Source organism: Balaenoptera musculus, chromosome 12, assembly GCF_009873245.2.
Source record: "Balaenoptera musculus isolate JJ_BM4_2016_0621 chromosome 12, mBalMus1.pri.v3, whole genome shotgun sequence".
Classification (NCBI taxonomy): Eukaryota; Metazoa; Chordata; class Mammalia; order Artiodactyla; family Balaenopteridae; genus Balaenoptera; species Balaenoptera musculus.
This window is the reverse complement of record NC_045796.1, coordinates 44,622,117-44,680,755: the sequence shown is the minus strand read 5'-3', so window position 1 is coordinate 44,680,755 and position 58,639 is coordinate 44,622,117. Positions and strand designations below refer to the sequence as shown.

At 38.1% G+C, this 58,639-nt stretch overlaps 1 protein-coding gene and 1 pseudogene across 1 annotated transcript; both read right to left on the bottom strand.

Moving 5' to 3' along the window:
- Positions 1-898: 898 nt before the first annotated feature.
- Positions 899-1,431, bottom strand: LOC118904991 (annotated as a pseudogene).
- A 27,807-nt stretch (positions 1,432-29,238) lies between these two features.
- Positions 29,239-48,363, bottom strand: GPRC6A (G protein-coupled receptor class C group 6 member A). Its single transcript, XM_036871210.1, is given in 10 exon segments — positions 29,239-29,333; positions 31,504-31,627; positions 35,548-35,757; positions 42,218-42,475; positions 42,478-42,749; positions 42,752-43,055; positions 45,447-45,592; positions 45,595-45,679; positions 45,682-45,748; positions 48,170-48,363. Coding segments are annotated over 10 exon segments (1,755 nt in total).
- Between the last annotated feature and the right edge of the window lie 10,276 nt (positions 48,364-58,639).

The following is a 58,639-nucleotide window of genomic DNA, read 5'->3' as shown; positions in this document are numbered from 1 at the left end:
CAGAGGTTGAGTGATTTGCTAAGGTCAAACAGCTGGAAAAGGCAGAGTCAGGATTCTGGATATTACTTCCAAAGAGAGACTACTTTTTCCTTTGTAAACTAAGCAACAGTGTCCTCAAGGATGTTAGATGTGTTCAAGAAAGGGGGAAAAAAAATCACTGAATAATCTATCCCACCAGCAAAATTGACAGGTGAAACCTATGCTCACATTTTAGAATAGACCACAGACCACCTGAAATACCCTGTATTTCATACATTTTAAAATAGTTTTGATGCATCAACTGTAAGATGAAAGTGAAAAATAGATGTTTTAGACATAAGAAAAATATGGTATCTATCCCAGCTAGATCCAAGCTTAACTTTTCATATATTCCATTCTAATCATTATCAAGCATATAGACAAATCACAAATGACCCCAAACAGGAAAAACATAACAACTTCCTTTGCTTTTAGAAGACGTGTGAGACACAAGTCTTTTTAGAAAAGCAGGGAAAATAATTTTCTAATAGTAACTAATATGCCTTCCTTAGTCATTAAAACATACTTTTCAGTAATCTTAATAATAAAGCCATATATTCACACTTCATAAAAATGAAGTCACCAAGTAAAAGCAAAATATTCATCACACTAATCTTTAAATTCCATCTCTAAAAATGTAGTTAAATACATCAATTTCTAACCTCTCAGAACAAATAGATTTTAGGCACTGGAATGAATAACTGCCCAGAAAAGCAGCATTGCCTCAATCCCAATATAATTTGGTAGTCAACATTCTTGCTTTCCAGTTAAAAGATTTCATGAGAAGAAACACTTGGCTTTTGAGGTTTCACTGATCAAGAGAACGTTTCTGAGTAGACACTGAGCAAACATTTTTAAATGCGTTGTCACAGATACGTCTTCACTCCTCATTGCCAGACACAATCATGTTACCTCCTGACTCTGTACAGTTATGGACAGTGTCAGTACCCACTCCACCGTCAATCAGTGAATCTTTGGCATCATATCTTCCATGGATTTCTGCCTTCCAAACCCAGGTTCCACTGTCATAACCAAAGCTTTCTCTATCTGATTAGCCCATGGTGCCAAATGCTCACATGCTTAGTTTGATGGCAAGGTCAATTTCATCTCATCCTCACATGTCTTTAATCAAAGCCCTGGATTCTCAGCAACCTCCAGATTAAATATTGATTGGTTCTTGCTACAGCCATTCACTTTATCCACTGGTCTAGCCGAGACACTATCATGTGCATATCCAAGCCTAACTGCTCGTGGAGGCTTTCTATAGCAGGGTGACCAAAGGTGATGTTGGGGACAAAATATATCCAAGGGCAGAGAACCAGCCTTGGAGTCCAGCATCCAGGGGCTCTCAGCCCCTAAATTTGCCAGATTGCTGTTGAGGGTGGACAGGCCAATCTCACCATTGGATGCCATTGTACCAAGAGAATGATATCTTTTGATGAATCTTTTACCAATATCTTGTAACCCTCTTTATCTCTAGTAATTCATCTTATCTTAAAGTTTATTTTGTGTGCCATTTATTCAATTAATCCCCCATTGATGGACATTTAAATTGTTTTCAGTCTTTTGCCATTGTAAATAGTGTGGCAATGAATATCACTGTAAATTTCTGGCTCAATAAATACATATACACTTTTGCTAGGTATTGTCAAATTTCCATCCATAAGGGTTGTACTATCTTTCATTCCAAACAGCAACATATGTGAGTACCTCCTTCTCACAACCTTGGAAACGGTATGTTATTCAGCTCACTTTTTGTAAAGCAGCTTTATTGTGGTGTAATTTATATATCATAAAATCCACCCATTTTAAGTGTACAGTTTGAGTTTTCATAAATTCACACAGTTGTGCATTGCTACAATCCAGTTTCAGAGCACTTCCATCACCTAAGTTCTGCTGTTAATACTTTTAACCAAATAATTGGTATAGATTTATTGGGGGCTGCAGCTAACACAGATGGCATAAATTCTGGCCCCAAATACACATGGTAACAAACTTGTGGTTAGGAATTCTTCAGGGATTGTTTTCTACTTTTCATTTAAATCTAAAGATGATAAATAGGTGAGTTTCTTACTCAACCCCGCACTCTGTTGGTTTTTGTGTCAGTCTGACTAGGCTATAGTACACAGTTACCCAATTAAACACTGATCTAAATGTTGCTGTGAAGGTATTCTGTAGGTGGGATTAATACTTTCAGTCAGTTGACTTTAAGAAAAGGAGATACCTTTGATAATCTGAGTGGGCCTTATCCAATCATTTGAAAGACCAGCAGAGCAAAACCAAGGTTTCCTGAGGAAGACAAAAATTCTGCCTTTGGACTATAGTTTCAGCTCTTGCCAGAGGGTTCCCAGACTGCTGGCCTGCCCTACACATTTCTGATTTGCCAGCTCCCTCAGTCATGTAAGCCAATCCCTTTAAATAAATCAATAAAACGTTAATAAATATATATATATAGATAGATAAATATATAGATAAATCTATTTATATAGACATAGATAAACTCTTGTACTGGCTTTAGATACAGATATAGATATAGACAGATATAGATATAGATATAGATATAAATCAGTCAGAACTCTGACTGATACAGGCACCCCACCATTACCACCAAATCCCAGTTCAACCCTCTGACAATATAAACTTTCTGGGATTCTGGCTTCATGTGGATGTCCATCCTCTCAGCTTTACCAAGCCTTATGTTTTTGTTTATTCTCCCTAGCATATCATCACCTAGGATATCTAGATGCCCCCATGGCAAGCAGCAGCATAAGACAGGCTTAACTCTTTGGATTTTTACTTTCTGTATATAGCAAGGATCTTCCTTCTTTTCCCAACAGTTCAGTCAAGTGTTTTAAAAGATGTTTTAAAAAATATTTTAACCAGGATTTTTAGTTCAATGCTGGATGACTTCTCTGGAAATCTAGTCTTCCATCTAACCAGAAAGGGAAATCATCACATCTATCCTTATAAACATTTTCTTTGAGGTTTTCTATAATATTTAGAATATCCCAGGAATCTTCAAGCAGAGTGTCAAAGACTTTCAAGGAAGTATACAGAGTAAGGTATTCTTAAGAAAATTGATTTCTAGATCTTTAAACTTTATATATACTCTTTCCTAAAATTGACCTGTCTGAAATAGACTGTGGTCTGCTGGTTCTCACCTCTTCTCATAATCAACTTTGTACTGTTGTGCCCCCCAAAATATCAATACTTCTCTTCCATTCTTGATTCTTATTCATGCTTTACTCCGTGGTGTAAAAGCCTTCTGCATGACAGGTGGGTAATTCAGAACACACAGCTCCTGAAGAGGAGTCCCACAAGGGCAAAGACAGCCCCTGTGCAAAATGCTACAGCAGCCAATGCCTTGGTTCATCCAGGGGGTGGACTCATAACAATGCTTCCTGCCTTCTCTATCTACCTTAGAATTGAACTCAGAAGTGAGATTATTGTCAGAGGGATGGGTATCACTGTCATTTTCAAATCAAAGTGAGACTTTTTCTAACAGAAAGTTAGTCTAGGTTTGATTTGACGTATTAGTTTGACAATGAGGACTGGCTTTGTCCTGAAAATTACAAAGCGGACATCCTCCATAAATTGAATGAGCTAACTAGGTAGCTTCAGGGTTATGATGGAAAATATATTTAAAGTACATTTAATACACAATAAAATGGAAATTATATCATTTCAACTAATTACATTTATGATTTTAAAATTATAGATGCCAAATTAAAATGTGTGAGGAGATATATAGTTTTTAAAGCTGTTTTAGGGCTTACTCAAGTTTGAAGACCATTGACTCATACCATTTTTATTTCACTAATGTTTTTGTCTTTTTAAAATTGCTTTTACAATTACTGTTTTAGTACTTTTATCATTTTAAAATAGGTTTTGAAATTCATACTTCCCAGTTTATAAGACTTTTTAAACTTGTTTCATCTAGTTGCAAACTATGAAAAGAATACCCAGAGGGACTAACCAATCACCAAATACAGTAGAACTTTGGTTGAAAATTAGTTTAGGTTTTAAAGAGCCCTTAGTGATTTAATTCAACAATATTTTAATGACATGAACAGAATGCTCATTTTAGCAGTATCTTTAGTGGCCAAAAACTGGACCAAATATTCAGATAAACTGCGGCATATTCATACAATGGAATACTATAACACAATAAAAATGAACGAACACATGCTACAATCTGTGGATGAATCTCACAATATAATGCTGAGTATAAGAATTCACACTCACAAGTGTATATTGTGTAATTCTATTTATATGAAGTCTGAATACAGGCAAAAATAATCTATGGTGATAAAACTCACAACGATGGTTATCTGTGGAGGGTAATGACTGACAGAGGGCCGAAAGGAGGCTTCTGAGGTGCTCTTGGTGATGTTCTACATCTCGACCTGGGCAGTGGTTATACAAGTGTGTTCACTATGTAAAAAATCTATCAAGTTGTATACACTTTTGTGCACTCTCTGAATGTATGTTATACTTCAACAAAAGTTTACTAAAAAGTAGAAATAAAAAAGACTTTGTGGTTCTTGTTACCAAAATAAAACCTTGGCAAGTATTTTGTTAAATAGTCTCTTTTACCTATCTTTTATTGTTGCTGATAACAGTGATGATGTCCTGATGATCACTTTGTCAGTTAGACCATCATTTAGCCTTGCCCTGTGCAGCCAATGCAGCTTCTTCACGCCACTTTGCCTTCTTTGCCAGGTTCCAACTTGTTAAAGATTCGTGTCGTTCTGCAGCCTGCAGAAACAAGCAAACAAATAAAAAGCAAAGCATTTTGACGCTCTGGAAGAATTTGTGTTTTAGATAGAGAAACATAGGAAAGACTCTATGAAAAGGAGAAAAGTAACTTAAAGCATCTATCACACATAGCATTTGAGAAAAATGATCCTTTGGTACAGAAAAAAAATTTACTTCAGTTGCTAGAGTTCCAGTCAACAGGACAGCTGATATCAAAAATCTGCCCTCACCCTCTCTTGGCACACATAGACATATTTGTTGGATAAAAAGTAAACAAATATATTTTCAAATACTTAATAAAGCTCAAATTCAAGAAAGGGAAATCCTCAGGTACCAGATATGGAAAGAACGAAAAAGGCATGAATTGCTGGGGAATGAGAAGGACTGAAGCCAGGATAGAAGGAAATGGATTCAAACGGGGACATTAGGGGAAAATATTGGCTTTAACAGCTGTGGGCTGGGAGTGGAATATCTACACCAACAGACGTATTCAGGATTTGGATCTTGGGCACAGAGCTGAGGTATTTCTGTGAAATGACTAAAACTCCTCTCACCAGCCCAAGGAACTGGCAAGGAAACTAGGCATTTATCTGGGGAAAAATTTACCTGTGAAAAGAAAAGATAATTAGCATTATGATCAGGAGGAAAGAACGCTAGCTAGAAAACAGACCTGAGGAAATAATCTAAATGCAGCACAGAGATAAAGGTGAAAAAATAGAAAAGAGAAGTTAAGAGACACGGAGGACAGAATTAGAACTTCCAAAATATATTCTTTTTTTTTTTTTCCACATCAGGATACTGAGATACCAAGGGGGATAAATGACTCGCCCACAATCATACAACTAATAAGTGGCTATATTTTAGAGTATTATGAGTTCATTTTTTTTAACATCTTTATTGGAGTATAATTGCTTTACAATGTTGTGTTAGTTGCTGCTGTATAACAAAGTGAATCAGCTATATATATACATACATGTACCCCCATATCTCCTCCCTCTTGCGTCTCCCTCCCACCCTCCCTATCCCACCCCTCTAGGTGGACACAAAGCACAGAGCTGATCTCCCTGTGCTATGCGGCTGCTTCCCACTAGCTATCTATTTTACATTTGGTAGTGTATATATGTACATGCCACTCTCTCACTTTGTCCCAGCTTACCCTTCCCCCTCCCCGTGTCCTCAAGTCCATTCTCTACATCTGCGTCTCTATTTCTGTCCTGCAACTAGGTTCACCATTTTTTTTTTAATTTTAGATTCCATATATATGTGTTAGCATACGGTATTTGTTTTTCTCTTTCTGACTTACTTTACTCTGTATGACAGTCTCTAGGTCCAGCCACCTCACTACAAATAACTCAGTTTCATTTCTTTTTATGGCTGAGTAATATTCCATTGTATATATGTGCCACATCTTCTTTATCCATTCATCTGTCGATGAACACTTAGGTTGCTTCCATGACCTGGCTATTGTATATAGAGCTGCAATGAACATTGTGGTACATGACTCTTTTTGAATTATGGTTTTCTCAGGGTATATGCCCAGTAGTGGGATTGCTGGGTTGTATGGTAGTTCTATTTTTAGTTTTTTAAAGAACCTCCATACTGTTCTCCATAGTGGCTGTATCAATTTACATTCCTGCCAACCATGCAAGAGGGTTCCCTTTTCTCCACACCCTTTCCAGCATTTATTGTTTGTAGATTTTTTAATGATGGCCATTCTGACCAGTGTGAGGTGATACCTCAATGTAGTTTTGATTTGCATTTCTCTAATGATTAGTGATGTTGAGCATCCTTTCGTGTGTTTGTTGGCAATCTGTATATCTTCTTTGGAGGAATGTCTATTTAGGTCTTCTGCCCATTTTTGGATTGGGTTGTTTGTTTTTTTGATATTGAGCTGCATGAGCTGCTTGTAAATTTTGGAGATTAATCCTTTGTCAGTTGCTTTGTTTGCAAATATTTTCTCCCATTCTGAGGGTTGTCTTTTCATCTTGTTTATGGTTTCCTTTGCTGTGCAAAAGCTTCTAAGTTTCATTAGGTCCCATTTGTTTATTTTTGTTTTTATTTCCATTTCTCTAGGAGGTGGGTCAAAAAGGATCTTGCTGTGATTTATGTCATAGAGTGTTCTGCCTATGTTTTCCTCTAAGAGTTTTATAGTGTCTGGCCCTACATTTAGGTCTTTAATCCATTTTGAGTTTATTTTTGTGTATGGTGTTAGGCAGTGTTCTAATTTCATTTTTTTACATGTAGCTTTCCAGTTTTTCCAGCATCACTTATTGAAGAGACTGTCTTTTCTCCATTGTATATTTTTGTCTCCTTTATCAAAGATAAGGTGACCATAGGTGCATGGGTTTATCTCTGGAATAATCTTACTGTTTTTGTGCCAGTATCATACTGTCTTGATTACTGTAGCTTTTGTAGTATAGTCTGAAGTCAGGGACCATGATTCCTCCAGCTCCGTTTTTCTTTCTCAAGATTGCTTTGGCTCTTCGGGGTCTTTTGTGTTTCCATACAAATTGTGAAATATTTTGTTCTACTTCTGTGAAAAACGCCGTTGGTAGTTTGACAGGGATTGCATTGAATCTGTAGATTGCTTTGGGTAGTATAGTCATTTTCACAATGTTGATTCTTCCAACCCAAGAACATGGTATATCTCTCCATCTGTTTGTATCATCTCTAATTTCTTTCATCAGTGTTTTCTAGTTTTCTGCATACAGGTCTTTTGTCTCCTTAGGTAGGTTTATTCCTAGGTATTTTATTCTTTTTGTTGCAGTGGTAAATGGGAGTGTTACCTTAATTTCTCTTTCAGATTTTTCATCATTAGTGTATAGGAATGCAACAGGTTTCTGTGCATTAATTTTGTATCCTGCTACTTTACCAAATTCATTGATTAGCTCTAGTCATTTTAGGTAGCATCTTTAGGATTCTCTATGTATAGTATCATGTCATCTGCAAACAATGACAGTTTTATTTCTTCTTTTCCGATTTGGATTCCTTTTATTTCTCTTTCTTCTCTGATTGCTGTGGCTAAAAATTCCAAAACTATGTTGAATAATAAAGGTGAGAATGGGCAACCTTGTCTTGTTCCTGATCTTAGTGGAAATGGTTTCAGTTTTTCACCATTGGGAACGATGTTGGCTGTGGGTTTGTCTTATATGGCCTTTATTATGTTGAGGTAAGTTCCCTCTATGCCTACTTTCTGGAGGGTTTTTATCATAAATGGGTGTTGAATTTTGTCAAAAGCTTTTTCTGCATCTATTGAGATGATCATATGGTTTTTCTCCTTCAGTTTGTTACTATGGTGTATCACATTGATTGATTTGTGTATATTGCAGAATCCCTGCATTCCTGGGATAAACCCCACTTGACCATGGTGTATGACCCTTTTAATGTATTATTGGATTCTGTTTGCTAGTATTTTGTTAAGGATTTTTGCAACTATGCTCATCAGTGATATTGGCCTGCAGTTCTCTTTTTTTGTGACATCTTTGTCTGGTTTTGGTGTCAGGGTGATGGTGGCCTCGTAGAATGAGTTTGGGAGTGTTCCTCCTTCTGCTATATTTTGTAAGAGTTTGAGAAGGCTAGGTATTAGCTCTTCTCTAAATGTTTGATAGAATTTGCCTGTGAAGCCATCTGGTCCTGGGCTTTGGTTTGTTGGAAGATTTTTAATCACAGTCTCAATTTCAGTGCTTGTGATTGGTTTGTTTATATTTTCTATTTCTTCCTGGTTCAGTCTTGGAAGGTTGTGCTTTTCTAAGAATTTGTCCATTTCTTCCAGATTGTCCATTTTATTGGCATGTAGTTGCTTGTAGTAATCTCTCATGATCCTTTGTATCTCTGCAGTGTCAGTTATTACTGCTCCTTTTTCATTTCTAATTCTATTGATTTGAGTCTTCTCCCTTTTTTTTTTGATGAGTCTGGCTAATGGTTTATCAATTTTGTTTATCTTCTCAAAGAACCAGCTTTTAGTTTTATTGATCTTTGCTATTGTTTCCTTCATTTCTTTTTTATTTATTTCTGATCTGATCTTTATGATTTCTTTCCTTCTGGTAACTTTGGGGGTTTTTTTGTTCTTCTTTCTCTAATTGCTTTAAGTGTAAGGTTAGGTTGTTTGAGATGTTTCTTGTTTCTTGTGGTAGGATTGCATTGCTATATATAAACTTCCTTCTCAGAGCTGCTTTTGCTGCATCTCATAGGTTTTGGGTTGTCGTGTTTTCACTGTCATTTGTTTCTAGGTATTTTTTGATTTCTTCTTTGATTTCGCCAGTCATCTCTTGGTTATTTAATAGCATATTGTTTAGCCTCCATGTGTTTGTATTTCTTACAGATTTTTTCCTGTAATTGATATCTGGTCTCATAGCCTTGTGGTCGGAAAAGGTACTTGATACGATTTCAATTTTCTTAAATTTACCAAGGCTTGATTTGTGACCCAAGATATGATCTATCTTGGAGAATGTTCCAAGAGCACTTGAGAAGAAAGTGTATTCTGTTGTTTTTGGATGGAATGTCCTATAAATATCAATTAAGTCCATCTTGTTTAATGTATCATTTAAAGCTTGTGTTTCCTTATTTATTTTCATTTTGGATGATCTGTACATTGATGAAAGTGGGGGGTTAAAGTCCCCTACTATTATTGTGTTACTGTTAATTTCCCCTTTTATAGCTGTTTGCCTTATGTATTGAGGTGCTCCTATGTTGGGTGCATAAATATTTACAATTGTTATATCTTCTTCTTGGATTGATCCCTTGATCATTCTGTAGTGTCCTTCTTTGTCTCTTGTAATAGTCTTTATTTTAAAGTCTATTTTGTCTGATATGAGTATTGCTACTCCAGCTTTCTTTTGATTTCCATTTGCATGGAATATCTTCTTCCATACCCTCACTTTCAGTCTGTATGTGTCCCTAGGTCTGAAGTGGGTCTCTTGCAGACAGCATATATACGAGTTTTGTTTATGTATCCATTCAGCCAGTCTGTGTCTTTTGGTTGGAGCATTTAATCCATTTACATTTAAGGTAGTTATCGATATGTGTGTTCCTATTACCATTTTCTTAATTGTTTTGAGTTTGTTATTGTAGGTCTTTTCTTTCTCTTGTGTTTCCTGCCTCGAGAAGTTCCTTTAGCATTTGTTGTAAAGCTGGTTTGGTGGTGCTGGATTCTCTTAGCTTTTGCTTGTCTGTAAAGGTTTTAATTTCTCCATCGAATCTGAATGAAATCTTTGCTGGGTAGAGTAATCTTTCTTATAGGTTTTCCCCTTTCATCACTTTAAATATGTCCTGCCACTCCCTTCTGGCTTGCAGTTTCTGCTGAAAGATCAGCTGTTAAACTTATGGGGATTCCCTTGTATGTTATCTGTTGCTTTTCCCTTGCTGCTTTTAATATTTTTTCTTTGTATTTAATTTTTGATAGTTTGATTAATATGTGTCTTGCCATGTTTCTCCTTGGATTTATCCTGTATGGGACTCTCTGTGCTTCCTGGACTTGATTGACTATTTCCTTTCCCATATTAGGGAAGTTTTTGACTATAATCTCTTCAAATATTTTCTCAGTCCCTTTCTTTTTCTCTTCTTCTTCTGGGACGCCTACAATTTGAGTGTTGGTGCATTTAATGTTGTCCCAGAGGTCTCTGAGACTGTCCTCAATTGTTTTCATTCTTTTTTCTTTTTTCTGCTCTGTGGTAGTTATTTCCACCATTTTATCTTCCAGGTCACTTATCCATTCTTGTGCCTCAGTTATTCTGCTATTGATTCCCTCTAGAGAATTTTTAATTTCATTTATTGTGTTGTTCATCATTGTTTGTTTGCTCTTTAGTTCTTCTAGGTCCTTGTTAAACGTTTCTTGTATTTTCTCCATTTATTTCCAAGATTTTGGATCATCTTTACTATCATTATTCTGAATTCTTTTTCAGGTAGACTGCCTATTTCCTGTTCATTTGTTTGTTCTGGTGGGTTATTACGTTGCTCCTTCATGTGCTGGGTATTTCTCTGTCTTCTCATTTTGCTTATCTTACTGTGTTTGGGGTCTCCTTTTCGCAGGCTGCAGGTCCGTAGTTTCCATTGTGGGAAGAATAGTCAGAATGGGGTAAGAGGCCATATTTGAAGTGATAACAGCTCAGACTTTTTCAGAAGTGAGGAAAGCTATAGGTCCTCAGACTGAAGAACATACAAAGTCCTTAGCAGAAAAAATAAAAATAGATACTGATGGAAGTCTAATATGCATCTCACATTCAGTATATCCGAAATAGAGGACTTGACATATTTTGCTGGTCATGCCTATCAGTTCTTTCCCCAGCCTTAGACATCTCAACAAATGGCAGTACCATCCATCTAGGTGCTCAAAGCAAAAATCCAGGCTTTTTGATGTCATTCTTCCTTTTTCTCTCCTCTTCCCACATTGAATTTACCACAAAATTCTATCCTTTTGACCCCCAAATACATCTCAAATTGCTAACCGTTTCTCCATCTCTACATGACACCATCTTATTTAGGGTACATGCATTAATTATTGAAAATGAAAGGTGAATTCGAGAGAGGCAAGAGAGACAGAGTGAGACCATTTAAAAGATACTACAATAAACTAGGCAACAGATGGTGGTTATCTCAGACCAGGGTGATATCAAGAGAGATGGTGAGGAGTGGTCCAATTGTGCATATAGTCTTAAGTGGAGTCAACAGGATTGCTGGTATATAATGACTTACTCATGAGCAGTTGGAAAGATAATAAAATAGTGAGCACCTGAGCAAGGCCATTTCAGATGGGGTGGTCACGGAAGCCCTCACTGAGAAGAATGAGAATGAGCTATAGTAAAGTCAAGAGAAGGAGGGAAAGCCTAGAGAGAATAAAGGGTCTGACGCATTAAAAAACAAAAAAGAACTAGTGTGGCTGAAGCATAAGGAACAAAGGGAAGATGGTATGAAACACGGAGGGTCCAGGTAGTATCAAAATCCAATCTATCATTTAGGAGCTAGAGAATCACCAACTGGGTAGACAGTCATTTTATCTAGGATAGGTTACAAACAAGAGATGACTGCATTTCTTTATTTCTATGTTTAAGTGTTCAGCCCAGCAAACATATAAGAAATTTTCCATTTGATGAGAATAATTTTAAAGCATAAGCTCTTTGCCGAGCCAACAGAAATGAGTAGACATGTATATAACATCACTAAGCTCAGAAGACCCAGTCCCTGTGTGAATTATTGGGCTCAAATACTCTTGAAAACCTGAGAAGTAAAGAAGAGCAGGATCATAGGACTAGGCAGAATGGTCATTGGCTAAATGTACCTAGACAGTGAAGATGGATACAGGCAAACTATTCTGCGTGATGTGGCTGCCAAAATCTATTTCCAACTCTGGCTGTGTTACTAAAATGCAGTGTTCAAAAACAAAGAAGTTATAATCGCACTCTAAGGGACTCAGTTGCAGGTATCACAATGAAGAGGGACACTGATAAACTGGAGTGTGTCCAGAGGAGAGCTCAAAATAGAGGAAAGTTGTTAGGGATGGAGAAATTAAGAGTAGAGAGAAGATGACTCACAGAGATGTATCAGATATCTCCCAATATTTGTGGGGCTCCTCTTCGTGGTAAAAAGTGATCAGCAGGTGAAAGAATTTGGGGAAGCAAGAAGCAAAATCAGACAGTAATTAGCTCTTAATTCTCCTCTAGAAGCTACATATTGGAGATGACAAGGAAAGGGCTTATACACAGGATACAGGCAAACTAGCCCGCCTTGGTCATCATTTCCAACTTTCGCACTTCTAAGTATTTCATGATTCTATGCAATAGCTAACTGAGTTCATGATTTAAGGAATGATGTAGTCTGGATAACTTTCATACAACAAAGTTCCTCCTGTGCAGATTTTAATCATGTTATAAACTGTTATTTTTGTTTTTGCTTATCTTATAAATGGAAACAAACTTCTGTCCCTCCTGTCCGTATAGTTAATTTGTTGACTCAAATTTCCATGAACAATGCTGTTTCCAGTATGATAAATATATGCGGGTGGCTCAAGCTGTCTGAGATGAAATTGTTCTTACATTGAGAAAACAGCAATAATCCCCCAAAGGAGAACAAAGCTCATAATCCTTCTTAAAATTCACAAGTCTATCTTTACTTTACAGAGGTACTCACTCTTTTGGCTGACGCTATCACTGCAAAGCAGGCGATGATTGTGAGTCCAATCATTACGTAACAAGCTTTCACTCGCGCTCTGTTTCTTACAGCATCTATCATTTCTGGCCTAAACCAAGATGTGTATTCTGTTAATTATATTAAAGCAATATGATTTTCCAACTGGCATAATAAACAATGATTTTTAATGTAAATATTCCAAAAATGTCCCCGAATGCAAATGGCAGATGTGAAAGATTTCCAAATGCTAGCCCATTATCTTACCGATTTCAAGTTAACAGGTATTTATTCAGGTCCTAAATAATGTTAGCCACTATGAAATGACAATGCAGTATATTTAGTTTCTAACTGTTCAAAATATAACTACTAGAGATTATGACCTGACTCCATCATTTTTGTTTCACTGACTTGTATAAAAGTAAGAATTAATGCCTATGTATGTTTATGACTCATGTTCATTTGGCCCCTGTGTTATTAAGTGGGCTTTGTTTTCAGTTTTGAACAGGTTGTTTTTGAAAACTTATTTTCATCATTTTGGTTTTTCACTAGCCTCCAAATCTCTTCTTGCCCCCTCCCACCCTGACGCCATTAAAGAGACTATTATACATTTTGTGAGGATGACTCTTATTATACTGCTATTATACATTATGTATTTTGTGAGAATGTCTATTAGGGAAAGGGTGTTTCCTTCGTGGCTTCTGCATGAAGTTTTCAAAAGAAGTGATCAAAATCACAGTAATTTGTTGAAGAAAAGACAAACACACCTTCATTTTCTTATTATTATTCTGAAATTTTATATGCTTACTTGAATACTGCATAGTCTTATTTATTAATAAAATTATATGCAAGTTGTCCAGATTTTAGCAAAGTAGTGTTACAAAAGTAATCATGCCTGTAGGCCTTTATGATAAAATAAATTTTAACAATTTGCAGTAATATGAAGTGGCAGTTTATAAATACATACAATTAAAGAATGACTTTTGAGAATGTATTCAGCAGTATTTTTTATCTTTGTCAAGTTTAAATAGAATGTAGTCACATAAAAAAAGAATTCCAGGAAGACAATTTGCAATTCTTCTTAAAAATGAAAAATTTTTTCTTTAACTTTCCACTAGTTGAAAGAACATAGAAAACCAATATCTAGCCTGCTTTCCTCAGATTTTAGGCAGATTAATGTAAGTTTTAAGGTAGTTGCAAACAGGTGAATTTTAGCACATTATTAGATTATACTTGTTGTTGACTTTTGTTCCAGATGGAACCTGAAAGATCTGATCTTTTTTACCCATCCATCTGGCTTTGAACAGCTATACCAAATTAGTTTAACACTGAAAAGAAAAGAAAAAGTACAGTCATTATTAAATATCATTAGTGTATGGTCCAAAAATTATAGGTCACTTAATTATATGTCCATTAAAAGCATAAAAGTGAAAGCTGTTTATATTGTAAATCTAACACTTAGCTTAGGAGACATAGCTCTCCTAAATAGCAATGCTTTTAAAAAATTATAGAAAATAATAAAATATTCAAATACTTTCATGTTTTCAACCCAAAACTACAATACTTTTCCTAGGCACCTTGCTCAAAGTTAAATTCTTCTGTTTATAATATTTCTTTTTATTTTATTTTATTTTATTTTGGCTGTGTTGGGTCTTCATTGCTGCATGCACGCTTTCTCTAGTTGTGGTGATCCAGGGCTACTCTTTGCTGCGATGCGTGGGCTTCTCATTGCGGTGGCTTCTCTCATTGCGGAGCATGGGCTCCAGGCACGCGGGATTCAGTAGTTGTGGCACACAGGCTCAGTAGTTGTGGCTCACGGGCTCTAGAGCACAGGCTCAGTAGTTGTGGCGCACGGGCCCAGTTGCTCTGCGGCATGTGGGACCTTCTTAGACCAGGGCTCGAACCCATGTCCCCTGCATTGGCAGGCAGAGTCTTAACTACTGTGCCACCAGGGAAGCCCTATAATATTTCTTTTGACTGTGATCCTGGGGAAATTAAATTATTTCTGTAAAGTGGTTCTCTTCACATATACAGCCATGCTAAAATGGATCTAGGTTCTCTTGACAAGCATTAATTTACAATAATGCAGGTTCTTTAAATTTTTGATTACTCTGTTGTGTAGCACTAGAATTCAAAATCCAAAAACACTGAGGATGGTCTTTTTAAGCTTTTCTGGGGCTAATTTCTTCTTTGGGCTAAGTCTTTAGTTTAGAGGCTATAAATCTCAAGGAAAATGAAATTTGCTTTATAATATTAAAAAACATCTTCGTGGTTGAATAAATGCTGAAAACAGAATTCAAATTCCATGTTATTTCAAATTCCATGTCCATTCCTCATTAAATAATTTGATATAAGAAAGGAATAAAAATGTTTGAGAATTCATTATTGAATGAACATTTCCCACCATATTTTGTTTTCCATTTATTTGAGATGCTTTTGGTAACTAATAAATTCACAATCAATAGAAGTGTAGGCAATATGCACAGAACAAGATGTAGGCCCAGTTTCCATTATCCATTCTAATAGGCATTGATTACATCATATAAATATAATATTTGAACATCTGAAATCCTTATTTGATTTTATAGTTCTACTCTCCCCTTTTTTTGAGATCAGTTTAAAAAGTAGTAGATTGATTTTATCCTTAGTTTCCTTCCTTTCCTTCCTTCCTTCCCCTTGTAACCACTGCCTTGTAAAGTGCCGGGAAGATTTTTGGGCTTTGCGTAAACTGAAGCTGTAGAAAGATGGTTCTTACAGGTTACATTTACTTTTTTTTTTCTTAACATATTACATTTACCCTGGAGTTGAAGTTGTCAGCTTAAGTTTCATCAAGCCCAGGAATCTCTGTCCTGGGTTTGGGATGATGAAGAGGCCGGCGACGCTGATGCGCCGTGGGTCCCAGTCCGAGTAAAACCGTACTCAGAGGGCTGCAGGACCGCGTACACCAGGCATCTCCCACCCAGAAGAGGAGGTCACATGGATGTGGCTTCTTCCCAGAGACTCTCTAGCCACCCCACGAGCCATGATGCTTCCTTGGGTGCTTCAGGGAGCCGCCCTCCCCCCGCCTCCCCTCCCAGGCCAGAGCCCCTCTCCCTCTCAGCCACCCGGGTGCACGCAAGGACGGTGCCTTCTGTTGGGCCTAAGTATACTCCACTGTCTCATGGCCCGGAGCTCGCTGGGGGCGGGTATCTGAGCGACGGTGGAAGTGCCCACTGAACTTCTGGATTTTCACCCGACTTCATGAACCTCTCTGTAAGCTTAGCTTAGCTCCCACAGCCCAATCATGGAGCTTGGCATTTAACCGCACTCGGGGGGCGTGGGTAAATTCCTTAAGGTGGTAGGTATTACTGTGAAGACCTGTGTGGCTCCGCGGCCGCCTCCGTTCCAGGGTGCGCGGAGGTCCGGAAGTGGATGGACCCCGAGTCCCCCAGGCCCGGCGCCGACCCTGCCGGGCGCACGCGACCCGGGCCGGGCACAGGCCACACTTACGGAATCCGAGGCGGGATCTCCTCCATCGTTGTGAAACGCCCGGTCCACGGCAGGATTTTCCTGTCGAATTGCGACGGCTTGCGCTCGGCGGGGACCCTATGGGCCTTCCCTGCTGCGAAAGCGACAGGGATGTATGGAGGCACCGAGAGACCGACGGCACAGAGACCAGCTCACGCTCACGCCTCCGTCCCCCAGCCCCGGCTCCTCGCCCGCCCCTCCGCGGACCCCTCCCTCCCAGGCCGTTCCCAGTCCCTGCTCACAGGAACCCGGGGGCTCCGAGCCGCCGAGGGCCCCGCCGCCGGAGCACTGGGGGTGACCGGGGGGCCGGAGAGACGTGACGGGCCGCCGCGCGGCTTCTGGGGGCGCTCCCGGGGCGCAGCGGGGGACGCGCCCCGGGCGGAGGCGCAGGAGGCGCCCGACGGCGGCGAGCACGGTGCGCCCTGGTCCCCCGGCCGCAACCCAGCCGGAGCCAGGGACCGAACTCCCGGGACGCCTGCGCCGCCCCGCGCAGCTCCCAGGGGAGCTCCGGATGCGCAGCCGGAGTCTGTCGTGCGCCCCCTGGGCTCCCGGCCTCCGCCCCCAGCCGGCGACCCGGGACGGGGGCTGAGTCGGTCGCCAGGCGGGGCCCGGGAGCGACCTGACGGCGGGACTACTTTCCTCCTGAGGCAGCTCCGTGCCGCTCGTTTTAAAGGCGTTTCTTGGTGTGGAGTAGAAACGAGTTTCCGGCAGAGCTTTTTAGCTTCCACTGTTTGGTGCCCAGGAGAATAAATCTAAACCCTCTCCTCCGGAGAAGGACAACAGTGAGGCCTTCAAGTTCAGGTCGCTTCAGATGTTTACCAAGTAAGTGTCAGGACTTTCAACGAACTTCTGATTTTCCCATGAAGAAGTTTTCTGAAGTTAGGTCCTCACCCCGCTCTCCACTCCCGTCCATTTCTCTTTTCCAGGTAAAACCACCTCAGTTCCTACAATTGGTTTTCTCCCCCTCTTTATTTCTTAGACCACAAACTCTTCAAACTCCCTTCAAAGTGAGCTTTTTTTCTATCTTCCCTCTCAAAAAGAGGGGAGAATCCACTTTTCTCCGGTATCTAAATGGGAACAGGGACTCAGAGAAAGGGCTTGTAGGAAAGCTGGCTACTCTGAAGGAATCTACTTATCCTACTTCCTCATATTCCAGGAACAACAGACGCCAGCCGAGTTAAAATGCTCTCCAGGACCCAGCCCCAGGCTAGCGCGCCCTCCTCCCTACTGTCTCTGCGGTCCTTTCCCAGCACAGACACTGCCCTACTTTTAGTTGGATCCCCACATATTTTTTTCTTTCCTAACTAGACTGTCAGGCTTTTGAAGGCAAGATCTCTGTAACTCCGCGTCTTTCACATAATGGCGTTTTAACAAAAGACAGATTCATATCTCAGTAAAGAAATATGCATTTAGAGACACAATTATGGAAGGAACCATGAGCTTTGCCTTCACACTAAGGTTTAAACCCCTAATTTGTGATTTAAGGGTTGCACAATTGTAAGCAAATCATTTAAGTCATTAGTCTTGGTCTCATTTGTAAAATAAGAGTTGCTTCCTTTCAAGTTCATTCATGCAACAACTACAGAAAAACCTACTCTATGCCAGCTACTTCTCAGAGCTGGGCATAGAGCAGTGAACAATGTCAAGTGGGGATTAGTAGATGAAGAAAAAAAAAAGCAGGATGAAAAAAAGTAAGCAGGCATGGGGTGGACGCTATTTAAAAAGGATGGTTAGAGATGCCCCTCTAAATGTGCCTGGTACATTAATAACACTTCAAAGATGTTTCTTTCCCTTCACATTCTTTAACTAGTCCCCAAACACAAGGGCATTTTAATTCATGAAATCTCTTGTAGGGAACTGTAGGAGGCTATGAGCTCCCTAAGGGTGTAGCTGAAACATTGGCACTTAGTAGATACTTAATTTTAATCTGTTAAATAAATGAAAAAATGAATGAAAATCTTCAATAATGAAATAGACTCTATCTGGGCTAGTTTAAGGAAAGATTGAATACTTGAGGACATGCTGCATGATGAACAGAATGAATTCCTACCTGAAAAAGTATGTTGCCGTAGATAATATTTGATGGTTGCAGGAATATGCTACTTGAAAATTCTCCCATTATTCAAATGTGTTGTTTTCTCCTTTAATATTTTATTTTTCTTCACATCACTGAAAATACCCATAGAGCTAGAGAAAAACATCTGTGTGAAACAGCCAATCGGTAATAGTTCACCAAGGAATGTTAAACTAACTAAATAAGTTTATTTTCCTGGAGAGAACCAAATGTCAGGTATCTACACATGATTTTCTATCTCAAGCTTCTCTATCATTGCAGAACCACAGGGCAAGAGAATCGTGGCTTATGTCATGAGAGAAAGAACAGTTTGCATTCTGTTCTCTGTTCCTGATGCGATTAAAATATCACTATTCGTCAGTGTTCTACATTAAAAAAAAAAAACACACAGTTGCATGAGAGATGTTTTCTTTAGCTCTAGAATTGGAACAACAGCCAAAAAAAAAAAAAAAACAAAACAAAAACTCAAATCAACTTCTAATAGAAGAAAAGCTAATTATATTCCTTTCTTTCTTTTAAACCAGGACAGTTCATTTGTTCATTGAACAAATGTTCATTAAATGTCTCCTATGTGCTGGGTACTGTTCTGGGCTCTGAGGTTACAGCATAACAGGTAAGCATACAAAAATCTTTGCTCCTCACAGAGTTTATTATTAATCCACGGTGGTTTCAGTTTACACGTTCCATACTATGTTATTTCTCAGTCCAACGGTTCATCTAATTTGCATATACTATTTTCAGTTTTGTTCCTTCAAGGCTTGTTTTGATTAGTATGGTTTATGTTCCCATTTTCCTACAGTTAATTTACTTACTTCTTAAGATATACTGCTATAGCTAGGAATAATTTTTAAATAAAGTGATTTCATAGATTAAGTGGAAAGTGTGGTAATTTAAAAATTATTATTATTTTTTATTGTTGAAAGCTAGTGTGTGCTCTGCACTGGGCTAAGGCAGGAAATGCAAAGATTGCTGCAGTCCCCAAGAAGTTCCCAGTCTGGCTGGCACTATATTCCCTCATCAGGAAATGCCTTGCTCCCAAAGGAGGAGCTGGGAGGGACCTTAACTAACTTGCTTTCCTATCCCCTACTAGTCTGTCTGTAGGGAAAGTTCTAAAGTGACAGTTTCCCTGCAGACCCAGCTTACGGTGGTCTCCAGTGGTTCCGGCAACCTTATCAAGTGGGTGGTCCAGGCAAGCGCCTGATTACCTTCTAGGTACTAAGCATGTGCTGAGGACATCAGCAAAATCTCAAAATGAGATCTCAAAAACCAAAAAAAAGATCTATATACAGCTCTTCATGTTATTCCTTTTAAATCCCATTTTCATTGCTGTAGTTCAGTCTTTTATTCTCTCTCAACCATCTATTGTAATGACCTCCAAAGTATTTTCCTCTTCTCTGGTCAGTTCTTTCTCCAATCCTTTCTCTGCCTAGCTTCCAGAGATAGTTTTCTAAAACATAGATGTTATCGTATAAAACTTTCATGGCGCCAATCTCTTCCCTATTTTTTTTTCTAACCCTGCACCCCATATCCCTATCCACAGACTACAAAAACGACCCAGAAAAAATTTTATAATGAGGCAGGGAGGACTCTTTCAAAGTCTTCTGCTTTGATATTTTGCGTAGTCTGGTTCAAATCTATGCCCTTGTCATATCCATAGACATGTAAAATGTCACTAAGCACAGGTAGGTAGCTTACGTTGAATTACTCTGTGCTAATAGTGATGCACAACAACTGTCAACTAACATCACAGTTTAGTTCTGGCTTGTATAGCTGGGTAGGCTCTGTGTGTGTGACCAGCGCTCATCAGGGCATGGCTGAGTTCTGACTGGTTGAGTTGCTTATTGTCCCATTGTTCTAAACATTAGTCTGAAAAATATATTCAGAAGAAACCAGGTTGGATTAACTGCTCCTGCACTGATCAAAACCCTTCATATTTTCTAATACATAGCTTGTATTCGTTCTAGAAATAGCAAATCTGAAATATATGCATATTTATGAAGTACTATTTATGCAAACTGCCCCCAGGACAGTGAAGAGGCATCTGCAATGGTCATGTCTCTCACATTCTTTGGCTGAAAGGTTATTTTTGTAGCCTACTTGAATGTCTATTAAGACTCATATATGTCAGATTGTGTGTAATTGCTAATCATTTTTGGTGGAGCATCCTCTGGCTCCCATGATCAATTTCAAACTCCAAAATTCCTAGTAACAATCTTGTATGACAAAGTGAGGATTTTATGGTCCCCAACACTGAATTTGCTACAGACTTTTCACCCTTGAGGCACAATGATGACTTTATGTGGTTCAAATCTGTATCCTGCAATAGCCTTTTATGATGACTTGCCAGTGCTTCTCCAGCTCTGCGTCCCATGCCACCCTCCTCATACACGTATAGGGAAGTGGTCTCGCAAAATTAATCCTACCCATTATAAGTGTACAATATAATACCTTACTTATATAGTTACAATTGAAGAAGGGTTGTTATTTCATAATCATGATGTGAATGATGCCACCTCAGATTCCCTCAAGACAATTACCTCTTGTCCTACATGCCTTCATACAGTTCTTCAGTTTCTTTCAGCTGCTTGTCTCTCTCTTGGTTTATGTGGTCATGTTTTCTTGGAGACAGGGAACTGACCTATTTGAATGTTTTCCCTATTCAGGAATTTAAAAAATCAACTTATCAAAATAATTTTCTTTTTTCTCTTCTGAACCTTTTTACTTGGGGCTACTCATACCTATTTCTAATTTCCAATGTGAAGTCTAATAATATCTAGGCATAGCTAATTAAGAGGACAGAGCCTCAGGTGTTTTTTTTTTCATATTTCTCCTTTCACGACTATCTACAAATGGACACTTAATTATTATTTACTATTTATGATCATGATAATGAAGATTAACAACAGAATTTGTTAAGGATAATTGGCAGGGCACTAGTACCACAAATCATTTAAATTATCAGAGCTCTCCAACAAGAGGTCTGAGTTGGGTAAAAAACCCAAAATCTAGGGAAATTTTTTAAGATTAAGACTGTATAGCATAGGAGAGAGAATGTTATAGAGGTTAAAAATCAGCTATTATTTGTTCATTATTCCTTCATTCTTTCATTCAACCAGAAAGTGTAGATTAAACACCTTTTCTCAAAAGCTTAGTACTACAAAACATCCAAGAGTTATCCCTGCTAGGCTGTCCAAAAATAAAGCATAAAAAATATCAAAAACAGCTGTCTCCTTGAATATATACTTGTTATAGGAAGGTCCATGTGTACTTTGACTAAATGCTAACTCTAAAACAAAGAATTTATGACACTGACAGGGTGAAACATTGATTTAATAACAAAGTTCTGTTTAGATGATGCAAGAAAAGGTTAAATAGGAATGGAGACATAGGTACCTAAATGTTAAATAGTCTTTACTTCTGTTACAAACATCATGTTCTGAGTTTGAAGTGTTTCCTAGCTTCCTCTAGTAGTCAACTAAAATCTTGAAAGCTAGTTCATAAAAAGCTGGACTGCTCTAAGAGTCCATTAAAGCACTTGCTAGTTGTGTAAGTGTTTTATTAAAAAATTGAGTTATAAGGTCAGAAGGGAGTGACATGACATATTTAAAGTGCTTAAAGAAAAAAAAAAAACCCTATAACCTAGGATACTCTACCCAGCAAGGTTATCATTCATAATTGAAGGGGAGAGAACAAGCTTCTAGGGCGGGAAGAAACTAAAAGTGTTCATCAATACTAAACTGACCTTACAGAAGTGTAAAGGACCTTCCTTAAGTGAAAAGGGAAAGGCTACGACAAGAAATATTAAATGAATGAATAAATGGTGAAAAAGTTTTAAAATTTTTTGTGAAGATTTTGTTCATATGTATTATAGTTTGAATATTTAGGAAGAAAGAGCAATTTCTATAAGAGCAATTTCTATACTTTTCCCCAAGGAAAAAAATGTATATAAGTTGAAAATGAGGGATTATTGCCCTGCCAAAATTAAAAGTTGTAATTTTTTTGGAGTCAATTTAAAAGTAACTTCTTTGCTCCTAAGAATATATTTTTATATTACCATTTCTTAATTACTTTATTTGGTAAACTAATAAAATATATATTTTAGTTTAATGCTTGTATTCATTAGTATTGAATTAAACAGAAACATCTATATAAGTGTTTATCATGAAGCTGTTCCAAGAGTGTTCCATGAGGGTCCTACTTCCTGGTATACTATTGACCGTAAATAAAAAGTTAAAATATAATTGCCCACTAGGTGGCAGCAGTATTCCAAATTGTTCTACGAATACACACCTACAGAATAGGGGAGTTTTCCTAAATTCTCATGATACATGTGAAGAGGATGAGTTCTGTCCCTGCCCTCAACTAGCTCACAGTCTGTATTCTGCAGCTCAAATATATGTACTTTCTGTTTTTTTTCCTTTCCTTTTGGTCGTTAAAAATTCTAAGTATAGACTATTCTCAAGTATCAGAAGAAAAAGTGAGTTTAATATAGCCATTTTGCCAGTGTGGAGTCTGAGCTACCAAGTGGTTATGTGATGTGCCTGGAAGCAAATTATGAGCTTAGTGTCACAACCCCCATCCCCCAAAGGTAAATCTAATAGACATTCTATGATAGTTTTTCTGCTAAAAACATATGTGGTTTCAGGCATTGCTTTTTTTCATGATTTTTCTCAGCCTCCAGACAATTAAATTAATTGTCAGCCTCCAGACAATTAAAACTGGATTAGATAGCAGCTGTGCTTTAGGGCATCCAGTTCACATTTATTACATTTACTTCATAGTCTACTTTCGCCCTAACTAGTGGCAATAGAATTGCAAGTTGATGGGAACAATCTTACTCTAATCATCTGTACATTTCAGTATACTCCATTATGATATTTAAATATATAACATATTATTAAAATAACATTAAAGGGAACATAGAATTATCCCATATTCTCACATCCTGAACACAAATATTTTCTATTTCTCTATGCTTCCTTAGAATCTTTATATCCACATTTATACTCTAAGTAGAGTACCCATAACATCTAAAATTTTTCACTTATTAGATCATAAACCATTTCCATTTTGCAGCTTAATCTTTATATTTAGTTATAAACAAATGTTATAATTTATTTTATTTCTATGGTGGACGTAGGTTGTTTCTAACTTTACCTGTTGTAATTAATTACAGAATATATGCTGTTCTGGATGGGCTTTAGTTCAGATATTTTGTTTAATTCTATCTCTAAATATGTACTCTCATATTTTTCAAAATATGTGTTCTGAATTTGATTCCCAACTCCTGTCAAGAACCATGTATATGTGTGTTGTGTGTGTGTGTGTGTGCATGCACACACCAACAGTTTTACTCTGGGAAGTTGACTTAAGGAAATAGTTCAAACACACAAAAAATGTCCAAGTAATCCAATGTTATGATGTTTCTTTGTATGTTAGCATAACTTTATTTTTTGTAACTAATGCTTTCCTTTTTTTTTTCTTTTTGCATTTCTATAACCAAATAACTGACATAGAGTTCATTTGGGGTATAAGTTTTAGATTTAAATAAATTTTCCCTATACAGCACTACAATTATCCCTCTCTGTTTATTAAATAATATTTACTTTCCTGGAATTATGTGATTCTTATTTTACTGAATGCTTAAATATAATATATAAATGAATTTATTTGGATTTTAGAATTCCATTTTATTTGTTTGTTTTTGTTTCAATATTGCATCATTTAATTATTGTTACTTTATCTGGAAGAACCACTGACTCCTGGCAGTTCTCCCACCTTTATCATTATTATTCTCTTTTAGAATGTTCTTTACCACTTACTTTCTATTTTTATTATATAAAACAGCTTTTCATGATTTTCATTGAGATAATACCAAATCAGCAAATGGGCTGGTTAAGAAATTATTTTTCTTAAAATTTTTATTCTGAAGTAAAACATGCTCATTGTAATTAAAATTCAAACGGTAATAAAACATAGAAAGTGAAAGTCTGCTCAATCATGTACCCTTTAGAGGAAACTAGTATTACCAGTTAGATACTTGTCTTCCCAATCTTTATATATAGTATGTATACAAAAATTATACTATTCTGCAACTGGTTTCCATCATTCACAATAGATGGCAGGGCCTTTTAGTAGCTGTTCGTATTAACTTACTTCACTTTTTCAAGTGGCTGAACAGTCTTTTATTGAACAAATGTACCATAATTTATTTAGTGAATTCTTTACAGACATTTAACTTGTTTGAAGTTAAAAATTTTTTTATTCTTATAAGGATTTTTACAAGGAATATCATGTATTTCTGTGTAGTTGAGAATTTATTTCTGAGGTCTAAATGTTCTATCAGGAGAATTGCTAAGTCAGAGACTGTCTTCAATTGTGATAGATATTGACAAACCAGGCCTCAAAAAGTTGTTCTGAATTACTGTTTCATCTACAGAATATAATAATTCCTATTTCCAAACTAGTAAATTTAACAAATTTTGAAGGTCCAAGAATATCTTTTTCTAGTTGGGTAAACACGGTGTGGAACACACCCTTTCCTCTTGTTCTGTATGTGTTTTTGACTGACCCACTGGAGAAACAGGTTTATGATTCTAACTGATACTTGGATGGCTGTAAGATTATTTAATGTATCTCCTTAAAAGTTTAAGCATTTTAGGTCAAAGGCATGAAAATAAGTGTTGATATACAACTCTGGAAACCTTTTCTCTCCCTAATTTGCAGTGTATGTGGATTTGTAAGGCATAGCAGCTAGTTGGGGTGTCTGAATTCACATCAACTTGGCCACCAAATAGCTGTGGACTTTCGGAAAGACACTTAATCTTACTGTTCCTTAAATTCCTCCTTGGTTATAGTTACCGACCTCACAAGAGTGTTGTGAAAACAAATAATAACTGTGATGAGGATAGTAATAATATTTTCGAATAGTGATTTGTAGCTTTCAAAACACATTAATGTGCATTATCTCTGTAGATCTTTATAGTGACCTTATATGGTAGACAGAACAAGCATTTTTGTCATCATTTTTTCCACATAAGAAAACTAAGGCACAGTTAAGATGTGGTAACAATATCAAGGAATGTTTCTTTGAAAAGTTAATGTTACTACCACAGAGAAGGAAACACATAAGAGTTCCTGGCAAATAGTTTCAGGCACTACTGTGTATGTATGGCATTTCTTCAATGTTCCTGAGGATGTTTACAATGAGGAAAAGACCAGTCTGTGACCAACTGTTTTCCCTCCGCTTTTCCCACCAAAACTCTTTGTATACGGTTATGGAGAAAAGTTTAATTACCAGAAAATAGAAATATGTGTGTGATTTATAAATGTGTACATGTTAAAAGTACTGTGACTTATTAGACAGCCATTGCTTTTGTATAGCAATTCGCCTCACCCATGCCCAGTGGAAATAGAATAGGCAAGTTTCCTCTTGCCTCAGTCACCACTGGAAGCCTTGGTTATGCATCTAACTTGTACTTCTGTTTTCTCAGCTTCCACTAGAGCTTCATTACAAGCACTGATTTGGGGCCTTGCACACTAGGTTATTAGGGATAGCCCCAGAACTCAGTACACACTGGCTCTTAAAGGAGAACAGGAAAAGGACCCTCTCTCATGTGTCTTAGCAGAGTGATTTGTCATTTTCTTCCTCATCCTGGAGGGTGAAGTGGTATATGTAAATGTGTATTTTTGTTTCTTTTTGAGGAGTAGAAGCAGATACTTGAAAGAAAAGAAAGTCCTGACATTAACAGATTCATGAGCTAAAGTTCCAAAATTTGGCTTATACTTTTAAAATCTACTGATCCAGTAAATGCTTTTACACTTCTTCTGGCTTCCACAAACAGAAAGCAAGAAATATCAAATCATAAAGTTCATTATGAGTGGAATGATTAACAATTTTTCTCTGTAGCTTGGACTATGTCCATAATAAATAACTCTCTTGGGGTATTATATTTCCCATGGAATCAGATTTACAGTGCAATGTTTGTTTCTCACTTGGGTTTTAAACACATTCAGTAATTTAACTGCATGATTTAGCTCCTTTTCCAGGAAAGAGAAACCTGTGAGCATGTACCTGACACTGCTTTGTTGGAGATACAGATGGGAAATAAGTAAGCAAAAATAACAGAGGTAAATGCTTTATTATAGGATAGGTTTAGAGAGCGGACAGACTATTTTTTTCAACTGATTGTAAGACATAACTATTGAGAGCCTTCTAAGTGGCAGAAATTCTGGATACAAAAATAGGTGAGTTAATACCCTTGTCCTGAAGGAATTCACATATTAATCTAGTTAGAACTATAGAATTTTAGATTTGAAAGGGAAGTTTGAGGTAAATTTATCCCATGCCTTTCATTTTACAGGTGGGAACATGTAACGAATGATGTGAGACACAAGTGTTTTAGTCATGATTCTTTAGTTTCAAATAGTAGAAATCCAAGAAAATAAGGTGACGAAAAAAAAGGAAAATTTATTGGGTTTCATAGTCGTTAGTCTAAGAATAGTTTAGCTTTAGGCACAACTGGATCAAAGTGCTCAAATGATTGTCTTCCTTCCCTTTCCCCTTCCCTTCTCCCTCCTTGCCTCTTCTCTATCACTTGGCTCTGCTTCTGTTTTCATTTTGGCCTCGTTATCTCCTATCTCAAACAGGTTTCCTTCATGTGACAGGAAAGATGATCGTTGGTAGCCCTATTATTCACAAACCAAAATCAGGGAGGGTCTTTCTGTCCCCCCACCCCAAGGGCAGAGAGGACCCAGAAGGACTCTTATGGCTCAGTCAGAGACACTTTTCCACCACTGTAGTGCTCCAGGGATGACAGTCCTTTCAGTGTCATATAGAGTAGACAATTCCTCAAAGAATTGTGAAGAGGGATGGAGGCATGTAAGGTTATACAGCAAATACAGAAGGAGCCAAGACCAGAAAACAAGCCTCGTAGGCGATGAACTTTCCAACAGTACTGCAGGTTATGCCTGCTGAGGGCTCTGGTGTCCACTTCTCTTATCTGCCATGATGCCTAGAGCTAAATTTAGTACAAAAGCAATCACTATTCCTAGCTTCAATTTCAGTTATTATTTGCCTTGTTCCACTATATTTTCCTTTTAAAATGTTTATTTTAAGAATTCTATTAAATATATTTTCCTTTTTAAAAATTCACTTCAGATCTCTTTTTGGAAATAAGTGGTTGCAAATATAATAAATAACTTGTACCCTTCAACACTTCACTTTTCTTGTGCTTTTTACCGACCCAGGGGTCTCTTACTGTCAGTTCTCATGTCTATTCAGTGCCATGTAAGGACATAGCAATTTTTCTAATATGCTGGATTCCATTAGTTTTATATTGGTAACTCCCAGAATTTGGCTTCCAGGTTTTCTGTTTATCTGAGTATTTATAATGGATAGCTCTTTAGATGGGAAATACTCTAACACAGACACACTGGTTAATTGAAGACTGGATTTCACATTTTCAGTTTATAAATTTTCTAGTCATGCCTTCCATTTCTAACGAGCAAGATATAGATCAAGTTGACATACTTATGGATGTGAAGGAATGGCTATCTGCAAAAACAAGAAGATATTTTATTAATTTGTTTTTAGGTCTAGAATTCTCAAAATTCTATTTTCCTGTAATCTGATTTTGGCTGGAAATGTAATAAGGTATCAGAAAAATTATGTAGGAGCAGAAGTTGTGAAATGTAAGAAATTTCAATTACCTGAGATTTTCCTACAAAGGGTTCTTGATGTGAATACATCTACCTGCTGTGTTGAATCTTCCAACTCTTCACATTGATTTTGTGCTTGGCCACTCATTAAAGTAGACAAGCAGTCCATATATGAATTTATCAAGCTGTTTGTTTTTCTTACATATTCTCTAAGCATAAGTGATCCAGGGCGGAAAAAGCAGCTCCAGAGTGCTGTGGGCCAAGGCTTCCTCAGGCTTGTTGCTCTGACATCTTCAACTTGCAGATTCCATCTCATGGTCTGAGATGGCAGCTCCATTGCTGCATAGAAGCCAGCAAGAAGGGAAAAGCAGTCAGGGGAGTGCATACGCCTTTCCTTTTAATGTCACAATGGAAGTGTCACATCACTTCCATGTTTAATTGTTCACATGCTTATTCTCCATCTTATTTTAACCCAACTTTTGAGGATTATGCAATTAATTATTTTCTACTCTAACTTTCTGAAAGTCTAATTTTGCTGACAATGGCAGTAAGGGCCTATCTGAAGGTTTGGTTTAAAGACAGCTCAAGAGTTGTGGAGAATCTAGTATCAGAGGGGAAAGTCGGGAATACAATCATTGAGTTATTGTGCTGACCAAGATATAAGGAAAATTTGTGAGACCATTAAAATCGCTCACTTAACATTTATTGAATGCCAGTTTTGAGGGTGGCCTTGTGCCAAACCCAGAGTGCACAGTTGCACTTGGACCTTGCTCTTGAGAACCTCACAACCTGTGCTGATAGGCTTTTGGTTTCATCTTACCAGTAAAAGCAGTGGTACAATGTGTATTATTTCCCCACCCCTGCATTTTAGCAATTAAAGATTTTAGGATGTCTCTGTGAGCAGGGTAAGGGGATGACTATATGGGTCCTTTTTTGTGTGTTCATTTGCTTATTTTTTTATTTCTTCATAATATTTATATTTGCCTCTATAATAAAAAAGAAGCCCTTTATGTCAAAAAAAAGGAAGAAAATCATTGCATTTATACCCAGTTGAATTCAAAAGCCTCAAAAGTTAACAGAAAAATGAAAAGGACAACAGTCATTCACTTAGTTGTTTGTTTTACGTGGTTCAAGGAGGTAGCTATGGGTTTAAAGGATTCAGAACTTAATTTCATAGGTGGAGTAGCATTTTCTTCTCCTGGAATAATTGTTGAAAGCTTTGTAACTGTAGTAAAACTCACAGCTCTTATGAAACAATATTTCTTTTATTGTTCTATTGGCACGACAGTGCTGGGATTTCTGTTTTGTGTGATTATACTCAAGAATCTGGAAGCTCTCCCACAGCTTTGCTCTCATGTCAATAGGAGAAACTGTTTTCATATCAACAGGACAATGAGTCAGTGAAATCACAAACAGAATACTCTTTTCTTAAGACTTTCATGTATATCAGAATATTTTATACCCTTAACAATTTTATGAGATATTATCACCATATTGTATATAAATACATTTAGGCTAAGCAGTTGACTAGGATTAATATCTTTGTTCCTTTTTTTAATTTGTTGTTGTTTTAACATTCAGTCCATATTGAGGTAGGACTGTGGAAGCTCTTGCTTAGCAAGGTGGGGAATTTAATTTAATTCTGAACGCAATAGGAGGTTATTAAATTTTTCTGAATAGGAAAATGATAGTATTGGAACTAACTTGAGAACGATTATCTGTGATGATGTATTCTGTGTATTAGAAGGGGAATCTTGGGGTAGGTAACTAGTATGGAATCTTCCAACAACAGAAGGGTAAAGTCATAAGAGCCTAAATTATGATGATGATAGTATTAACAGTAGAGAGGAAAGAGCAGTTGAGAGAGCTGTTACTAAAGAAGAATAGTTAATATCAGAGTGGAATTTCTAGGAATATGGTTGCTTTTGGTTTCCCATTCCCATCCCCTATGGATGGGGTCCCACCTACTTCCAAAAAGCCTCTCTTTGGGCATCCATCTGATTACACTCCACAGGGCCTGTGTTTTCTTCTTTAATCTCGAAGTCAGGTTGTGTTTCTATTTATAAACTTCTTCACATTTCCAGCCTCCTCCTCTTTCCAAACCCTATTTCCCTACAAATATCCATTCTTCGCTGTCCTCCCCTTAACCACTGCTGCTAGTGTCTGCCATTTCATTCATTCATTATCATTCATTATTGGCCCTGTCTATGTACAAGAGCTGTGTGCTAGAGACACACAGAGAAGAATAGATGATGTCCTTTCAAATCACTGAGCACTTTTCCTTCAAAGTCGTGCTCAGTCTTCTACACTTGTTCTTGGAAGCAACTTGCCCTGGTTGTCAAAGACAACCCAGATTGTATCTTGAAAGACTCTTGTACACCTTTATGAGACATAAATGCTGCATATTTTCTTGGTGTTTTTATTTATTCCACTTGGCAGACAGTCGCTAGATACCATGTTACCTGGAAGATTTCCTCCCCAATTACTTCGTTACACAGCACAATCCATCTCAGGGAGAGATACCTGGCATTTTTGTGAGACAGTGACAGAACATGAATATTGGAATGTTTACATTGGGATACTTCTCTCCTTGGAGCCAATAAGCATTTGGGAACTATTCTGGCTCTGGAGTTCTCAGCTTTTATAGAAGCTGAGTAGGAATGCTACAATAAACCAGGGAATATAATGCTTTTAAAATAGGCTTAACTCCAGGAAGAGTACTGATGGCTCCTTTCAGGGCGCCAAAGGCTGCCGACCTCATTCTTGCTCTTTACTTTGTGTATTTTCCTCTGACCTTGTCAAATTGTTAAAAACAGATTTGGCAAACAATCAGTAACATCTCGTCTCCATCAGTAGTTCAGCTCCTCCTCTCACAGAAGGTTCTTTCTTTTTAGGCTTCACTGCTGCCTCTTGGTAGGAATAACGAGATCTCCAAGGTATGCACACCTCTGGGTTTTCATCATGCTCAGTTTAGTTAATTCAGCATTTATTTATTTATAGTTATTGTGCCCCAATTACAAGTCAGGCACGTCTGTGTGGGGGATATATGGACAAAAAGAGACAGAGAACTCGCATTATTTTAGGAGGTGCTGGAGAGGAAGTCCAGTGGAGGGGATGACATCTTCCCTTGGAAGTGAAGTCTCTTTTACATCTCTATTAGGTATTGGTTGTGCGTCTGCTGCTAAAATAGAGCATATTCCAAGAGAAAATGAAATCTCACTGGAATTTAATCTAGCAGAAGCATATGGCACTTTTTACCTTTCAGATGAAAAAATAAACCAAACAGAATTCATGTTAAAAGAAAATCAGCCTAAGAGAAATGGTTCAGATGTGTCACTGTACATGTTGCAATGAGTATAATTAATTACCTGTCTGGTTACTATAGTGATTTTCAGGACAGTTCACACATTCATAGCAGCAGATATGTTGACTTTTTGTTGTTTTCTTCATTTGCCCAGGACTGCATTCCTTGGAGCATTTAGGCTGAATTTGCTGCAAAGTGAAAAGAAATCCCGAATAGGTTTTTTAAAAGATTTATCTTAATTATCCTTGACTTAATGTAAAGATTTATTTACAAAATAGTATTTTGGTCTTTTTTTTCTTCATAGTGTAGTGGAATTGTTTTGTTATCTGGAGGAATTTCAACAAGTTTAAAAAACAGAAAATATTTCAGATAGTGAAACGGTTTAGGAAGAACACAGTTTTTGTCACATTAATAACTTTTGTAAGCAAATAAGGGAATTAACTCTTTCAAAAAGTCCCTTGACTCAGAATTATTGGACTTTATATTCTTTAGAAAAAGGTTGATAATCATGCTCTTTAAGGAGCATGCCCAGTCTAATCTTAAAAAAAAAACAATGGAAAAATTTGAATTTAAAACCATTAAAGTATTAGTTAAAAAGATAACCCTAGATATATAAATAATATTTAAATCATCCTGAGAATTCAGGTTACAATGCTGCATGTCACAATGTGAATCACACGTAGCATTCTACTTTTACGGAGCCCTCTGTTTCCAATATAGCTAATAACTCTTTCCATTTCAGCTGTGTTTTTTTTTTTTTTCCATTCCTAATCCCTTTCTCATAGCACATCTCGTGAGATAAAAATTACTGTCTCACTTTTACCCTTGGGAAGCCAAAGCAGAATGGGTAAATGAGGCTTTCTCTAGATTCCCTTAACAGCTATTCCTAGCCTGGAACACAAAGTCCTTAGCTAACTAGTCTTTTCTTTGGGACATGAAAATGATCTGACCGAGAGAGAAAAGTAGCCAAGATTAGTAGCCCTGGGTTCACAAGTGCTGGCTTTCTTTTTCTCACCACAGCTATTGCTTATCTGGGTTTTCAGCAGGCAGGATATCTGCCTTGTGGATTCCCCAGGGAAAACTTTTAATCTGAAGTATCCACACTCCGGGAGGGTGCTCCGAAGACACAAAAGGATTTAACTACAAGATAAAGCTGGACATCATTAGGAGGAGAAAAGTGAAATCTTTCTTCCCAGCAGGACAGTTCCTTTTCTCTCCCCATGTAAGAGACAGCGAAGCATTCTAAAGTCTAGTATTGGTGTTTGGGGGGCATCAATAAATTTAAGATTATTTGATATTTTGGACTGTGGTTTTTGATGACTTACCAAGATGCTGATACCCCAACTAGCCTGCAGCTTGACAAGTGAATCTTGAAGTCTGACCTAACTGATCTCAGATCTTGTTGGTTTCTACTACCTCCTTGATTATGTATGGGTGTTTCCATCAGAAAGGAAACCTTGTCCCTCTTTTCATGGTTGTCAGTCCCTTCCGTTTAGTCCCTAAAAGCCCCACTCAGTTATCTGTCATCCTATCATCTCCCCCACGTTGAGTGTCTCCCCTACAAAGTCTGGAGATGTCTTGGTAACAGTTAAAAACAGCACTTCTTGCAGAAATTATAATAGGGAATCCTCTCTGTATTCAATAATAAAATGAGTCACAGCATGGTTTAAAAAATCCAGTGTGAGTTACGGTGTTTAGCAGAGTGCTGGATTCACAATGTAGTTGTGAGGGTGATAGTGATGATAACGAAGACAATGATGAAAGTTTGAGAACGCAGAAGGATGGCTACGTTTCTGTGTTTCAAGGAAAAAGTACCTTACTTTACTGAAATTTATGACAGGGAAAATTAGAATAAGATAGTGGCTTAAAGCATTTCTATGTTCATTCTTTCATTGAACACATACATTTTGAGGGCCTATTATATGCCAGGCACTGTTGCAATTACTGGAGCCACAGTAAGGAATGAAATACAAAATTCCATGCTCTCATAGGCCTTCTGTTCTAGTTGACAAGATTGACAATAAACAAAATAAAAATAAGCAAAATGTACAGAATGCTAAATAGTGATAAGTGCTAAGGAGAAAAACTAAAGACAGGAGGGTATAGAAGAAGTATTAGGTTGACAATGCAATTTTAAATAAGGTGACCAGGAAAGGCCTCCCTGAGATGGTGACATTTTAGGAAAGACAGAAAGGAAGTGAGAAAGTGTACCATGTGGACATCAGAGAAGATTATTACAGGCAAAGGAAACAGCAGGTAAAAGGCCTTGAGCTAGGAGAAGGGAAGACATGTATGGAAGATTGAGAAAGCCCGTGGGGTTGTAAGAAGGGCTGAGAGTGAGGGGAAGGTAGTGGGAGATGAGGTCAGGGAGGTGCTGGTGGCAGATAATGTATGGTGTTTAAAGACAATGTCTTTTCCCCTGAGAGAAATAGGATGTATAGGGAGGGTTCTGAGCAAAGCATGATATTTTACAGGATTACTCTGGCTTCTGTCTTAAGAACAGACTGAAGGGGGTAAGAGTGGAAGCAAGGAGCAGTTAGAAACCTACTATCTGAATCTGGGTGAGAGGTGATCCTAGCTTGGAGTGGGGTGGTAGCAACAGAGTAGAGGACAAAAGTGTCAGATTCTGGACTCATTTTGAAAGTATAACTTAGGATGGATATGAAATGTGACAGAAAGAGAAGTGACAAGGATCCCACCAGATTTTTCCATGAGCAGCTAGGAGAAGGGAGTTGCCATTTATTGCAGTGGGGTAGCTTTTGGAGCTCAGTCTTGGAGATAATTTGTGAAGATGACTACTAGACACCCAGGTAGAGATGTCAGTCAGGCAACTGTATATTTACTTGAGTTGAAATTCAGAAGATAAAAATCTGGGAGTCATCTGCCTTCTATATAGTGACATTATTTAAATGCCTGGATGAGATCACTAAGGAAAAGTGCAGACCAAAAAGAGGAGTGGTTCTGAGCTCTGGGCCCACCAATACTTATGGGCAGTAAGAATGGTAAGGAAACAGCAAAGGAGACTATGAAGTAGTGGCCAGAGACAGGAAGAAAACCAAGGGAATGTACTGTTGTGGAAGCAAATAAAGAAGGGAGAATAATTAGCCAGTAGGTGAAGTAAGATGATGTTTGTATTTATTAACTAGAGAGAAAGAATTCTGATGGACTGAAAAGAGTTCAAAAGAATTATGGGAGGAGAGATATTGAGGCCAGTGAATATATTCAACTTTTCCGAGGAGTTTTGCAATAAAGAGAAATAGAGGAATGGGTAGTATATGGAGGAAAAATTGGGGTGTCAATGGAGCTCTTTGGTTTTTTCTTAAGATGGGAGGAAAAACAGCATGTTTGTATCGCTATTTAAATAACACAGAAAATACTTGAGGGTGCAGAAGAGAGTGGAGAATTGCCAGAGCAATGTCCTTGAGTAAGTAAAAGGGGTTGGGATTCAGAGGTCAGCTGGAGGAGCAGGCCTTGGCTAGGAGCATAGACAGTCCATCCACAGTGCCAGATGGAAAGCAGGAATACAGGCACAGATGTGGTGGCAGCGGAACACTGGAGTTCTCTTTTGACTGTCTCAGTTTTGTTAGTCAACTAGGAAGCAGGGTCCACTGAAAGTGAGGATGGGGAAGATGTGTTGGAGTCAAAGAAGAGAAAAGAAAGTATAAAAAGCCATCTAGGAAGGTGGACAGATTAATGGGCTAGGGTAATAGTCTGATTGCCCAATAGCATTTAGGACCCGCTGGAGGTTAGAGATCATGAATTTTAAATGAAAACAGTCAGCAAGGTAGGTGGGGTTTATTTCTTTTTCTTTTTTGCTTGTTTGCTTTTGCCAAGTTCAGCTACATGGGGGCTATATTGATTAGGCAGAGAGTTTAATATAACCAGGATTATACTTCCGTCCAATGAATAAGATGAAGAGAGAGATGGGCAAGGAAATTGAGGGTGTGTACAAGGAAGTGATATACAAGTTGACCATGGAATTTAAGGAGGAAAGTTGGGGACAGAGAATAGGCAGTAGGACCGCTAGAGGTCCTCGCGGGGTCAAGGACTTTTGCAGTTGAAGTACCAATTGATTTGAATGCTACAAAGCAGCCAACAGCAAAATTACCTTAAGATTCCTGAACTCATTTTTTGTTTCTTGGTCTGTGACAATGAAGACATCATTCTTCAGGTCGTATTGTGCCATCTCGGCAATAGTCATGTGAACGTTGATCTTCCAGAGCACAACATCATATCCAGTATTCATATCTCCATGGGCATCAAAATGAAATGAACTCCCTCCATCTGTGAACGTCACATTTTTCAGTACATCAAGTAACTATGAACAATAAAAACAGAAACAAAGACTGATAGAAATATTGTAAGTGTATCCATTATCCCAATCATAACACTGCCTTACAAGGAATATCACTTAAAAATTAGAAAAAGGACATTCTGGATCAGTGAGTGTGGTAATTAGTTGAGAAGGTTCTTAACTACTAGGCAACAATTTGAGAAGTGTTGAGAATTTCTGCCAAAGTCTTGCTCTGTGAATTTGAGAAAGCAAGTTAATGTTTATGGAGGTAGCTTCTCTAGCCTACAAAATTGAAATCTGAGCATCTTTACTTTCTCCACTTTGCAGAATTAATGGGTCCTCTGGGGCAGATGCCTGGGCTCTAATTCTGGTTCCATATTTCATTAGTGGTGTGATCTTGGCAGTTACAATTTCTTTCTAGGCCACAGTTGAGGTAAATGAAACCTACTTAATATGGTTATTGTAAGAATTAAATGTAATTATGGATGTAAGCACGTTAGCCCAGTATCTGGCACAGATTAAGGGTTAATAGAGATTAGCTTAATACCTTTAAGTACCTGTTATTAGCTAATAGGGATGTTGTGCAAGTAAATAAAAATACTTTGCGTCTATCAACTAATAAAGTCACTTGACATTCATACATTACATGCTAATACTCAAATCTGTGATGCCCTTTTACTCCATAACAACTCAGTGAAGCAAGCTGAGCAGGGATCATCTTCCTCTTTTCTCAGAGGAGGACCCCAGCCAAGGGGTGAAGGACCTTATCTGAGGATACACATCTTGACTTTCATTATGAGATCTTTCCATTGCACCTAACAATATATTCATTTAAATTCTCCTCATTGTTTTTTTCCTTCTGACTCAAAGCAATCATCCCTGTGCCATTTGGAGTTATGGAAGGCAGGAAATTCGTCCTTTCCTTCTAGAGTCACCATCAGCCTGGGCCTTTGGCCAAGTCTGAGTAGGTAATCCAAGCCAATAGCTATCATGCTTACCAGCCCCAAAATGAAGGCTGAGGGGACAGAACTACAGACCTGGGCAACAGTCCGGTAATGACAGCACCCTGCTCTTGGGGTTTGTGCTGAGGGGCGTCCCTACCCGAGAAGTTCAATTGGTGAGCCTAAGGTAACTGCTAGTGTCTGCCTTCTAAGTCCATACTCGTTTGGTGGGAGGTGTGGATCTTCTCATCTCCAATGGTTTTCACGTCTGTTTCAGTAATTGAGAGTATAGTAAAGTGATCTCTAAATTCTATTTCCAATTTAGTTCAGAAAATGATTCTTTTTAACTTGAGAAGAAATATAATGAAAAAGTACTTTTCTTGTTACCCAGTTTGTTCAGTGAGAACTTGTATGCAATATAGCTAGAACAGAAAATGTTTTACTGACAAATGAGGCAGCCATATTGAGCTTGTGCTGCAGGAGAAGAATACTGGACTGGGAGGGAGGAAAACATTTGACTTCTGGCTCCACGGGCCTGTGCATCTATATCTGTGATGCTTATGTGGCTTTTGTTGGGTGCAAAATCTATGGAACAAGGCTGAAATTATTCTATTTGAATAGAGTTATTCTTATTCTATTTCTTCCTAGTTAATCTTTTTTTTAAAAATATTTATTTATTTATTTGTCTGGCTGTGCCGGGTCTTAATTGTGGCATGTGGGATCTTTGCTGCCGCGTGCGGGATCTTCATTGCGGCTTGTGGACTCTTAGTTGCTGTGTGTGGGATCTAGTTCCCTGACCAGGTATCGAACCCAGGCCCCCTGCATTGGGAGCGTGGAGTCTTAACTACTGGACCACCAGGGAAGTCCCTTAGTTAATCTTTTATGAATGTTTCTTTCCTGCAGTTTTTTTTCCCCTTTCGCAAATAGAATATAAGAAAATCAAGTTGTATTTTAAGTAAATATATTAGCTACAGTAGTCATGTCAATAACCAAATATCACTTTAACAAAATCTCTAAGCATGTATATTGATTTTATTATATGTCCTCACAGGTTTCTTCATTCTTTTAATTAATTCAAATTAATTAGTATTGCTTTAAAGAAGCAGGATGTCAGATCTAAGGTGGTAGAATTAACCAACAAAATCTTATTCCAGGAATTGCCTGGAACAAAAAATATGGAGGGAACAAAAATAGAACAAGTAAAGCCCTACCTTCAATGTTCCCATCTCTACCTGTGTATTGACTTTTCTTCTGTTCCTTCCTTAAGCAATATACACACGTAACCCCCAGGAACTTAGTTCTTTAGGGAGCATATCCTCTTCCATTCTTTTGTTTGAACTGTAATTTCCACGAGTTTTTTCCTGCATTTAATCAGGTTTTACAGGGTAAATTTCTGACACATATACGTTCTGTAAATAATGATAACATTGTATGATGTAAATAAACTAGCACAATTCCATGTTTGTTCTTACAGGAAAGAGGGTGGAGGCAAACAAAACAGTACATTCATCACTTGTTAAATATTCTATCGAACATTTGCTCTGGATTAAGGTAATTTTGAACATTAATGCTTATAGTTATTAAGCTATTTAAGGCTTTTTCCATCCATTATTTTTTTATTTTTCATCAAGGCTCTGAAACTCATGATAAGTTGACTCTAAAATATTTAGAGAGTAGGATTTGCATCTCCATGATTATATAATTCACCTCTGTATGGTAATGACCTGTTTCTGAGAACTCAAGTGGTCAGGAGACCACTCCAATTAAACTGCCGTGGTTGATGTTGTTTTCCATGTCCCCAGCCTCTCTGCTGTCTACTACGTCTCCGTAAGTGAGCTGTGCTTGTGAAAAGAGGTATCTATGTGAACGAATTAGAGACTAGCGAGGAAGCAGCCTTGCATCTCTGTCTGGTACCCAACCTATGTCTTTTTCTTTTGTAAACTTTTCCATGGTGTAGCAAAAAAGCACATGACTAAGGCTGGGACAGTTTCACTGCTAACTGTATGGGTGCCCATGGGCCAGACCCTTATGGCTGAGGTCCCCTCCATCTCTAAACTGCTGCAAGTCTCAGTCACCAGTAACACTTCTTCTTGCCAGTTCTTTAGGATGAAGTGTAATGAACAAGAATCTGTGGATCTACCATAATATTTAAAGATTAGAGATGATGTGTGTCAATGCTTAGTATAGTAGGACTTAAAAATTATTAGTTATTATTTTCCTCATTGCTCCACAATCATTCCCTTTTTGTCCTAATGTCTCTCTGACTTCTGGACCACTACACTTGAATGTCTCATAAGTTCTTCAAATTCAACATGTCCAAAATGGAATGCTTGATATTTCTTCTTGCTTCCAGACCTTCACTTTTCTCTGTGTTTCCATCTCAATAAATGGCACCAGTTGCCCAAATTTAGAATCATTTGAGACATCTTTGCTTTTCTCTGTCATTCTTTACATCCAATCTATCTCCAAATACTCTTCGTCTTTCCTCTTAAGCATATGCCTCTCCATCCTCATTGTCACACCCTTAGTACCTGTAGTACTTATACCTGAAGTATAAGGCAACCTTATTGTATGCCTGGATTACCAAACTGGTCTTTCTCTATCTAGTCTTGTCTTCCTCTAGTCAATGTACATTGCAGTAGGAATACTATTTCTACAATGGAAAGCAGGTCACATCACTCTTCTGTCTAAAAATAGCTTTAACTGGCTCCCCTTTGCTCTCTCAAGTCCAAACCTTTAAACATAGCTTGCAGACTTTCTATTGAAAGGATGGTCTTTGTACCAGCAATATCAGCATCACCCGAGAGATTGTTAGAAGTGCAGACTTTCAGGTCCCCCACACTGGAACTACTGAATTAGCATCAGCATGATAATCATATTACCAGGTAATCAAGTTTGAGATGCTCTGATTGATAAGGCCCTAATGATGGATGCTTCACTAACCCTCCACTCTCATTTGCCTGTAATTTCCACAAAAGACTCCAGCTCTATGGCACTACTTTCTGATCCCCGAAGATGCCATGCTTTCTCTCTCTGTGACTTTGCTGGAGTATTTCTGTCCTGCTTAACTCCTACCCATCTGTCATATTCACCAGAGATGTCATGATCTTTGGAGAATGTTCTCTGAATTGCTAATATTGGATTAGTTGCCTCAATTATATGCTTCTCTACCATCTTGTATTTATATGAAACATTGTAATGCATTATTCTGCACTGTGATCAGCTCCTTAATCATTTGATTGTTTACTCCTCTAGACACATGACTCCTTTAGGGAGAGAATTGTCTTGTTCTCCATAATATTTTCAGCACTCAACACAATGGCTGGTAACATCGAGACATCCAACAAATATTTGCCAAATAATTGTGTAAATAGTAGTTTGACTATTATACATTCTCTCATCCCAAATACATCACTCACTACCTTGTATATCATCCACAGTAGAGGAAAACAAAAAAGAAAACCAAAATCACTATTCACAACAAGGAGGTGGTATTCTCACACACATCTGAGGAACATAAAAAAAATCTGTTGAGGTAAAACAAGTATGACTGTGCTATCCCTGAATACTGCTCACAGACATCATCAAATGTGGAGCCAAAGTAAGGATTATCCTCAAATATTGGAAAAAACTAACTCCTTTAAAGTTATTTGAATCTAAAATCATTCAGAAAGTATTGTTTAAATATTAGTGAATTTTGCCAGGGGACAAAATAATTTTTAGGTATATATCTTTGATTAGTGACCCTAAATGTTGCTGATCTTTTAAATTTAATGTCTATGGAGAATTCTTCCTAAAAAGACAATTGTTTGCATTATTTGTCCAATTAATTCTGGCATAGACATGGCTCACTCGTGATCAAAGGAGCAAGGTACTCCCCTATTCCTCCTTTCCAGTCTGTTTCTGTTTGTTCTGGATTACCATGCTCCCGGGTGGGGGGGAATAAAGAATGACCCCAGGCTCCTAGTGTTTAAATAAAACATTTTAGAAGATCTGCTTCAATTATACTTTCTCAAGATTTTTCCTCAGAATGTTTGAGACTTATTCCTGACTTAAAATACTTTTCCAGAGGATAAATAGCTATTGCTATTTGTACTTCTCTTCTTTTATGAGTCTCTTTATAGCTCCTCCCGTTTATCCCATCTGCCTCTGATTGTCTATTTTCTCTCCATTACTCTTTCTCAACCTCTCATTCTTAAAATTTCATGTAGTGGTTTCATTATGTTGGTCTACTTAACTTAGAGTTTTGTTGTTGTTTTTTTTTAACCAATCCCTCATTAAAGTTTTACATTACCAAGAGTATGCTTTCAAACAGGCATCTTAAAATCACTAGACATATAAATATGTGTGTGTGTGTGTATACACACATATTTTAAAGAAAGTTTTAATTAAAAATCAAAATTCTAATCTCTAGTCTTACCTCTTCATTAGGTTTTTTTCTGCCTTGCATTTACAAGGTGAAAACTAGTTTTAAAATGAGCTACTTAAAACACCCTATGACCATCACATGCTTCACCCAAATGTAAGCTGATCACTTCAGACCTTGGAGCTTGTGTTTGTGGGTATTAAAAGTAAGAATGACAAAAGTAGAAACAGCCTGCCATGGACATTCACTTATGTGATCAGAAGAATTGGATCTTATTCCCTTTTACCTTTTTTCCCTAACAAATGTAAAATAAATATCTATTTTGGAACATGATTCTGCCTTAAGACAGACAGGTTTGGCTTTGAATATACGTTAGTGAGAAATTTGTTTCTAATGAGTAAAATTTATCATATAAAGCAGCAGTTTGCTTTTAAATGCCTTGTTTATGAACATTTTAAAAACACAATGGAAAATTTTCACTAAATAGGGCCATATTATGCTTTAATTAGAGTTTCTACAAACTAATCAAAGAGAAGAAAGGGAAAGACTTCTTTTACACAATTAGTGGTTCATTTAAACCTGAGATATCATAGGACTTGTTATGACTGACCTAACAACATTCATTTGAAGAAGACTGGAGTCCTAGGGAGACTGCCCTAAGTAAGAGTCATAACTGGAGGCGTTAGGACTGTATCCACCAGAGACACCACGAAAACCAAAGGGTATGGAGTCAGAAGACCCAGACTAGAGTCATATTTCTGGTACTTTCAGCTTTAGTTTCTTTATGCATAATATTTAGCAATAATAAAAGGAATCATTAAACATGCCTGGTCTTGTGTTTGTTAAGAGCATCAAAAGAGATAATCATTTGAAGCTTTGAAAAACTGCAAGATCAGATACAAATACATAAACTAAAGGAAAATAGCACTATCAACAGAATCTTCTTGGAAATTAAAAGAACACAACTTTGGTGGGTCAGAGTAGGAGGTGAAGGTAAAATAAAAACTCTATTATCCTTAAGAACAAAGAACTAGTGATAGAAATACAGGTTATTCAAACACTGAAAGTATCTACTTATAAAAGGAATACAGTGAAGAGCAGTTTATATAAATATTGCAGATTAAAGAAAGGAGAGAAATGATGGTAGGGGAATTTTCTCGGATATGTGAGTTAGTACCTCCCATGGTTGAAAGGCATTGGGGTTCTGACTGTCTGGAGCTTGGCACAGATCCCGAATGGCATAACCAAGGGCAAACACTGCTAGCTGAATACTGTGAACAAGTCCCGGCTCAGTGTAATCCCACAGGAAGTCATTTCTCAGCGAGAAGTTCCTTTCTATATCCTCGTTAGCCTTGTAGGCCAAAGTCCCCTGAGAATAGTTGGAAATGCATTGACTCAGATCACTGTCCTTAGTATATGCACAGGCAGAGCCTTGAGCATGGCATATTCATTTAAGGGCTTGTTATTATCACTGGGAAACATATGCAGATTTTGAAGAAAGGAATGGAAAGAGGACATATTCCTTCTTGTAAAGGTAAACCCCACAACTTTGCCAATCTTTTTAACATTAGGAATGGTGGTGATCTTGGTGGCCATTGACCAGTTATCGCTAGCAATCCAGATCTTATTTATATTCCTTTCAATGGCTTTACTGAAGAGATTGAAAACATGGAACTGACTCAGAAATACCACAATGACATTAACCTGGCTTCTGCTATGATTCTCTCAAGTGTCTGACTGATCCTGACTTCAATGGTATTATCTGAGAGGAAGGCTGGGAGAACTTCTCTGAAGGCTATGCACACATTATTTGTTGAGGTCTGAATTGCAAAAGTGTTGAGAGCCAGTCGTCCATAGTCATCATCTGTGGTCAGGATACCAATCCAGTTCCATCCAGATTTCTGAATCAGGTGGGCCATTGCTTTAGTTTGGTAGAAGTCACTGGGCACAGTCTGTAAAAATGAAGGAAAGCGAATTTTGTCACTTAAGGTTTCTGCATTTGATTCATAACTCACCTGGAAATGGACAGAATCTTTTAGTTATGGTGTTGATGAGCTGCAGGTGGCTATTCATAGTAGATATTCTTCTCTTTGATTTCTGTGAGTTTCCATAACATTTTCTAAATTCTTTGATCCTTTCCATCCTTCCCCTTCAATGAACTACTTTATAAATAGCTTAAATCATGATATTTAGTACCCGGTGACTGTTGAGAGTCATTGCTTTTCAATCATTTGGTACCGTGTATAGTATAAGCCCTTCAAGGGTTTAGGCTCTATTTTAAATCTCCATCTACACTCCTATATCCATTTATATCTATCTTATATCTCAGGCTAGGGCCAATAGTGGATATTATTTAAATACTTAGAGATAAATATGGGAAAATGCAGTCAGTCAAATAAGCAAAACGAATTTTCGGACACCTAGTTTGTTCAAAGTTTGTATAAATGACAACTTTGATGATTTTTATTCTAGGTAAAATAAATCATCCAGACAAATAATCATCTGTCCAGGGGTCAGTAAACTTGCTTCTGTAAAGGACCAGATGTAAAATATTTTAAGCTTTGTTGGTCATGTGTGGTCTCTGTCATATATTATTTTTGTATTTTTTGTTACAACCTTTAAAAAGTGTAAAAATCATTCCTAGCTTGACATCTCAAGAGCTTGAAAGCCACATTTGACCCACAGGCTATACATTCAACAGTTTTCGGACTCCTAATCTACTCAAAAGAGCAGCAGCATTTTAGGAGACCTCCCTAATGTGTGCAAAGTTTTGCCTAATTTACAGCTTTGGTGATTTTATTCGAGGGAGAGTTATTACCTTCCACAGCTGCAATTGCACTGTGCCACTTCCTCAGTGATTTTTTTTTTTACTATTTACAGCAGCTACATAGTATGGGGGAAAGACAATAGGCTTTGGAATCAAACAAACTTAGAATCCTGATTCCAATAAATTTGGCAAAGTTAGTTAACATTTCTTTCCCTGTGAAACAACAGGATTCTTGTGAAGATTGAAGGAGAAATTTTAAATAGATAGTGGCACACAGTGGACATTCACTAAACCTTAATTCCCTTCCCAGTACCTGACATTACTATGCTCACCTTCACTGTGCCACCTGGGCTTCTGTAAAATCCGTGTTACCACGGAGAGTCCCCTCTCCTATTGTGTGATCTATCATGGAAATTACATTTTCACATTAAACAACCATTGTTAAAAATAGTCTACTTTTCTTACTTGTCACTTAACTAACATTATACATAGTCTAGAAATTTTGGACCAAAGCCTTATCTCTGAGATATTTGGGGGAATAGTTTTTTTGTTTTGTTTTGTTTTGGACTTAAACTTTTCATTATCAACTTCTCTAGGCTATAATATAATGGAACTCTAAGAGTTTTGTATGGGTATATGCACTTATTTAGTCTAGCTCCAGAAAGTTACATATTTTGAATTCTTATGTACTTATATTATACATGTATATATTTCTATCTGTTCACTTCTATCAGATGGTCATTTCTTGATAATCTGACTATAAGCCTTTTCTAACCTTTTGCTTCTAATCTTCCTTGATCTTAGAAAGTAATGACCTAGTGAGTTACAGAGTGATGTGATATGAAGGTTAATTGGTTCAAAATCAAAGCCAAGAGAGCTTACTTGACTCTGAGTAATGTGCAAGAACTTAGTGCAGGGCTGTCTAATATATGCTTTGGTCTTTCAAAGACCATTTTGCTTACTTCCTGGTTAATGGTTTGCATTATAGGAAGCTCAGTAGTTCACAGTCTCTGCTCAAAGTCTTTCCATCATACTCAGAACAAAGTGCAAACCATACCACAGCTTACAAGATGCTATGTGACCCCACCCTTACCCATCTCTACAAATGCATCTCTTACTCTGCTCCTTTCTGCTCAAACTGACCTAACCATATTGACCTTTTGTTATTCTTTGGACATTTCAACTTTGTACTTACTGCTTTCTCAGCCTAGGTACTCTCCTCTTCTCCCCATCTTCTCTTGACTGTCCCTTTTCATTCAAGTTTCAGACTGAACGTCACCTCCTTGAGAGTCTTCTTTGACTTCCACGCCCCTTTACCCCTCACTTCCCCTGCAGTTTTCTTCATGGTACCTGACTGATGTTATTTTAGAAACAAGGCAGTTGAGGTGCTCAGAAGTTTCTGTCTTATCCAAATAACACTGAAAACTGTCAGAAACTAGACCTGACAGATTGAGGATGACTACTCCCTTAGTGCTTTGATCACTATGCTATCCATAATGGGGCACATCCTTTTTTTTTACTGAAGAGAAAGAAAGGTTAAAGTAAAAGCATCTCCCCCACTGGCTTCCCAGATTACCCTGATCCTTTCATGATAAAGAATATGATCAAACCCAGTGTATGGAGGTAGAACAAAACCCACCTGTGGCATGAGCTGTAAATTCAACATCCGGGAGACAGCCATGGTTATATCTGAGTAGCCAGCACCTATGACAGCCTTACCCCTTGGCATGTATCTGGAATAGTCACACTTAAACTCCACGATTTCTCTGGAGCAGTTGAACTTAGAAACCTCAGAGCAGCTGCCATTGCCTCTGTGACATCTATGCAAGTGTCATAGATTTCATACCCTAGTTTGACTCCAGATAATAGTGTGTTGAATTATTGATCATCTCAATGCTGTGTATCGTGGCAAGAATTTGAAGAAAATTTGATATTTCAAAGCTGTTGAGAAACAAGTTTTTTTGAAATTAGAACATAACTCTTCTACAGACATGATGATATCCTATTTTACTCTCATTTCTGCTGTATAATAATTTCTGAATCAGTGACGCTTATCTCTTGAAGGATCTAAACTTTATTTATTTAAAAATAGTTTTTGATGGAAACCTTTCTCAAGAGTATATAAGGGGACTTCCCTGGCAGTCCAGTGGTTAAGACTCCGTGCTTCCAATGCAGGGGGCGCGGGTTCGATCCCTGTTTGGGGAACTAAGATCGCACATGCTGCGCGGCCAAAAAATTAAAAAAATTTAAAAAAAAAGAGTATATAGGAACCCATAGTTTCTCAAATGGAGTCTACAGAAGAGGATTTAACCTTTTCTTGGTTAATTTCAGGATCATTTTGAATATTCAGTTTAGTATTCTACAGTATGAAGATGTTTTCATAGTTAGATGTCAGCATTTTATTGCTGTCCAAGAATCTGCTTTTATAGACTCTCCCATTTTTTACTTTTGTGATGCTAATCTATTGTTGTTGGAAACCAGAAGAATAAGACTCTTAAGAATGACTTATAAAACAGGCTCTGGGTAAACGCACGATAGCTTTCTCCGAGATAACATGCACTATTTCAGTTCCGAGACATAGATATTTCCCCTTTTAGTGGGTTTTTCCAGTTGGCTTCTGGACTTGTGATTATTCCAGAGCATTGAGTTGTTTAATTACTGATTTACTGTTAAGTTTATTTCACCCACCACTGTATACAAAAGGTTACAAACAGTGCCTAATACAGAGTAAGAATTCAATAAATATTTTTTGAATGAATATAAGGGGATATTGTTGTTCAGGGTTTCGATATTTTCAAGTTTCTTTTAATTCATTTAGTTATGATAAATTAAATAATATTTGGATAATGCTGTTTGTCATTACAGACTATCTAAATGTGAAGTTTGGCAATGAACATTAAGTGTTTAATTTAAAGAAAGAAACAAAGAAGAAAGGTTGAAGTAATGAATTGTCTGGCAAATAAAATGTGTAATATTTTCAGAGTCCCCCACATGTTAGCTCCATGAGAGTCTGAACCTCTTTGGTGTTTACCTCAGTATCTCCCATGCCTAGAATGCGACCTAGGTAATGTAGGCATTTAATAAATAGTTGTTCCATGTTGAATGAATACTGTTTCTCTCAAGGAGTGACAATACAGCAAAATGATGTTCAGTGACTTTTTTTGTCCAGAATAAATTTGCTTATTAGACCAAATGATTTTTTTTTTATCATTTTCCATCCTTATTTGTTGGCCTATGATTGTGGGCCTTAAATCTGCAGTGCCTATTTAGTGCTCTGAAAAATCCTCATTAACTATTTCGGGGTGTTCACTGGTATTCCTGATAATCAATGATTAAGATGACAGTAGCTCAAAATACCCAACTTAATGCCAGGAAGGAATCTTAGAGTGATGTGGGATCACATTTTACCTGAAAGCATTCATAGAGGGCATGCTAAACACTTTTTGATTAAAAAAAGAAAAAAAAAGGAGGAGAAAAGCGGAGATTAAATTTACATACAGAAGTATCAAGATAGAAATCAGGATTTGAGAGTTAGAAGGAAGCACTGGGATCACATTGCTATAAAACAGAAGCTGATGCTGCCTGTCTTTAAAAGTTATCCAGGCCCTTATTTTACAGAAGAGAAAAGTCAGAAGCTGAAACTCAGAGAGTTTAAATGATTTGCCTAAATCTACAAAATTACTTTGTCCCCAAACTGAAATTAGAATTCAAATAGCCTGTTCTCCTTAAAGAAAACCATCTGTAGTATCCTCCATCCAGCTTTATTTTTCTATAATACACCATGACAAATGTCTTTTCTGTAGTCAAGCTTTCACAATATAAAGTGTTCATGAAGGAAGAAGGAACACTCTGAGTTGAAGTAGGGTTCTTAATTCATTATGAAAGAATTAGGTGATTTCAAGAATGAAATAAATACAGTGTTGACAAAAATGTTAGTATGGAGAAAAATTTTAAGTGCAGTCTATTTTAAACAAAGAATTAAATAAACATCCATGTTTGAAACAACCCACATTTGTGGGTGATAAAAATATAGTTGTGCTATGTATGCTTGTAGTGGACAGGCTACTGCGTCTTATTGGTTTTCTCGTGTGACGTCAGGGGTTACTCTTTTTAGGCAAAATCGAATAAATATATTAATGGGAAGCATTCATTGCCTCTGTACTTGGAGGTTGATTATACATATAGTGCTAATATAGCTTTCTTGTAAGGAAGAATAGCAAGACTTAACTTTATGCAACGTAAAAATATATGAGTTTAAATTTTGTTAAAATAATTTAGATGTTAATACAAGTAAACATTTACATGCCCTAGTCTCACTGTATAATCTTGAAATCTAAATGTGTTCTCTGAAGCTTTACTCACCCGACACACTTCTGGATTTCTGGCCATCTGGGGTAGTCTTCTGAGGACAGCATTTTTTCATGAATGGCAAACAAACATCCAATCATGATATGCCCTGGAGAAGTGGCAGCCACAAAGTCATCAGGGGTCTGGCAAGGCTGGGAAGTAGCAAAAATAATCACAAAACAGGTAATCAGTACTATCAGTAGTGCCATGTTTCTATCTCATTTGCTCACTTCTTGCGAGTTCTGAGGAATCATTGAGCTCACAGAGTGCCAGCAACATCATTCTGATTTCACCTGTAAACACCATATAAAGTATTGGATAGTGTCAAGGGCCAGAAACACTCAGTGTTCACATACTTGATGACAGTCAAAACAGTTCTTCACCAGTAAGAACATAGCAGACTTTCTCACACTCCGTTGTTGATGAGTGATGGCAGTAATGCCAGGTAAAGCTGGTAGACTTAGAAACACAGCTCCTCACTGTGATAGCATCTTTTACTCAACTGACATGTCAAGGGCTTTGAGTCATGCTGGCATTTCTTTTGAAGTAAGATATAGAATCTTCAAGAGGGAGCCGTTTGGGAAAGTTTTCCCATTTCAGAAATGGACAGTTTTGGGACTGCCCTGGTGGCACAGTGGTGAAGAACCCACCTGCCAAGGCAGGGGACACAGGTTCGAGCCCTGGTCTGGGAAGATCCCACATGCCGTGGAGCAACTAAGCCCGTGCGCCACAACTACTGAGCCTGCGCTCTAGAGCCCGCGAGCCACAACTACTGAGCCCGCGTGCCACAACTACTGAAGCCCGCGCGCCTAGAGCCCGTGCTCCGCAACAAGAGAAGCCACCGCAGTGAGAAGCCCGCGCACCGCAATGAAGAGTAGCCCCTGCTCACTGCAACTAGAGAAAGCCCGTGTGCAGCAACGAAGACCTAACGAGCCAAAAAATAAAAATAAAATTTTTTTTTTTTAAAGATCATTCTGTGTGCAGGATAGAGAATAGATTCTTTATCACGGTGTTTTGTTTTGTTTTTTATTTATTTATTTATTTATTTATTTATTTATTTATTTATTTATTTATTTATTTATTTATTTATTTATGGCTGTGTTGGGTCTTCGTTTCTGTGTGAGGGCTTTCTCTACTTGCAGCAAGTGGGGGCCACTCTTCATCGCGGTGCGCGGACCTCTCACTATCGTGGCCTCTCTTGTTGCGGAGCACAGGCTCCAGATGCGCAGGCTCAGTAGTTGTGGCACACGGGTCCAGCCGCTCCGCGGCATGTGGGATCCTCCCAGACCAGGGCCGGAACCCGTGTTCCCTGCATTGGCAGGCGGATTCTCAACCACTGCGCCACCAGGGAAGCCCAAAAATAAATTTTAAAAGTAATAAATAAATAAAATATTCTGAAAAATTATAAAAAAAAAAAAGAAATTGACAGTTTTGCATTTTCCAAGGTATCACATTCAAGGCACAAAAGCTGCAAAGTAGTTTATAAACTGTTTAGAAAAATAGCATCCCAAATTTATTTCCCCAGAAAAGCTCTATGTAAAAAACGAAATTCAATTATATTTAGGTATTTATCACTGTGAGTTTACATGTGTTAGAAATAAGTAGTTTCTGTGGTGATGGGCAAAACTAAAAATGAGATGAAACTTGTCTGATGTAGTAGTATTTTGCTTTGAACAAGAAAGTTCTGTCATAGATCATTGACATTTCCACCGCTGTTTGTAGATTCTATATTTATACATTTGGAACTCTTCAGGCTACATGTTCTCAGTGCTTCAGAATCTGAACTAACTAACATGACTTTGTGGATATCTTATAGAATTTAACAGAAGATAGGTAAACCTCAGTAACTGGCACTATCAAGAAGAAGTTAAAAAATTTTAACTTTACTTTTTAAAATCAGTCTTTTTCAAACATTGGTTTAAGGAGGAATATATCATGGGCAAGCAATTCCAAATCTAATACATCCAGTTTATTTGATGGGTAGCAGATACATTTAAAAGAATTTCAGAAAATAAAAGAGTCCAATGGCAATTACGATATTTTTCACCATTGAAATTATCCTTAGGTTCCATTGACGTGTGGAGCTGTGCCAGCTGAAAGGTGGAGAAGTCACAGCCCTTCACATGGTGTCACATGTTTCCTTAAGTCTTACCATTTTTACTAGTGGCAGGATTTCCTCTTAGGATCCAATCCAGTGAACTTCAGTTGTCCAGAAAGTTTAATATACAGGAGTCTGAAGACTCTTCAAATGTTTAGCAATTGCATTTTACCTAATTAATCTTTATTATTCATTTGTGTATGTGTATATGTGCAATTGGATAAATTTATGTTTTCATGAATTTAGTTGTTTTGCTCAGATATCTCCAAGATCTGCTATGATTATAAGTTTAAAGATGATTTTGGTAAAGATATACTAAAAAATAAGAAATTCAGATAATTGTCTATCAAAAGTATATAATAGGTATTAAGCAACTCAGAATGATTCTGAAGATATGACCCTCATGTGACCATATTGCTCAGACCTGACATTTATTTGAAAAATCAGTGACAAAAGTTATGCCCATGATCTCTTAGGATGCAATTTTTTTTTTTTAACATCTTTATTGCAGTATAATTGCCTTACAATGGTGTGTTAGCTTCTGCTTTATAACAAAGTTAATCAGTTATACATATACAATATGTTCCCATTTCTCTTCCCTCTTGCATCGCCCTCCCTCCCACCCTCCCCATCCCACCCCTCTAGGTGGTCACAAAGCACCGAGCTGATCTCCCTGTGCTATGCGGCTGCTTCCCACTAGCTATCTATTTTACATTTGGTAGTGTATATACGTCCATGACACTCTCTCACCCTGTCACATCTCACCCCACCCCCTCCCCATATCCTCAAGTCCATTCTCCAGTAGGTCTGTGTCTTTATTCCCCTCTTGCCACTAGGTTCTTCATGGCTTTTTTTTTTTTCCTTAGATTCCGTATATATGTGTTAGCATACTGTATTTGTTTTTCTCTTTCTGACTTACTTCACTCTGTATGACAGACTCTAACTCCATCCACCTCATTACAAATACCTCCATTTCATTTCTTTTTATGGCTGAGTAATATTCCATTGTATATATGTGCCACATCTTCTTTATCCATTCATCTGTCGATGGACATTTAGGTTGCTTCCATGTCCTGGCTATTGTAAATAGAGCTGCAATGAACATTTTGGTACATGACTCTTTTTGAACTATGGTTTTCTCAGGGTATATGCCCAGTAGTGGGATTGCTGGATCGTATGGTAGTTCTATTTGTAGTTTTTTAAGGAACCTCCATACTGTTCTCCATAGTGGCTGTATCAATTTACATTCCCACCAACAGTGCAAGAGAGTTCCCTTTCCTCCACACCCTCTCCAGCATTTATTGTTTCTAGATTTTTTGATGATGGCCATTCTGACCGGTGTGAGATGATATCTCATTGTAGTTTTGATTTGCATTTCTCTAATGATTAATGATGTTGAGCATTCTTTCATGTGTCTGTAGGCCATCTGTATATCTTCTTTGGAGAAATGTCTATTTAGGTCTTCTGCCCATTTTTGGATTGGGTTGTTCGTTTTTTTGTTATTGAGCAGCATGAGCTGCTTGTAAATCTTGGAGATTAATCCTTTGTCAGTTGCTTCATTTGCAAATATTTTCTCCCATTCTGATGGTTGTCTTTTGGTCTTGTTTATGGTTTCCTTTGCTGTGCAAAAGCTTTTAAGTTTCATTAGGTCCCATTTGTTTATTTGTGTTCTTATTTCCATTTCTCTGGGAGCTGGGTCAAAAAGAATCTTGCTGTGATGTATGTCATAGAGTGTTCTGCCTATGTTTTCCTCTAAGAGTTTGATAGTGTCTGGTCTTACACTTAGGTCTTTAATCCATTTTGAGTTTATTTTTGTGCATGGTGTCAGGGAGTGTTCTAATTTCATACTTTTACATGTATCTGTCCAATTTTCCCAGCACCACTTATTGAAGAGGCTGTCTTTTCTCCACTGTATATGCTTGCCTCCTTTATCAAAGATAAGGTGACCATATGTGCGTGGGTTTATCTCTGGGCTTTCTATCCTGTTCCATTGATCAATATTTCTGTTTTTGTGCCAGTACCAAACTGTCTTGATTACTGTAGCTTTGTAATATAGTCTGAAGTCAGGGAGCCTGATTCCCCCAGCTCCATTTTTCGTTCTCAAGATTGCTTTGGCTATTCGGGGTCTTTTGTGTTTCCATACAAATTGTGAAATTTTTTGTTCTAGTTCTGTGAAAAATGCCAGTGGTAGTTTGATAGGGATTGCATTGAATCTGTAGATTGCTTTGGGTAGTAGAGTCATTTTCACAATGTTGATTCTTCCAATCCAGGAACATGGTATATCTTTCCATCTATTTGTATCATCTTTAATTTCTTTCATCAGTGTCTTATAATTTTCTGCATACAGGTCTTTTGTCTCCTTAGGTAGGTTTATTCCTAGATATTTTATTCTTTTTGTTGCAAGGTAAACGGGAGTGTTTTCTTAATTTCACTTTCAGATTTTTCGTCATTAGTGTATAGAAATGCCAGAGATTTCTGTGCATTAATTTTGTATCCTGCTACTTTACCAAATTCATTGATTAGCTCTAGGAGTTTTCTGGTAGCATCTTTAGGATTCTCTATGTATAGTATCATGTCGTCTGCAAACAGTGACAGCTTTACTTCTTCTTTTCCGATTTGGATTCCTTTTATTTCTTTGTCTTCTCTGATTGCTGTGGCTAACACTTCCAAAACTATGTTGAATAATAGTGGTGAGAGTGGGCAACCTTGTCTTGTTCCTGATCTTAGTGGAAATGGTTTCAGTTTTTCACCATTGAGGACAATGTTGGCTGTGGGTTTGTCATATATGGCCTTTATTATGTTGAGGAAAGTTCCCTCTATGCCTGCTTTCTGCAGGGCTTTTATCATAAATGGGTGTTGAATTTTGTCAAAAGCTTTCTCTGCATCTATTGAGATGATCATATGGTTTTTCTCCTTCAATTTGTTAATATGGTGTATCACATTGATTGATTTACGTATATTGAAGAATCCTTGCATTCCTGGGATAAACCCCACTTGATCATGGTGTATGATCCTTTTAATGTGCTGTTGGATTCTGTTTGCTAGTATTTTGTTGAGGATTTTTGCATCTATGTTCATCAGTGATATTGGCCTGTAGTTTTCTTTCTTTGTGACATCTTTGTCTGGTTTTGGTATCAGGGTGATGGTGGCCTCGTAGAATGAGTTTGGGAGTGTTCCTCCCTCTGCAATATTTTGGAAGAGTTTGAGAAGGATAGGTGTTAGCTCTTCTCTAAATGTTTGATAGAATTCACCTGTGAAGCCATCTGGTCCTGGGCTTTTGTTTGTTGGAAGGTTTTTAATCACAGTTTCAATTTCAGTGCTTGTGATTGGTCTGTTTATATTTTCTATTTCTTCCTGGTTCAGTCTCGGCAGTTTGTGCATTTCTAAGAATCTGTCCATTTCTTCCAGGTTGTCCATTTTATTGGCGTAGAGTTGCTTGTAGTAATCTCTCATGATCTTTTGTATTTCTGCAGTGTCAGTGGTTACTTCTCCTTTTTCATTTCTAATTCTATTGATTTGAGTCTTCTCCCTTTTTCTCTTGATGAGTCTGGCTAATGGTTTATCAATTTTGTTTATCTTCTCAAAGAACCAGCTTTTAGTTTTATTGATTTTTGCTATTGTTTCCTTCATTTCTTTTTCATTTATTTCTGACCTGATCTTTATGATTTCTTTCCTTCTGCTAGCTTTGGGGTTTTTTTGTTCTTCTTTCTCTAATTGCTTTAGGTGCAAGGTTAGGTTGTTTATTCGAGATGTTTCCTGTTTCTTGAGGTAGGCTTGTATTGCTATAAACTTCCCTCTTAGCACTGCTTTTGCTGCGTCCCATAGGTTTTGGGTCGTCGTATCTCCATTGTCATTTGTTTCTAGGTATTTTTTGATTTCCCCTTTGATTTCTTCATTGATCACTTCGTTATTAAGTAGTGTATTGTGTAGCCTCCATGTGTTTGTATTTTTTACACATCTTTTCCTGTAATTGATATCTAGTCTCATAGCGTTGTGGTCGGAAAAGATACTTGATACGATTTCAATTTTCTTAAATTTACCAAGGCTTGATTTGTGACCCAAGATATGATCTATCCTGGAGAATGTTCCATGCGCACTTGAGAAAAATGTGTGTTCTGTTGTTTTTGGGTGGAATGTCCTATAAATATCAATTAAGTCCATCTTGTTTAATGTATCATTTAAAGCTTGTGTTTCCTTATTTATTTTCATTTTGGATGATCTGTCCATTGATGAAAGTGGGGTGTTAAAGTCCCCTACTATGATTGTGTTGCTGTCAATTTCCCCTTTTATGGCTGTTAGTATTTGCCTTATGTATTGAGGTGCTCCTATGTTGGGTGCATAAATATTTACAATTGTTATACCTTCCTCTTGTATCGATCCCTTGATCATTATATAGTGTCCTTCTTTGTCTCTTGTAATATTCTTTATTTTAAAGTCTATTTTGTCTGATATGAGAATTGCTACTCCAGCTTTCTTTTGATTTCCATTTGCATGGAATATCTTTTTCCATCCCCTCACTTTCAGTCTGTATGTGTCTCTAGGTCTGAAGTGGGTCTCTTGTAGACAGCATATATATGGGTCTTGTTTTTGTATCCATTCAGCCAGCCTGTGTCTTTTGGTGGGAGCATTTAATCCATTACATTCAAGGTAATTATCGATATGTATGTTCCTATTCCCATTTTCTTAAATGTTTTGGGTTTGTTATTGTAGATGTTTTCCTTCTCTTGTGTTTCTTGCCTAGAGAAGTTCCTTTAGCATTTGTTGTAAAGCTGGTTTGGTGGTGCTGAACTCTCTCAGCTTTTGCTTGTCTGTAAAGGTTTTAATTTCTCCATCACATCTGAATGAGATCCTTGCTGGGTAGAGTAATCTTGGTTGTAGGTTTTTCTCCTTCATCACTTTAAGTATATCCTGCCACTCCCTTCTGGCTTGCAGAGTTTCTGCTGAAAGATCAGATGTTAACCTTATGGGGATTCCCTTGTGTGTTATTTGTTGTTTTTCCCTTGCTGCTTTTAATATGTTTTCTTTATATTTAATTTTTGACAGTTTGATTAATATGTGTCTTGGCGTGTTTCTCCTTGGGTTTATCCTGTATGGGACTCTCTGTGCTTCCTGGACTTGATTAACTATTTCCTTTCCCATATTAGGGAAGTTTTCAACTATAATCTCTTCAAATATTTTCTCAGTCCCTTTCTTTTTCTCTTCTTCTTCTGGGACCCCTATAATTCGAATGTTGGTGCGTTTAATGTTGTCCCAGAGGTCTCTGAGACTGTCCTCAGTTCTTTTCATTCTTTTTTCTTTATCCCACTCTGCAGTAGTTATTTCCACCATTTTATCTTCCAGGTCACTTATCCTTTCTTCTGCCTCAGTTATTCTGCTATTGATCCCATCTAGAGTATTTTTAATTTCATTTATTGTGTTTTTCATCATTGCTTGGTTCCTCTTTAGTTCTTCTACGTCCTTGTTAAATGTTTCTTGCATTTTGTCTATTCTATTTCCAAGATTTTGGATCATCCTTACTATCATTATTCTGAATTCTTTTTCAGGTAGACTACCTATTTCCTCTTCATTTGTTAGGTCTGGTGTGTTTTGACCCTGCTCCTTCATCTGCTGTGTGTTTTTCTGTCGTCTCATTTTGCTTATCTTACTGTGTTTGGGGTCTCCTTTTCACAGGCTGCAGGTTCGTAGTTCCCGTTGTTTTTGGTATCTGTCCCCAGTGGGTAAGGTTGGTTCAGTGGGTTGTGTAGGCTTCCTGGTGGAGGGGACTATTGCCTGTGTTCTGGTGGATGAGGTTGAATCTTGTCTTTCTGGTGGGCACGTCCACGTCTGGTGGTGTGTTTTGGGGTGTCTGTGGCCTTATGATTTTAGGCAGCCTCCCTGCTAATGGATGGGGCTGTGTTCCTCTCTTGCTAGTTGTTTGGCATAGGGTGTCCAGCCCTGTAGCTTGCTGGTCGTTGAGTGAAGCTGGGTCTTGATGTTGAGATGGAGATCTCTGAGAGATTTTCACCGTTTGGTATTACGTGGAGCTGGTAGGTCTCTTGTGGACCAGTGTCCTGAAGTTGGCTCTCCCACCTCAGAGGCACAGCCCTGATGCCTGGCTGGAGCACCAAGAGCCTTTCATCCACACAGCTCAGAATATAAGGGAGAAAAAAATAGAAAGAAAAAAAGAGGATAAAATAAAATAAAATACAGCTATTATAATAAAAAATAAGAAAAAAAATTATTAAGAGTAAATGTATTCAGAAAAAAATTTTTTTTTAATTTTTAAAAATAGATTTATTAATTTTTTATAGTAAAAAATAAGAAAAAAATTTTTAAGAAAAAAATTTATTAAGAAAAAAAAATTTTAATTTTTTAAAATAAAAAATATGAAAAAACTTATTAAAAATTTTTTTAATTTCTAAAAATAGAAAATACGGAAAAAATTATTAAGAAAGCATATATTAGGAAAAAAAAATTTTTTTAAGTAAAAAGAAAAAAAATGGACGGACCTAACCCTAGGACTGATGGTGAAAGCAAAGCTATACAGACAAAATCTCACCCGGAAGCATACACATATACACTCACAAAAAAAGGAAAAGGGGAAATTAATATATCCTGCTCCTAAAGTCCACCTTTTGAATTTGGGATGATTCGTTGTCTATTCAGGTATTCAACAGATGCAGGCACATCAAGTTGTTTGTGGAGCTTTAATCCGCTGCTTCTGAGGCTGCTGGGGGAGATTTCCCTTTCTCTTCTTTGTTCGTTCAGCTTTGGATTTGGACCCGCCTCTGCATGTACGTCGCCTGAGGGCGTCCGTTCCCCGCCCAGACAGGACGGGGTTAAAGGAGCAGCTGCTTCGGGGGCTCTGGCTCACTCAGGCCAGGGGAGGGAGCGGTACGGAGGAGGCGGGGCGAGCCTGCGGCGTCAGAGGCGTCGTGATGTTGCAGCAGCCTGAGGCGCGCTGTGTGTTCTCCGGGGGAAGTTGTCCCTGGATCACGGGAGCCTGGCAGTGGCGAGCTGCACCGGCTCCCAGGAGGGGCAGTGTGGAGAGTGACCTGTGTTCGCACACAGGCTTCTTGATGGCGGCAGCAGCAGCCTTAGCGTTTCCTACCAGTCTCTGGGGTCCGCGCTGATGGCCGCGTCTCGCGCCCGTCTCTGGGGTCCGCGCTGTTAGCCGCGGCTCACGCCCGCCTCTGGAGTTCGTCTAGGCGGCGCTCTGAATCTCCTCTCCTTGCGCGCCGCGAAACAAAGAGGCAAGAAAAAGTCTCTTGCCTCTTCGGCGGCTGCAGACCTCCTCTCCGGCTCCCTCCCGGCTCGCCGCAGCACGCCAACCCCTTCAGGCTGTGTTCACGCCGCCAACCCCAGTCCTCTCCCTGCGATCCGACAGAAGCCCGCGCCTCAGCTCCCAGCCCCGCCTGCCCCAGCGGGTGAGCAGACAAGCCTCTCGGGCTGGTGAGCGCTGCTCGGCGCTGAGCCTCTGTGCGGGAATCTCTCCGTTTATCCCTCTGCGCCCCTGTTGCTGTGGGATCCGCGCTGATAGCCACGCGGCTCGCACCCGTCTCTGGATTTCGTTTAGGCAGCGCTCTGAATCCCCTCTCCTTGCGCGCCGCGAAACAAAGAGGCAAGAAAAAGTCTCTTGCCTCTTCGGCAGCTGCAGACTTTTTCCCGGACTCCCTCCCGGCTAGCACCAAAGCCTGAGCCTCAGCTCCCAGCCCCGCCCGCCCCGGCGAGTGAGCAGACAAGCCTCTCCGGGTGGTGAGTGCTGGTTGGCGCCGAGCCTCTGTGCGGGAGTCTCTCCGCTTTGCCCTCCGCACCCCTGTGGCTGCGCTCTCCTCCGCGGCTCCGAAGCTTCCCCCCTCTGCCACCCGCAGTCTCTGCCCGCAAAGGGGCTTCCTAGTGCCTGGAAACCTTTCCTCCTTCACGGCTCCCTCCCACTGGCGCAGGTCCCGTCCCTATTCTTTTGTCTCTGTTATTTCTTTTTTCTTTTACCCTACCCAAGTACGTGGGGATTTTCTTGCCTTTTGGGAGGTCTGACGTCTTCTGTCAGCGTTCAGCGGGTGTTCTGTAGGAGCAGTTCCACGTGTAGATGTATTTCTACTGTATCTGTGGGAAGGAAGGTGATCTCCGTGTCTTACTCTTCCGCCATCTTGCCCCTACTCCCAGGATGCAATTTTAACAATATTTAGGGTCTTTGTTATCTGACTTTCTTATTTTAATAAATATAATCTAAGTTGGAAAATCTATTCTCTAAAGGAGCCTTCTGAAAGTAGGAAAACAAAAGTTTTCAAAAGCCTTTGTCCTGTAAAATTCAGTGTCATGTGGCAGAAAGTGCTCAAGCTTCAGAAGCTGACGGACTGGGTGACCATGAATGTGACCATGAATGAGTTACAGAACTTTTCTGAGCAATA